Source organism: Dasypus novemcinctus, chromosome 8, assembly GCF_030445035.2.
Source record: "Dasypus novemcinctus isolate mDasNov1 chromosome 8, mDasNov1.1.hap2, whole genome shotgun sequence".
NCBI lineage: Eukaryota > Metazoa > Chordata > Mammalia > Cingulata > Dasypodidae > Dasypus > Dasypus novemcinctus.
In genome coordinates, this window is record NC_080680.1 from 12,488,254 (window position 1) to 12,560,342 (window position 72,089).

General features: G+C 43.3%; 1 protein-coding gene and 1 pseudogene across 1 annotated transcript; one reads left to right on the forward strand and one right to left on the reverse strand.

The window, feature by feature from the left end:
- Positions 1-9,687: 9,687 nt before the first annotated feature.
- Positions 9,688-19,860, reverse strand: LOC101429938 (NUT family member 2G-like). Its single transcript, XM_071216517.1, is given in 5 exon segments — positions 9,688-9,995; positions 10,482-10,621; positions 11,878-12,006; positions 14,104-14,395; positions 19,782-19,860. Coding segments are annotated over 5 exon segments (948 nt in total).
- Positions 19,861-37,439: 17,579 nt separating this feature from the next.
- Positions 37,440-40,637, forward strand: LOC131279562 (gamma-adducin-like; annotated as a pseudogene).
- Positions 40,638-72,089: the final 31,452 nt, after the last annotated feature.

Below are 72,089 nucleotides of genomic sequence, written 5' to 3' on the forward strand. Positions count from 1 at the left end.
GTAACATGAATATACTTCAATCACCAAATGAGGGATAGTGAGTCACATCCATCTGCCATAATTCATTCATTAGGTTGTAAGCCGCGTGGGTTAACAGCCAGTGCAGGTTGCGGTGAAGTCACAGCTCGGCAATCAGTACAGCTGTGGACTGTTTGCTTAGCTCAAGCAAGGGACAACTTAAACTGTTTTATGAGAGCTCTGGCATTTTGGTGAAAGAAATCATGAGATAAATTAGATTGTTGAAAAGCAAGTGTAGAAGTCATGACTAAGTGGTCAGCTTAGGCATTTCCCTCTGTTAATGGTCCTGGTAAAGAAGTGTGGAAACAGATGTGAGTAATATGGACAGGATTAATTCGAGCACCTAAAAGAGATTGGAGGGTAAGAAAAAGTATGTGTAAAACTTTGTCATCCAAAGGTTTAATAAGTGCAGTTTGAAAAGTGTGAACCACATAGACAGTATAAGCAGAGTCGCTAACAATGTTAGAGGCTGTGAAGAAAGATACTGTAAGGATGCGATGACCGCAGCAAGTTCAGCCTTTTGTGTGGGTGAGTAGCCCTGCAAAGTAAATGATTGCCAGCCTTCTGGCATTTTCCAGGTAATAGCAGCTTTAGCGGTTTTTCCAGATCCGTGGACAAAAACAGTGAGAAATTAGATGAGAAATAACAATAGGGAGAGTAAAAGGTAAGGTATGCAAGTGTTGGAGGAATTTAACAGCAGGAAGGGAAAAGTTAACATTCCCCTAGCACTCTATTAAAGCAACTTGAAAGTCATGAGAATGCTGTAGCAAAGCGTCCAACTGTGAGGTGGTAAAGGGAATGAATACTGATGAAGGTTCCTTTCCACTTACCTGCAAGCAGTGATTCTGTCCCTTTATGATTTAAAAGGTAACAAGTTGGGAAGCAGACTTGGCCTAGTGGTTAGGGTGTCTGCCTGCCACACGGGAGGTCCAAGGTTCAAACCCTGGGCCTCCTTGTCCCATGTGGAGCTGTTCAAACCCCGGGCCTCCTTGTCCCATGTGGAGCTGTTCAAACCCCGGGCCTCCTTGTCCCATGTGGAGCTGGCCCATGAGCAGCGCTGATGCGTGCAAGGTGGAGCTGGCCCATGAGCAGCGCTGATGGGTGCAAGGAGTTCCCGCATAGGGGAGCCCCATGCACGAGGAATGCACCCCGTGAGGAGAGCCGCCCAGCATGAAATAAGTGCAGCCTGCCCAAGAATGGCGCCGCACATATGGACAGCTGACACAGCAAGATCACACAATGAAAAGAAATGCAGTTTCCCGGTGCCACTGATAAGGATAGAAGCAGTCACAGAAGAACACACAATGAATAGTCACAGAAAGCAGACAACTGGGGGGGTGGGGAAGGAGAGAGAAAGAAAAATTTTTAAAAAGGCAACAAGTTGAACATATGGAGTAAGTGATTTCTTTGGGATATGGGATAAATAAACCCACTCGAGAATGTGAAGTGCTGGAGTCAATCGGTCTATCAATCTTATTGGAGAATGTGGTGTAAAAAGACAGAAAAAATGTATCAGGAAGTGAGGGTTAAGATGATGTAAATACCTTCCTGAGATGGCTTGTGACACCAAGTTGAGTTCAGCTTTGGCTTCATTCGTTAACACCCTTAAGGGCGTTAGACAGACGTAGCTGCTATGTAGGAATACCTAATGTGGGTCTTATCCAGTTTATGACTCCCAAAATATGCTGCACATAATTTAAAGTAAGTTCAGAAGGAATGGTCAGCTTAAAGGCTGACAGCTGCACATTTCTGTTGGCTAAAATATAACCTAAATACTGTGTCCGTTCAACTCTCTGAATTTTTTCTTGAGTGACAAGTAACCCATTAATTTGGATGATGTGAAGGACTTCATGTAAAAGAACCTGTAAGCTTTTTTCTGTATTGGCTGCAAGTAAAATAACATCCATATAATGGTAGAGAGTAACTCTTGGATATTTTTCACAAATAGGCTGTAAAATTTGATGAAGTAGATATTGACAAATGGTAGGTCTATTAACCACACCTTGAGGAAGCAGAGTCCATTGATACCTCTGCATGGGAGAAGCATTGTTAATAGGTGGCAAGGAAAAAGCAAACCCAGGGTGGTCTTGCACAGCTAAGGGAGTAGGAAAGAAATAATCTTTCAAGTCAATAATAATTAGACGTCAATTTGGGGGGGGAAGCAAAGCGGGGTTAGGGGGACCTGATTGTAGGCCTCCCATGGGTTGAGTCATTTTGTTAATTTGTCTAAGATCATGAGTAAGTCTCCATTTTCTGTATTTTTTTTGGAATAATAAAGATAGTGTTCCAGGGGACTGTGGGACACTTCTATATAAGCAAGGGCTAATTGTTCTTTTACCAGCTGATAAGCATGATAAAGTTTCTCCTCTAATAAAGGCCACTGATCAACCCATACAGGCTTGTAGAGATCCTCATAAGGGACAGAGGAGTTAATCAATAAGTGGCCATCATCAAAAATGTGGAATGGTGATTTGGGCATTCCATTGGGATAGTCAGTCTCTTCCCCACAAATTAATAGGGATGGGGACAACATAAGGTTGAGAATGTCCTTGTGTCCCTCTGGCCCAGTTACTTGTAACAGCATAGAACTGCACTGTGTAGTTGTTGAGCCTCCTATTCCTTGCAAAGGAAAGGAGCAAGATTCTTTAGGCCAGGCCGATGGCCAAAACGACTCTGAAATAACCGATACATCAGCTCCCATGTCAACTAGCTTAGGAAACTATTCCATTTGTGCATATTGTGAGCATCGGTTTATTCTGCTGTGGGGCTGGACTATAGAATTGTTGAACAGTGGCACTGCCAAAGCCCACAGCTCAAGCTTTAGATTCTGATTTGATAGGAGGCATAGGAAGCAGCAAAAGTTATGCGATACACTGCCCCATTGAAACAATTTGAAACACATTGGAACTAAGCATAATTTTTATTTCTCCTGTATAATCATTCTCAGTAGCACCAGGGTGAACATTCAGCCCATTAATAGTAGTACTGGATCATCCTACAAGAAGACAAAGGTGTTTTTGGGTAGAGGGCCCCAAACACCAATTGGAACCAATTCAATCTTATTCGTTTTTTTTTAAATTATTTCCTGGGTGGAGCAAATGTCAAGTCCAGCACTTCCTCCGGTGCTTGCTTTAAGGTCAGAGATTGAGGACTGGGTGTTTTCCAAAACGCCTGAGGTTTTTGCTCTGGTATGTTTTGGGAGCACCAGGAGCCCTGCTCCTCTGGGCATTTCCTCATAGGGGTCACCCTTGACTGTCAGATCAGGATTTGCATTGATTAACCCAATGTTTTCCTTTTTTACATTTAGTACAGACATGAGTGGGCAAGCGTTCAGAAGGAGAAGAATTTTTAACAGTACAATTCCTCCAAACATGTCCTCTTTTCCCACATTTAAAACAAGTGGCATTGATATTAATAAGAGCAGCAAGAACTTTTGCTTTAAGGATCTCAGTACCCACATTTTGAAAAGCATTTAAATAATCTCCTTTGGCAACTGCAGTGGGTTTGATAGGTAACAGAACCTGCTGACAATCAGCGTTAGCATTTTCATAAGCCAATTGCATAACCAGTGTATCAGCGGCCTGAATATTGTCTATTTGCCAATCATTAGCCTCTTTATGCCAATCTATGAAATCCATATAAGGTCATGGGCACCCTGTCTAATGGAGGCAAAAGATTTCTGAGGACATTTACCTTCTGGTAGAGCCTTCCATGCCTTTTGAGCAATTTCAAAACATTGAGTAAACAACCTCTGATCTGCTTGTGCCTGAGCCAGAGGATTGGCAAATTGGCCTTTACCAAGAAGAGTTTCAAGAGTAACAGGAATCTGGTGATTAAGATGTGGAATATGCTGCTGTTCAGCTCCTTCATGATAGTCAGTTAGCCAAATCTGTTTTGCGAGTGCGGACTAACCATTTCCAGTCTACTGGTATCATAGCATGAGCATTTGCCAAGGCTCTGAGGATTCCCTCCGTATCGGGGGAGTGTGTTCCATTGTCTTTTATACTCATTTTTAATTCTTTAAAAACATTACTATAAGGAAGGGGCTCATAAACAGGCTGTTGTTGAGGATTTACCACCACCGGATACAAACGGGCCTATCTATCCCCCTCCTTTAAGACTTCTTTTAAACATTTTTGCATTTGGGGAACAAAATTACGATCACATTCAGAGATATCTCTCTCAAGTACAGAGGCTTTGGGAAGTACTTCTTTGGAAGCCTCAGAGACCGAAAGCTCCAGGAAAGGTTCACATGGTTCAGGATCTGAATCCAATTGTACTGGCTCAAGGGCAGATTTAATGAAACCACAGAGGGCTAAGTGCTCACCAGTAACCTGTCCTCCTGCTTCATGATGATAATTCAATTTCTCACCCACCTTATTCCAGTCTCACAATTCTAGGCTCTCCTCATTGGGAAACAAAGGACAGTAATCAAAAAGACATTGAAAAAAGATACAAGTTGCCCTGTGCTACCTGAGTTCTGGCAGCTTTGAGCACCTACTGCAAAACCTTAAGAAATGTTGACTGTTCCTTAGGGAACTGTGCTCCCATAGTTATAACAAGTCATGGACATGAATTATCCTGCTTCCCTTACCAGGAATGTATGACTGCAGTCAGTATTCCTCCTTGTCCTCGACATTGTGTGGGGTCCCTGTTCGGGCACCGTTTGTTGGGGTTCAGAAGTGGAAGTCTTGTCCAGCAAGACTCAGATGCCTGAAGAAAGCACATGCATGCACTCAAGTTCTATGCTTAAAGAAGCTCCCTTTATTAGTTTTATCCAGTTTTATCCAGTATATATATATATATCAGGCTCTTAGCTATGATGTAGAATTAACAATAGATTCCAGCTATGATGAGGAATTAAGTGATCATGACTTAGGAATTCATTTTCCTAGTTAATCATAAGCATTTCTAACTTAGTACAGCTCGCGATTAAATGTCTCATTGTGTGTTTACAGCAGGCTATGTTATGAACGTTACAGCTGCTTTCATCTCCGCCTGTACTCAACAAATTTTCCTGGGTACTGTATGACTTACAAGGCTCCTCAGCCATACATGATGGCAACGTCATTTTCAACCATCTGCATTCAAAGTTTTCCTTGAACTTCCATCAGGGTCTCATAGAGGCAACCTGGTTTGCCACAGGTTTTATAAGTCTTCATGCCTTGAGAATGGGTGCTGGGAACCCTTTCCTCCTGCCAGGGGTGTTTAGTAACTCACAGTTGTCATTTCGGGTTCTTCGGCTCTCTGTCCCTTGCCTTCCTGGGGCTTGGGCAGCACTGTCCAGGTTTGTCAACCCCCAACACAGGTCCTTCCAACAGCTCTTTGCCCTTTCTCCATTGCTTTTGTGAGAGTTGAGCCCTGCCTGTGTACTCTGATGCCATCTCCCCAAAAGTCTCTAAGCTTTACTTTTAATGCATCCCATAGGATTTGATATGTTGTGTTTTTTTTTTAGATCAGATTAAGATATTTAGCAATTTCCCTGTAATGTCTTCATTGACCTATGGATTATTCCAATGGTCATTATTTAACATTCAAATATCAGGAGGTTTTCCAGACTCCTTTCTGTTGTTGACTCTAATTTCATTCCACTGCAATTGGAGAACATACTTTGCACAATTTCAAATTTACAGAGACTTTAGGTTTTTGTTCTGTTGTTGTTGTTATTTTAATTTGAACAGCAGAAATTGTAACTGGAGAACATTTCTTGTGTACTCAAAAAGAATGTGTATACTGCAGCCAATGGATGGAATGTTTTCTTCATGAGAGTTTGGTAGAGTTGGTTGATAATGTTGTGCAAATCTTCTATACCTTGCTGGATTTATGTCTAGTAGTTCTAGCAATTATTGGAAGTGGGTATGGAAACCATAGACTATGATTGTTCAGTTATCTCTCTTTTCAACTCTCTCAGGTTATTTCTTCAGGCATTTGAAGACTCAACTGTTAGGCATGAACAATTATCATGTCTTTAAGATGTAATAACATTTTAATCATTATGAAATATTCCTTATTGTCTTTATAAAATTTATTGCCTGAGAGCATACTGTCTTAGTTTGCTAAATCTGTCAATGCAAAGTTACCAGGAATGGATTAGTTTTTACAAAGTTTCTGGATGCTGCTCACTTCAGAAAAAGAAGGTAGAGGTGAAGGAGAAATTGTGGGCATAACTGTGGGTAATATGTGAAGATGACGAGAGGAGAGGGTCTTGATATGTGTCTGTTTCTATCTCAAGTTCTTCGCTGGCAGCAGGCATGGGGACCAGACAAACTTGGTAAAAGAACAGCTTTATCCCCATTTTTCCTCTTCTGTTGGGACACCGCCCTGTGACCCCAGGTGTGCATGTGGGCTGTGCCAGGGGATATGCAATAGGAGTCATGACTTGCATGAAACCACACAGGCAGTGGGCAAGGAATCAGAACTTAGAACTTGGAGAAGGAACCAGTGGCCAGAAACAAGGGTGAGTGTCAGGGAATCTCAGTGTCTGTTAGGGCTGAAAGGATGAGTGGAGAGAATGGACCATTGACACTTCAATTTGAGAGGTTAATTAGTGATTGGAGGGTGACAAAAATGGTTTCAGTACAGAGTGGGTGCACCCTATCTCCCTGATCTCAGCTCTTTTTCTTGATTATATTCTCATATGACACCTCTTAATTCAGGTTCAGAACATGTCCATTCAGTGCTCAGCTAAACTCCCCACAGCCCTCAGAATCAAATCCTAGTCACTAAATGCCACATCCGCCGCAGTCTAACTGCTCTAACCATGGGCCTGGACAAGAGCCCAGGCAGGGGGTTGACTGAGTACCTCAGCCCTTCTCAACCTTCCTCCTGGCTTAAATATACCCTGCACATGCAGGGCAGCCCACGGCTTGCTAAACAAATCAAACCATGTATTTTTCTGTTTGGTTTTTTTACAATCAAGTTGGTTTGACTTTCATTGGAAAGAAAAAATTTTAGACCTGAATATAATTTTCTGCATGTATTCCATATAAAATTTTCAGTCATTATTTAGGGAGGAGAGAGAACAGTGGTTGTGGAATGATCCTTGGAAGAGACCAAAGGCTCCTGAGCCTTTGTCCCCTGAGCCACAAAAGTGAAACCCTCCCCATCTAGTTGGACAGGACTCATTCCTGCACAGAAATACACAAAGCAACTTCATATCCTCCCTGCCTATATCATATTGCATACAAATAAATTTTGATGCACTTGTGAATCTCCTTTTACCCCATACATGTTTTCTGTCCTTATTAGCATTAGGAAATAGGCCAACACCACTTACACGTTTAGTAATCCTGAGTCTGAATGTGCTATGTCTATACAGAGGCTTAAACACACAGAGCCATGCCCCTGGGAAGGCAGCTTGGTGGTCTCTGCTCAAACCAACTGAACAGCAACTGGCCTGCATGTGCTGAGAACCATGGAAGGCACAATGTCTACATCCCTTAGGTAAGCAAAACACAACACTTATGAAAGATGTCATCTCACGTATCAATTATAGAAAGTTAGCTGAAAGTCCAGAAGCTAGAAAGGTAGAAGAGGAACTCTCCATCAGGAAATTATTAGGAGATACAGATAATACTACGATGTCCATCCACTGATGGCCACCCACAATGGAGCCAGGGATTGTGAGAAGGCATGATGAAAAAGATCACAGGGGACCTGTCACTTAACAGGAAAACCATGAAATTTCTCTTTACCCAGGAGCAGCCTGAAGGAAGACAGACTGAAGCAGGAGGGCAGCACTAGGTCAGTCACCTGTGGATGCATAGAGACTTCAGCCTTCCGTATCCTTCCACTTTCACCATGCCACCATCCCTCAAGCAGCAATGATGGACATATGCAATATTGCAGCCCTGAGAGCATTTTTAAGCAAAACTACCTTTATTTACATTTACTATACAACTCCTAAAACTACCACTCCTCATCCCCCACCATGGGGATCATGCTCACATTGAAAAGTCTTTGAAGGCCCCCACTGCCCTCCCCACAATCCCTAGAACTGCCAAGGAACAGCAGGAGGGCCAGGAAGCAGCATTTAGAGTCACTTGGCTAAAGCAAGAGGAAAAGTAGTCTGGGGGTCCACAATGGAAGGTCTGATATGTGGAGAGTTTGGTCCCACTGCTCCCTACTCTCTACATCGGGGCTTCTTCCTTCTATGATCCAAAAGTTGGACACATGATCTTTTTTGAGGATGAGAAGATTGACTTGCACCCAGAGCCACTGTTTGCCTCCCAGAAGCCCCGAAGTCAGCTATGAGGTGGGATTTGCTTTCAGCAGAGATGGACCTTCAACTAAAGCTGTGCTTGGAGTCTTGCCATCAAGTCGAGGAGTTTGATTGTGACCTCTTTTCACAGATGATACAGGCAGGGATGCTCCACGGGCTCCCTTTATTCCAGAGGTTTGACGGCCAGAGTGAGGGGGGGGACTCATGACAAATCTCCATGGCAGCAGGTGATGTTGTGGAGCCAAGAGGAATGCAAGGCTGGGGAGTTGCTCATCTTCCTCTTCATTGGACCCATCTGCAGGCTTGGATTTTGCACTTACAGAAGAGATTTCTTGCAGAGCCACATCATCTCTGTTTCTGGATCTAGGGGAAGAGTGTCTTTGGTGTTGGTGAGGATAGGACATTTGTTTCTTTATGATTTGAGGATCCTCTTGACTCCTTGAAAAGACAGCAATGTCTTCATGGATAGCCAGGCTGTTGTCTGCTCTGCCATCCAAATGTACAGTAGCAGTACTGACTTTAACCCCTAGAAGTTGGCCGTGGTCAGCTTTACTCTCTGCATCATTTCTACACTTGCACATGGAAGGAAATGAGCCCAATCCAGGTGTTTCATAAGTTGGAGGTGCTTCCACACCCTCTTTCAAGGACAGCAGACGCTTCTCAACCAGCTGTGTCAAGGAAATAGACAATTAATGACTCTACAGATGTTGCTCATATGAGGTGGCTGAATGGGTAATGGAGATGACTGCACTTGGGCAGAAGGCAGGTCGGGTTTGCATACATATATTGTAGTTCATTCTGCCCATCTTCCTATGCATTATTCCCAAACTTTCAGTCCTAACCACTCCTACCCCACACCTCTACATAAGTTCCTCCCTACTGGTTCCCCACTTCCTGCCACACCTTCAGTTGTTTTTCTGCAGAAGCCATGCCACCCAAGACAAAGTAAGTTAGACAAGGTCATGTGGATTCCATGTTGTGAGGTTCCCTCCCACCCTTGGTTTACCTGGGTGGGCATGAGTCCTTCCTCTTGCTGCAGCTCCTCTATTAGGGACAAGAAGTCTACATGTGCTCCTGGGGAAAGCAATTCTGCTAAGAATCAAGGGTGAATGACAGCCTCCACCTTGGAACAGTAATAAAAAGGGAATTGAGCGGCCTTAAGAAATAACCACCTGTAACTTTTGGAAGCAGGAGGGAATTCGTTGTCCCTGCACCTCAATCTGCAATCTGTGGATGTTTTGGACCATGACCTCCACCAGCTACACATATACACACTCACACATGCACACACACATACACACACACAAAGACTTGGAAACACATACATGTACACACTCCATGCTGTACATGAGAAAAGGAATAGACCCAAGTTTCAACAGACTGGGAAAGAAGCACAGACTTTAACATGCTGACAGAGCTAAAACTAGAGAATCTGCTAGACACCACACCTAAAATCCACCCACCTTGGTGATGAAGTCTTCCTCTGCACACAGCTGGTTGATGTAGCTGAGGAGATCCGGGTCTACATACATTCCATCATCTTCCTGCTGCCCATGTTCATCCGCTTCCCATTTTCCATCTTCCCCCTCAGGGGCTGGGTGCAAAGACCCCACCAGCCCATCCATGAGGTCAATGTACTCCTTTACAGCTTCAGGTGGAATCTCCTTGGGGGCCTTTGTCTTCACAGTCCGCCGGTGTCTGCGTTGCCTCTGGCTGGTAACCTTAGACTTGGGGCCTGACTTTTTTGGAATGGACACTAAAGGTAGGGAGAGAGATCCAGAAGTGAAAGTGGCATGAATCTCCATCTTTTTATCTGCCAACCATGTATTCGTTAGAGCAATATTTTACAGGTAGGAAATGCTTCCACTTGGTTCAAGCTAATCTGAAACTAAATGAACATTTACAGGATAAAATTTAAGAGAATAATGATCTTAGAGACAGTTTCTATACAAGAAAAAGAGGAACTTCTGACATTCAAAGATAACCCTTCATCCATCCCCTAATCATCAGGAATATTATATAAATGTGTCTCTTTGACCGTCAAGATGAGAGTGTAGTTATGACACCTGAGAAAATTGATCTAGTCCATGACAAAGGGTAACTGAGAACCTAGGGCCCTGATGGGTTTCTCTGTTAGAAATACAGAAGCAAATCTTGAAGGGAATGTCGCACATGTCAGTCCTATTGCCTTCTCTCAGTCCCCTTTGGGCCTTGTCTTCTGTTGGAATGTGGTGAGCCATACCTGGCTTCCGGCCTTCCACAGTGCCTGGGGGCACCTGTGGATGAAGATATGGAGGGGCTGGTGGTGGAGGGTGCTTGAAACCTTTCCTCTCCTCCTACATCTGAATCTGGCTCTCTTCTTCAATTTCAAATTCTTTGAACCTAGCATGGGAGGAAGGCACAAACAGTGTTGAGAAGATGGCCTGGCCCACTGTGATGCCTAGAAAGAGAGATCAGCACCAACAATAGGGGAAACTTAAGTGTCTTGGGTGGGTTATCATGGTCTTGGATAACTGCTTTTCCAAGAGGGGTGTTACTTCCAGCAGTACAACCACAGTTTTGGGGTACCTTACGAGGTCACCACATCATCCCTTCACATACAACAAAACTCATCATCACTTAAGGGGAATGTTAAAGAAATGAATCAATCCAGGACTTGGAAGTTTTTCAAGGTCGAGTCTACAGGTTCTAATTGCTTGAATATACCCTCCTTCTCCTAGGATCCAGTGGACTTAAGCAATCTTCATATAGGTTGTTGAATTAAATTACCCAGTGTGATACATAGCAGGATCACAAAGGTGAGCCACCACCCCCAAGCCAATGATGTTATAGCATAAACTATACAGATGAGCTGACAGTCCCAAGCTGGGATCTGGGATGTTAATATTGTAAATAAAGCAGGGATCAGTGCCCAGATCTAAGAATCTGAGAGCCTTAGAACAGTAAACCTAATGAAGAAATGCAGTGAAGAAATGCTTGGAAAGAAAGTAGAAGGAAACATTATGGAAGAGATTCAATTTCCAACGCTGACCTTTTTATTTGTTTTTACTTTTTGTCATTGCTTTGTGTGTTAGCCAAGGGTTTAACATGCAGTAAAAGCTTAATGACTCATTCACAGGATGTCTGATACCCTGGCATCCCCTAACTAACCTCATCCAACTCTATCTCATTCTGGGATGACAGGGAGCAATTTGGACATTATCTTATGAGAAGAGGTGGGCCCAAAATCTATGCTAAGAGGCTCCAGCTGCCCAGACAGCTGGAACATGTCCTGTAGAGCATGTCACCACCACACAGTACCTACAACCTGGATGCTTAATGCCATTGGGATCTGCAGGAATTACCCCCAACCCCATCCTAAGACCTTCAATTTCATGATACCTGCAGACCCAATATCAGAGACAGGTTGAGCATCTTATGAACAGAAGGTGAAAAAAAGTTCCAGTACTCAAGGTGAAAGTGACTGCATGGAGGAGTTGATCCTTCAATATCCAGGGAATTCTGCCCTGGTTGACACCCCCTACTCTAAATATTCCTTCTATTGACAACCAACAATGCAAGACGCCTGTCTGACTTCATCCTCCTCCATTACACCCAGCCACAACACCCCACAAATTAACAAGGATCCTGGGACTCACTTTGCTGCCATCTCATAGTAGATCATCCGGTCAAAGTTGCTTGTGTGCCGCCACTCCTGCACGGCCAGCTGCAGTCCTGCCTCCAGGGTCATGGTAGGCTTCCGACGGGCCAGCGATCGAAGCACTGGCCTAAAATTCCCCATGTCAGTAATATTCTACATGCATCTCCTCCTACCCCTTCTGGCACCACCCAACAAACATGACCTGAACCCCATCATATCTATCTACCATCTGTCCCGTCATGTCCTCCTTGCAATGTGTACTCTGTAATTTTAAGTACATCTGCCTTAGACGATCCCTGACTGAACATCAAATATCAATACTAACATTCATTTCTGAAAGACCAGCTCAATGAAAGGATTATTTTGGAATCCCTGACTTCCCTTTGTATCTTCAGTGGCACTGTGTATTGAATGAACTGGGAGAAAACATTAAAAGCAATTTCTGCACATATACCCAGGAGTCAAAAGACTGAGCATCTAAGCTGTATCCCAGGTGATTATGAAGTTATCAGTCTTCGGGAAACAGAGCATCAGAGTATGAAGAGGAGGATTTAACGTCCAAAGCCAAAGGCCGTTGAAGCCCATGCCCACAGAGAGCCCTGGGCTGGCTCAAGATACAGAGGATCAGGCTGCCGACTGCATTTGAGGGTTTGCTCCAAAAGGGAAGGTAGAGTGTTCAAGAATGTGGGAGAATAATTAAGACTGTTAAACTGGAAATTTGGTCGACTTCCTTGAATTATTCACTGGGGTAGAGGATATTTTTAGGAGTTCCAAAATTGAAAAGAGGGAAGTGGATTTGGCCCAATGGAGAGGGCGTCCATCTACCACATGGGAGGTCCAAAGTTCAAACCCAAGGCCTCCTGACTCGTGTGATAAGCCGGCCCATGAGCAGTGCTGATGTGCACAAGGAGTGCCCTGCCACACAGGAGTGTCCCCCACATAGGGGAGCCCCACACACAAGGAGTACACCCATAAGGAGAGCTGCCCATCATGAAAAAACTGCAGCCTGCCCAGGAATGGCACCGCATACACAGAGGGCTGGCGCAGCAAGAAGACTCAACAAAACAAAGCACAGATTCCAGGTACCCCTGACAAGAATACAAGTGAACACAGAAGAACACACAGCAAATGGACACAGAGAGGAGACAAGCGGGGGGGGGGGGGGAGGGAGAGAAATAAATAAAAAATAAATCTTTTTTTAAAAATTTGAAAAGATGATTTAATAAAAAATAAGTGTGCTGTTATTTGATATAGGCTCTATTGCAGTTGACCTATAATCTTACTGGGGCAGTGCAGAGTAGAGACATGGCAGTTCTGGGTGGAAAGAGAACACTATCATCATCAATAATGTTTCTGTCTCACAGTCAGAATAGCCCATGGTCTTGGACCACATTGCTAACCATCTATTCACACTCTTTAGCTAGGATATTTTGCCTTTTGTGAGGTATTTTTCTCTTCTCCATTGTCTTTCAAAACCTTAAAATGATAATAATAATATAATAATAACAAAAACTAAGAATTATAATAAGAAGAAAAAAGACTAGTTATCATGTAATGAAGCAAAGTACAAGATGTTTAGTCGATGAAGCACTTAGTGTATTAGCTCATGTAACCATCTCAGCAATAATGTGAAATAAATGGAAGAAATCCTTAGAGGTGAAGTTACCAAGTGAGGTCACCTCTCCAGGATTACAAATTGAGTGAGGGGGAGCCCAAGCACTTCATGACTATACAGTTTTTACCACCTCCCAGTTCTAACTGGAATTCTCCAGAACAATGTGGATGGGGCAAACCAGAGTGATTTGCCTGATCCCTGCACCCACCACCATCATCTGTGGGTTTGGCTTTGTCTGGACAACACATGCTCAAGTCTTGTGCTGGAAGGTAGTGTGCAAGGGGAGGTCTGTGATGTTCGTAGTCACACCTCCATTCAAATCAAGTCTCCTCACTTTATCACAGGACACCTCTCTGATTGTTAGTTTTTATGTAAATGGTTACTAGGATGATAGAAAAGTAGAAAATGTCTGGGCACCCAATATAGGGAGGTTAGTATCAATAGCGATAGACACCTGAAAATAAGTCATAAGCTACAAATACATCTTCTCTCATCATGACCTACTGTCAAGTATTTCTAGAGACCTTAACCTGGGGAATCCACCCCCTAGTCCTCTGTATCTGAATGTTCCAAAACAGTCAAATGTGTCTCCAAGAGGAAGCCACTCACATGAGAAAGCAGGAAAGAGCTTCAGCATCAGGACTTGGGGGAATGTAACTCCCAGCCAGGGACTTGAAGCGCTGCCAACGTCGGAAGTTCTGGTAAACACTCTTGGGGTTACAGGAGTCATCCGTCGACTGGGTGCAGGGAGGACCACCTTCCCTGGAGGGCCCCTGTGGCCTGGAGAAAGCATTCCCTGGAAGAATACTGGGGGCCAGCTGGGCAGCTGTTGGTGGAGCTTGAGGAAGAAGGCCTGGGGTCCAGCCTCCCTCAGCAGCCTGGGTGCACCCCACAGCCAAGCCTGGGATAAAGGGCTCCCCAGCAGAGGCTCTCAAGATCCCAGGAGGGGCCTGCTGAGCACCCCCACATGGGATCCTTGGGGCAGTCGAAATGTGGGGCATCTGAGGAAGGACAAAGGGCTGAGTAGGAGGGGGCTCTGCTGGTCCCCCTAGTTTTCTGATTTGGATAATGACTTTGACACCTCCAGTCCCACTGCTGACATGGCCCCCATTTCCTGTCACCAACTGTGGTCTGGGGAAAGCAGGCAGCACTGAGCTGCCAGAAAGGAAAGATGGATTCAAGACTGGGGGTGGGTGCTGCCCCCAGGGAGGTGGGTGTGGTGGGCCAGAAGTGGGTGGGGGGATTGGCAGGGCAGTGATGGGATACAGGGAGGCTCCAGAGTTCATGGTCATATCTGGTCCCAGCACTGGAGATGCTGTAGAGACAAGGAAATGCATGTATTTAGAGGTTGCAAAGGCTACACTCTTGAGGCTATCAGGGGCTGTCCTTTACTCATTAGGAAAATGATAGCTGGAAAACGTGCTTATTAAACATTTCTTCCCCTAAGCAGCTCTAGATCTACCCAGACATAACTAAGATAGTTTTCTATTAATCTAATCATAATAGTTACCCTTCATTCTTAGTTCCCAAAAGGACATTTACCAGACCATCCCAGTTCTGCTTACAGGAATAACAAGAATAAAATATCAGCTCAAAGCAAAACCACAGAATAGCATCAGAAACACCAATATCTAAATCTACACTGTCACTAATAAATCACTGAAACTGGGACAACACTTATGAGTTTAATATGCTTGAGATAACACAGGACTGAGAAATTGCATGTACCCTCCTTACAAGACCCTGGAAGATCTAAAGTCATCACTTGTTTTTTTGTTTTTTGTTTTTTTGTTTTTGACTTGCTTTTCTTCTCACCTCTCCCATTTTTTTCCCTATAAAATTCGCGTTCCAATCCTCACTTTGAACTGGTTTTGGGAAGATTCTCCCAGTTCCTTGCTTGTGCACTTACAATAAATCACCTTCTCACTGAGAGACGTTTCTCCTTTGTGGTGCTGGGTCAGGCATGCCATTCTATCGGAATAGCCATGCATATGGTAAGAGAATCAGAGCCATGAATTTCAATAAGTGGGCAGGCACATGGTGGAGAAACTTCAGAATAGCAAATGTCCCTCTAATGATTTAGGTTCCAGAACTCCAGATGAGAGTTTTCCCATAAGAGAACTTGCTCCCAGTTCAGTGAGGCTCCCAGACCTCTCAGTGCCAAGGAGAAAGAAGCCCGTGCTATCAACAGATGAAAGCCCCTCTCTGAGGAAATCGCTACCAGAAATTTAGCCTGACTCAATATCTTTAGTGAAGAAATTCAGTCAGCCTCTTGACCAAAGAGCTGGTGTCAAGTATTTCTTTGGAAAAAATATCCCTTAGCATGCTCACAAGCAGATGAGGGTTGGTCTCTTGGGTACGTTCTAGGCTGCACAGGGATGTTATGAAGGCAGTAAATTCTTAAGAGTATTGTCCCCATCATCTCTTCAGACTGTTAAAAACACTACAACTACTACTACTATTACTAATACTACTATTAGTGATAGAGGAAAGTATACCTGATTGTATCTCTTCTCCTTCCCCTCTTTAAAAAAGAAATCACACATCATTGAGCTTTCTACTGAAAACAAATAGCACCCACTGTCTATCCCATGACCATGAAGTGTTCATGGAATATGAGCAACATCTTCATCTCAACTTTAAAATGAAGGGCAGAGGGCTCGCCAAGAGGAATTAGAGAAGATGAAGTGGTCTGAACATCTGAGTTTATACAATTTAAGAAAAAGTCATAAAATTCAGGTAAATCCAATCTCTAAAACTTGCTGAAGTTACCAAAACTGCCCTGGCAACATCGAATCAAAGAAAACATTTGCCAGTCGTAAAAGCAAAGATGTCTCTGGGCTGGTAGGAGCTTAGAGGCTCTGGCCTGGGGCAGTTAGAGTAACTTCCAGGCTAGCTCACAGACAGGATATTTCACTGCTGACTTGGCCAAGATAACTCCACTGAAAAGTTTTTTACGTTAGACCACTGATTCTAACTGTCCCCGTATGATCTCATTTACTCCAGGTCATATTCCAGTAAAATCATAAATTCCCAGGTGCCTGAAGACATGACAAAGTATGGAGGCAAGCCTATCTATGCCACCACACAACATAATCCCATGACAATTTAGTATACTTGTGATGTGACTTTATTCTAGAGAGAATCTATTCCTGTTCCCATCCTTTCTGTTACCCATTGTAATTTCTCTGACATATCTAGATCTACCTCTTAAGGAGAGACCCCTTCCTCAACTGTAAGTCTCAGGTTTCCAACATGTTACCCCCCAAATTCCAGGTGAGAGGTTCTTGGTGGAGTCCAGTGATTTCTCCTTCCTCTTGTTCATCTCAAATCTTGTCCCAAAAAGATGGGTAAAATTTGAATTTCTATGGATTTGAAGGTTATCAGCGCCCCCAATAACACACCACCATACCCTAAGTGCTTACCTTCTTTTGAAGTCACCTCTGTACACTTGGACACTGACCACTGCTATCTGGCAACCTCTAATGAAGATTCAATTCCACGACTCAGAGAGTGACCTGCTGCCAACAGATTCTCAGGAGCCCAAGGAAAGGATGGAGAAGTTTGAATCTAAACAGGACTAGAATGTAGCACGGAGACATTCTACAGTGGGGGAGGGGCAGAGGGCAGGTGAGCCTGAGGTGGGGGAGGGGAGAATTTCATCCAGGACTCTGACAGGGGAAAATGCAGGTGGTCCCTTCAAAGTATAAATGGACAACACAATTATTATGTACTTCATTAGAGCAATTAATTGACTCTTCCTAATTCATAGCACAAAGGCTTATTCCTAGGTTCTATACTTGAACTGTTTATAAATAAACATAGTTTTGTGCTGGAAAGTCCCTGTACAACAAAGAGCTCCATGCTTGTACGTTTATAGGAAAAATCGTTGCTTTTTTTCTTTTTTAATTAATTTGATTGCTTTTAACAGGTAAACTTTACACTGTCTGAAAGTCAAATTTTGCAAAATGAAAAGGCAGTGACAAGTCTTGCATCTATCCCTTTCCACTGGCAACCCAGTCCACATCACCAGAGGAAACTAATATTAATTGCTTATTTTTCATTTTTCCAGAAAAATATCATGCAACTAAAAGCAAACACAATGCAAATTCATTATGAACATTTTCATTTTTATTTCTGATTATAAATAGTATATACAATAGTATATATATTATCTAGTGTCAATTTTATTGCAATTACTGTCTTTCAGCTGGTACCTTGTTTTCAACTTTGATTTCCTTAGGGTAGACTACAAGGAAAAGTTCTTCAATTACTAAAACATTTAAAATATCCCTAAGACTAATGTTGCCAGGTTTAGAAAATAAAAGTATATAAACCCGAGTAAAATTTGAAATTCAGTAAACAACAAATTATATTTTATCATGTCTCAAATTGTATATGAGAAATATATGCCAATATGCATTATTTGTCTGAGATTCAAATTTAATTAAGTTTCCTCCATTTTAGCAGGCAACACAACATAAGAAGTGTAACCCATTATGTTCTTAATAGTTACCCCACGAAGGAAAAGAAAGCACTGAACCTACAGTAAAGACACCTGAATTTATGTCTATGCTCCACCCAAATATGCCATTTTTACATTCCTACTAAAACAGAAAACAGTCACAGGCATTATAACTAAGTCTGCATTTTTAGTCTACTTCATTGCTAAGAAGCCTCCTAAGAATTTTCCCTCAAGGTGTAAGGACCCTAAAAAGCCAGGAACTAGTTTCTGGGCTCAGATGATCAAATGTCCTGATGAAAGCTATAAAAAATATAGCCTTCAAAGAAAATCTTGCTGAGTCCACATTTACTGTACATATTAAATAAACTCACTAAAAAAATTCTAATATAGGAAAAGTCCCAGGATACACCCTAGCAATGGAGTTCAGAGAAAGCACAGCTTTGTAGGGTTTTCCAGGTCTAAAATTCGATGCCAGGATTGTTCTATAAGGCACCCTGCCTCTGACTATGAAAAGGAGCATATTTTTTGAAAGGTCATGAACAAGAAGAAAACAAATACAGCCAAGGTGTACACAAGCAATCCTTCCAATCTGAGGACACTGCCCTAGGCTAGACCTCTTCTAAAATACTTTACAGAGGACCCTATCTCAATGCACGGAACTGTCCTGCAGATCTGTAAGTACGAAAGTTGTGAGTGGTCCTTTCCCACGTGCTCTTTCCCAGCGCCCTGAATGGCTGCTCAGGTTCCTGGAGAAGAGGCGTGGCCTGAACACGCCCCGCTGCGCCTTCTGAGGCTCCACCTCCTGCCTCTCCTCCAGGCCCCTCCCAAGACCTGGTCCCTGCAGGGCTGACAGCAGGGCGCTTGCGCACGCGCACGTGGCTCTGGGGGCGGGGCTCTGGGGCTAGTGCTCTCTGGTCCTCCAACTGCCCCAGGCGTCGGTTGGAAACCGTTTCCTGAAAGGAGACTCAGGTGCACTGTGGGGAGGGCGCGCCCCTAGCGGTGACACGGGTGGGGGGGGGGGAGGGTTTGCCATGACCCTGACCCCGCTGCTTCCACCCCCCCTGCTTTTATATATGAGTTGTATAAAAAATAAAAGTGATGCTATGCAATCTCATGGCTTTGTAAGGGTGTCTCTGCGCTCACGACCGTGTGTGCTCCTGTGCATCAGGAGCTGCTCCCTAAGGCTGTGGCCCTGCCCTCAGCTGCCCAGTCCACTGCGGGGAGCATCTGTACCGCGGGAGGGAGGAGCGCTGCAGACCAGCCCCGCTGCATTTGTTGACAACTGGATGGTCTAGAGTTATATTAATTTTTAAATTTGAAAACTGTGGCCTAAATGTGCTATCTGTTATATTCTGATAAAACAAAAAATGAAAATTTCTTCAGTATTTAAAAAAATATTCTTCTATTGAGGAAAGAGTGAACACTAAAAAGTAAGTGAAATTCCGCCATCTCTTCACTATTTATATTACTTTTTAAGATAGAAATATTAACCAGTGTTCGTGGTGAAACCACTCCTTTATCAAGAATATGAGAGTCTTTGCTTGGTGGAATAATAAGCAGTTTTTCAAGGTCTGGTGTCAACTGTGATGGAATTTCAGGCACAGTTTTATATAATAGATACAAGATTTGGGCAAAAATGAACAAAGGTATGTGAGAATTGGCTAAACGGAATTTACAATAGATAATGTATATTTTGTAATTATTTTTAAAATTTGTGCTGCATTCTTATTAAATTTTTAAACTGTATTCCATATCTGTGTTTATAAACACAGAGAATTATTTTAGCGAGAGTTGTATCAGGTGGTTAAACCTAGCAACATACCGCTATATTCATATCTGTGTTCCAGAGATGCATAGCCTGGCTTTGCTTCTACATCTAGGATGGAAATGATGGATCCCATCTTGTGCAATTACATCCTGCACACACAGCCACATAAAAGGGGATCAGGCTAACTGTGGGTGGCTCATACTAACTTTGGATAGTTGATGGTACATATTTCTTTGCAGCTCTGGATTCAGAGATGTCAGGTTGGTAACTTGAAATTGGCCATAGGGGGAATATTTGCACTACAAATCAGGGATTCTCCTTCTCTTCCTGCAGATACAAACCAGGGATTCTCGGTCTTTTCTCTCAGAGCACCTTTCACGTGTGTGTGTGCTCCTCAGAATGTACATTTAGAGCAAAAACACTTGGGCAACATTGTAGGAGTTGCACTGGCAAATCTAAGGGAATTGTGAATGGGCCATTTGTAGGTTTGGGTTCCTTGTTTGTGTGCATTCACCCTGGCTCATTCTGAATTATTTGGTTACCCCTGATCAGGTTGGTCCATACTTTAGGGCCAAAGAATTCCATTCAAGGTTGATTTCCTGCCTGTCCTCATTCAAATGGGTACAGTGTGTCTGTACCTTAGTTGGGTGAAAGGTCCTGATGCATTCCTGTGGTCCTCACACCAAGGGTCCCTGGATATATGGAGCAGCTAGAAGATGGCTGTGGATTGCAGAACCTCATGGGTCAGTTTTCCACTAGTGTTCAGCAATCTTGAGGTTTCAGGATTCCTGGATAGGAGGTCAAATGGGGCAAGTCCTGTCCCAGGAAAATATTTTTCAGCATCATCTGGATGCTGCAGGTGCTACTGGCTTCTCTTGAGCATGACTGTTGGACAAGGATGCTGTCTTCTCAGTGTCCTGCTTTGGAAAGCTTGCAGAACCATGTGCCCCCACTCCACACCCACCCACCATCATCTTCCCTGGTAGGTAATATTGGGTACCAAAAAAGTCAGCTGTATCACTAGTTCTCAGCCAACCCATGTCCGTGGAAACCTGAGTCTTCAGGGATAGCAGGGCCTCTAGGTGTCAGTGAGGGGACACTGGAGAAATTGGGAAGGCTCTGTCCTTGAGCTAGGGGTGGAGAACAATGGGGGTTATGATGAGGTGGCACCTGGTTGGTCCAGCTAGGGGGAGATGTGGCTCTGACTCGGAACCCTTTGGACATGGACTTTTTCTCTATCTGGAAAGGAAGGCTCCCCTTGCACCGGGAATGTCATCTCACCTTCATGTTTTTCTTATAGGTTTACTGGACCTTATTTACTTTCTCTAATTTAAATGGATCTGAATTCTACTGGGGGTGACTAGGAAGGGTGGCCACCCCATGACATCACACTTGCCTCCTGCCTCCCTCAGTCCCACCCAAGGATTTCCGGGCTTCACTCCTAATGGTGAGTCTCCTTAGGGCCTTTTCTCCTCTGTGATGAATTCTCCTGACCACAAAAGAAGCAGACGCCCCATTTATAAATGCTCTAATAAATGTTTCCCTGTGGTACAGAGGGATTCTTGTGGCCTCCATGGCACTTTTTGTATCCTAACTTCAACTCAGTGGCAATTTGCTGTACTAATTATACTGTGCTTAACTGGAGAATGGTGCTGTGCTTGCTTTTATGATTTAAAACAGCACAAAACTGTGAATATAATTAACAGCACAGTATTATATATTTTATTGTGGTCAAAGGGGAAATTTAAGGATGCAAATATGCTACAAGAAGAAAATTTGAAAAACAAGATAAACCTAGGATTGTACAAAAGTGAACCCTAATGTAAACCATGAAATATAGTTGGTAGTACAACTATTAAAATGTCATTTAATGAATTGTAACAATGAACTACCTTAATGCAAGGTGTTAATCGTCCTAATATATTGGACTCTGTATTTTATGCATGATTTTTCTGTAAACCTACAATTTCTCTAATTAAAAAAAAAATGTTCTTAAATCCCCCTCCAAAACCGGTATAGGTTATAGCAGTTTCATTCAGAATTGAAAGGAATTAAGATGGCCGTGTAACAAACCACCATGTGAGGAGACAGAGGGTGTGCCTTGACCTGGGAGGATGGAGCGTGGTCTTAGGGCTGCAGACCCCAGCCTGGCATTGCTGCTCCAATGTTGGATGCCACGATTGAGGCCTGGAGGGGAGAGCCCTCACCCTGGGGGCAGGACCACCAGTGTTACCCTCCACCCACATCTCGGCTCCTCGCTGAGTGGTCCTTATGGCCATGCCCCCTGGAGCCCCAGACTGTTCTGCTCTCCAAAGGCTGATGGTGACAAGCCATTTGCCCTTCAAATTCCACACCAGGACATGGGGTCCCACAGGCCCTACAGTAACGCACTGGTGAGGGCTGAGGAGACTCAGAAGGTTGTTGTGCCGCCACTGGGCAGCTGCTCCTAAAAGGAAGTCTTTCTGATGTCTGCTGCAGAAGTGTGGAATTGAAGGTGGAGGTTGTGTTCTAGGGGCTAAAGGAAGGAGCCCAGGACCTGCAGATGTGGAAAGCAGAGCAGGCTCAAGGGAGCCCAGACAAGGGCTGACAGAGGCCAGGAATTGGGATGGGGCCTGAGCCAGGTTTAGTTCTGCAGTAGGAGGTGGAGAGAGCAAGTCAAGAAGAGAAGGCCCCACCTCAGCATTAGAGACACCCACACCTCCCCTTTTCCCAGACTCACCTCCTGGCTGCTGCTGCCTGGAGCAGGAAGCCCTACAAGATTGTCAGCCTGGAGCTGACTAGTCTAGGTTCCACCTGCAGGCCAAGTTTTCTGCTTACCCACCCTTCCATCAGCAAATATGTCTGTGATGGACTCAGATGAGAACAAAATTAGTTATAAACCTCTATGTGGTTTAGAATCCTCAAGCACACTGGGACCTGACCTATTCACCTCTGAATTCTCCACAATAGCCTTTCCAGTGTCTGCACAAAGGACACCACAAAGAATTGTTTGCTGAATAAGGATTAGATGACCAGGGAATGTGTTTTTAGCTTTCCCCCAGGGTAGGATTGCAAAAACCTGCCATAACATTCTCCTCTCCAAGTGTACAACTTGGTGAGGTAGAAGCCACAGCTACCTGTTGCAGAAGACAAAATGACAGAGCTCTTCTGTCCAGGCCTCCCTGCCCTTCCCCTTCTCACATTGCAGTGCCTCCCCCCTCTGCCTCTGGGACCTGGTTCTGGGACTTCCTTTTGAATGTTGGCCATTGACATGTGCATGTTCTCAGACTTTCCTGCTGAGGGGGAGATGTGGAACAGACTGTGTCTCTACTAAACCCTGACATGTGAGGGAGCCTAGAGCAGAGGAGAACTTTCTAAGAGGGCCAAGATGCAAACCCTAACCCTCAGATGCCTGAGGGAAATCTACACCTATGGCTGTAATCCATTGACTTCAGATGTAGTTTGTTTATCTGCACTATTGTGGCAATGGATAACTGGTATACCTGGAAAATAACTTGAACCTCAGTGCCCAGACTGCAGATATCCCAAAAAGAGGAATCCACTATAGAAGTGATTTTATATGAGGAAACTGACTCCCCTTGGTAATTTAATTTTCTCTTACATTTTCAATCAACAAGTGTTTTTTGATAACTCTCATCTTTATTTTCATCCCCTGTATTAGTCAGCCAAAAGGGTGCTGATGCAAAATACCAGAAGTCTGTTGGCTTTTATAAAAGGTATTTATTTGGGGTAGGAGCTTACAGATACCAGGCCATAAAGCATAAGTTACTTCCCTTACCAAAATGTATTTCCACGTGTTGGAGCAAGATGACTGCCAACATCTGCCAGGGTTCAGGCTTCCCTGGGTTCCTCCCTTCCCAAGTCTTGCTTCTCTCCAGGCTCAGGGTTCCTCTCTTCCTGGGGCTTGCTTCTCTTTCTTCTATGTGCTTACTTCTTGGGGCTCCAACTTAAGACTTCTGCATCAAACTCCAACATCAAAACTGCAAAATTAAAAACCCCAACTCTGTCCTTTGCCATGCCTTATCTGGGAGTCCTCACCCACCAAGGGGCGGGGACTCAATGCCCTAGTGGCACAAGAGATTTACTTGATTACTTAATCAAGTAAACCTCTGAATCCAATATATTTTAATATGCCCAGAGGAACAGACCAGTTTACAAACATAATCCAATATTTCTTTTGTGAATTCATCAATAATATCAAACTGCTACATCCTCCCATTTCTATCTGCAGAGTTCATTACATTAGCAGCACTAAATCTCATTGCTGACTGGACATCTGAGAAATTCAGTGTGTGCATGAATCCAGACTACTGCTATTTACTTATAGCCTGCTCGATGCTCTACAGTGTAAGACCCACATGAGGCATCTTTCCCATGTCGTTGATGCTCCATGAATAATTGTTGAATGAAGGAATGGGTGATTGTTGTCTGTTTGGCTTCTCTGAAATGCAGACTGAGATACAGAAGTTAGTGAACAAGCTGGTTAGTAAAGAATCTCTGTGAAAGGTAGAAATGTAAAAATAAATCAGGATTGGACAGAGAGAGAGAAGTCAATTCTGCCATAGACCCCAAAATTGTCTCAGCTGGCCCAGATGGACTGTGGCTCTACAAAGTCTACTCTTTCCTCAGTTGAATTAAGTAGTCCAGGTCTTTCTCACCTGCCTCCATCAACCACTGGATTATGAGCCTTCCTGGGAAAGGGTGAGCCCTGGAGAAGGTGACTCCCTGTCCTGATGCAATCCTTGCAGGGGCTGACAGCTGGGCTGTCTCCCACCTACATTCCAGTCAACTAGGGAAGCAAGGTGTTCAGGGCAGAGAGATCTGTGGCCCCTCCCACTGTCCACCAGACTCATCTCTTTCTCAGTTCAGAGCCACTTATATATATTCTGGGTGTGTGAGTTTGTCTTCAGGGTTGTGGGAGATGTGTTTAGGGGAAGTGGGTGTTTCTGTGTATGTAAGTTGAGTTTGTACATGTGAATTCAAGGGGTGGGGATGGCTGTGTGTATAGGATGAACATTTTGATGGTTTACGTATGTTTTAGGTAGGCTGTGGGCTGTGTGTGCTAGGATTTAAGCAGTTTATGTGACTATTCAGGGAGTTTGTAGGAAGTTTCTACAGGTTTGGAGAATGTATGGAGCACAAGTTGAACTCTGGGCTGTGTCTTACTTCAGAGTTATGTTTACCTTTCTAATGCATGAATTTAAGGATTAGACAAGAGTAATTTGTAGGTGTTCAGGCACCAAAGCAAGTCAAATGGCCATACCAGGGTTTAACAGGCTAATAGTATTTTCTCTTCAGAGACACTGCAGAAAGGAACAGCAACTATTCTGCCTAACAACACAGTCAACCACTTTGGGAATGTGCGTGTGTTTCTATGCATATTGAGTGTATTGTGAGATACTGTAAATATGTCTGTGTACACAGACATGTATGTGAGACAAGGTAGGGTGATGGGTTTAGTGAACTGTGAGCTGGATCTATGTATATTGAGAACACACATGTTATCTGTTCATAGCACCTAGCCTTTATTTTTTTCTTTTGCAATATTTTTTAATCTTTTTAATTTCTGTATTATATATTTTTTTCAATGATACATAGCTCACACAAAATGTTACATTAAAAAATATAGGGGAAGCAGCTGTGGCTCAATCAGTTGGGCACCCATCTTCCATATGGGAGGCCCTGGGTTTGCGTCCTGGGGCCTCCTTGTAAAGGCAGGCTCGCCCACACACTGAGCACCGCCCAGCCCAGAAGCATCATGGAGTGCGAACTCAGCAGGGTGACACAACAAAAAAGAGAGACAAGCAAAAATTACAGAAGAGTGCACAGCAAATGGACACAGAGAGCAGAAAACAAGCAAGCTACAAGGGGGAGGGGAAATAAAAAATAAATACAGACACAGAAGAACGCACAGCGAATGGACACTGAGAGCAGACAACACACAAAAAGACACAAGGGAGAAAAAAAAAATATATATATAGGTGGTTCCCATATACCCCATTCCCCATACCCTCCACTCCTCCCACATGAATGTAGTACAGTCATTGTATTTGATGAGTACATTTTGGAGCACATGGATTATAGTTTATGTGGTAGATTACACTCTCTCCCAGTCCATTCAGTGGGTTATGGCAGAATATATAATGTCCTGCACCTGTCCCTGCAATATCATTTAGGATAACTCCAAGTCCCCAAAATGCCCCAATATCACACCTCTTTTTCCCTCTTCCTGCCTTCAGAAACTCCCATGGCCACTGTCTCCACATCAATGATATAATTACTCCCATTGCTAGAGTCACAATAATTCTATACTAGGATACCAGTAAATCCACTCTAATCCGTATTTTATTCCTCCATCCTGAGGACCCCAAAATGGTGATGTCCACTCCACCTCTAAATCGAGGGGACTTACATTCTACATGGCTGATGGATGGAATTCTCCTGCTTGCAGCTGTAGACTCTCACAGTTCCCAGAGTGGTGGTGTGGTGCTTGACCATCTTCACCTCCCTGTCAGCTGACCTGGGTAAGTCCAATGAACCAGAGAGTAGAAGTTGCAACTCTGTTGAGGCTCAGGGCCCAGCTGGCACGTAGACAGTGCAGAGATTGAAGTCTCCTGAGTATACACCAACTATGGGTTATTTTTTTGGTATGGAGGATATGGAGAAAGCAGGGTGGCTGGGGGTTATCTGGTGGTCCTGTTCTCTAGACAGAAGGATGGAGTCTGTTCGTAGTTTTTCAAGTTGGAGTTTTGAGCAAGTTTGTATTTGGGGGTATAAGATTATCAAATGCATTTTGGGGTACAGAGGGGCATCATGTGTGAGTATTTCAGAGAATGTTGATGTGTCTGTGTCTTTTTAGGCATGTTACTGTTTATCTTCACCTCCTGGGGCATCATATGTATGTGTGTGTTCACAGGATACAGGGGACTGGATGTGTAACATTTGGAATTAGGCAACTGTGTTGAGTATTAATAGGTGAGTTTGCCTTGAATGTATTTGGGTGTTGTCAGAGGGTCTGTGCAATTGATTTGGGGGGTTATATGAGATTTCAAGTTTTTTTGTGGGATATGAAGATATTTGTAATACTTAAATGTTTGTTTACTCAGGGCTTTGGAGGACCTTGTATTTTTTTTTAAAAGACTATAGACTGTGATTTTTTTGTTACTTGTGTGGTTTACATCTTTTTGGAGAAGGGATTCTGAGTGTTTATTCAGGGTTCTGGTAGGTAAGTAGCTAGCATCTGAGACTCTTCGGGGTTCTGTGGATTTGACTATTACCGTGTATATCCAGCAGGCACAGGGAGTCTCGTATGTATGTGGTAACTGTGGGGCTGTATGGGGATTTGTGGGTGGAAGATTCTGGCACTGGGTGCTTGAGCCGGGGGACCCTGAGGGATGTGAATGTAATCAGGAAATGTGGTGAGTTGGGTGTCATCCTAGTGCTGTGGGTCACGGGTACGTGCTGCTGCTGGGGGAGTGGGGACAGTTCTATGCATATGTGGGGCTTGGGCATTTGTGGGGTGCTTGCAAATATACCTGGGGTGTATGTGTGTGAGCAGAGGGGGTGTGAGTATATTTCTCAGGAATTGAATTTGAATGCTTGGGTGTAAGAGTATATATGCACTTTTTTTGTTTGTTTTTATTTATTTCTCTCCCCCTCCCCCCCCCCCCAGTTGTCTGCTCTCTGTGTCCATTAGCTACGTGTTCTTCTGTGACTGCTTCTATCCTTATCAGCGGCACTGGGAATCTGTGTTTCTTTTTCTTGCATCATCTTGCTGTGTCAGTTCTCTGTGTGTGCAGCACCATTCCTGGGCAGGCTGCACTTTCTTTCCCGCTGGGCGGCTCTCCTTACAGGGTGCACTCCTTGCACGTGGGGCTCCCCTACATGGGGACACCCCTGTGTGGCACGGCACTCCTTGCGCGCATCAACACTGCGCGTGGGCCAGCTCCACACGGGTCAAGGAGGCCCGGGGTTTGAACCACGGAGCTCCCATGTGGTAGGTGGACGCCCTATCCATTGGGCCAAGTCCACGTCCCTATATGCACCTTTTAAAGGTGATGGGATTTTTGTTTATAAAGGGAAGTGTCTGAGAGGTTTGAAACCTAGAAGGGGATTTGTGTTTATATCAGGTGTGTGGAAGAATGGGGGGCTCTAATGGGTTTTGTATTTGGAAAATGAAAGGTGTTTATGTGTGTTCATTCTTAAGGTGTGGGGTTTTTTTGTGTGTCCAGGATATGTTTTTGGAGAGATCTGTGTGTATTGGGAGTGTGGGGGAACATCAGGGCTTTCTGGCTTTCAGCCATTGTCTATGTGAGTTTCTGGTGTGGTGTCTGTTTAATCAGATTATACATGTTTTGTGTTTTTAATCAACTTGTGTGTGTATAGGAGTTGTAGTAGTTGTGTATATCTGGGGGTGTGGCATATTTACAGTTTACTGTATATGAAAATTTTAAGTTTGAGTGAGTTTTTTGGGAGTTAGGATTCTGTTTATTTGGATTCTGGCAGGTAGTAGCATGCACACACGTGTGTATGTGTGAGCTTTCAGTGTCTGATGGTGTCATTTACAGGTGTGGATCCAAGGAGGGTGGAGCATATGAGAAAGCACACGTGCATATTTGGGGAGGTACAGCTTGTAGCTGCATGGATTTCAGCCCATGGCAGTCACAGTTGCGTATCTGGGGTGCGGTGATTACATATTCGTGGAACGGTAGAAGTTATATGTGTATTCGGGAAGCAAGGAGATCAGAGGTGGTCCGAGTGTCCGTGTTTTAGGGAGTTGTGGGTCCCGTGTCCATGTTCACATGGCTCCGTGGGCAGCTGTGCAGGGTGTGTGTGTGCCCAGGACAGGGAGTAAGTAGGTCAACAAGGCAGGTGGATGTGTGTGGGGTCCGGAATGGGGACAGGGGCCTGAGGGGGATTGTGCAGCTGTCGTATGTGACCCGAGACATGTGGCTCTCATCATACATGTTGCGCCTCCAGTGTAAGGATGGCACTGGCTAGTGCCCCTTCCTCATTAGCAGTCACTGCACGGAAGCATACTGGGGACTCCCAATTCCCATCTGACACTGGAGATGGAGACCTCCCGGCCAGCTGCCTGAGTCACCCCTAGAACTCTGCTTCCTAGGGCTACTTCCAGTACCAACTGCCGTAGGTGAGGTTCATCAGAAGCAAAGCTTAGATGGGGATACCTGTAGATATGATTTATTGAGAGAATGGTCTGGAAGGTGGGAAGCAGGAGAGGTCAGAAGAGATGAAGCAAGGGTGGGTTTCAACAGACAGGAGTTTCAGCCAGGTTCTGGAGAGACCTCTAGAACATGAATCTTACCAGAGACACCTGGAAGCAAGAGAGGTGCCTTTGGCACTTCCCGTTGGTCACTGGTTGCCAGCTGCTCCCAGGGCCATGTGACTTCCAGGAAGGGGTCAGCCATGAGTACCAGCAGTGCTGACAATCACAGAGGTGCACAGGGGAAGGCACCCAGGTGGATTTCTAAGGGCCTCCACTACAGAGGTTTACAGGGAAGGACAAAGAACTTTAGGGGCAGACAAAGGGCAGAACTAGAAGGGGCAAGCACTGTCTTGACTTTGGCTGGAGCTCCCTCCCCAGTTCTCAGTGCCCCAGGGGGGGGGTCCAGGTCTCTGAAGAGGACGCTCTGGCCTCTGCAGCCATTGGAGGTTGAGATCATGACCTAACATCATGAGTAGCCAGTTCTTTCCCCCAAAGACTCACATTCCTCACTGTGGGGAGAAACCAGTGGTCCTCAGAAATCCTGGAGACACTTGTCCCCAGGCCCCAGTCTTTCCTTCCTGGACAGATTCTTCTGAAAGTCTTTGGTACACTTGAGTCTTATTCCTTCTGGGATGGAGCTGGGGGTGGGGGTGTCAGGGGCCTCCAATCCCCTCCTTCCCAGGACACACAAGCGGGAGTAAACAAAAGGTTTGGTGAGGAAACCCAGAATCTTCCTCTACCGGCCTGAACACTGTCTGCCCTTCATCCTGTGCTTGGCCAGGCCCAAACCATAGGTCAGGCCTGGGTAAGGCCTCTAGGAGACTGTGTGCATTGTCACAGAACACAATTGCTTTCCTTTCTTTCCATAATTTTTATGAAGAAGTTGCTTTTTAAAATTTTGTTTCCATATGGGAGGAAGGGAAGTGGCATCACCTTTCTTGAAATGAGACCCCATTTTCTCTGTCCCTAAGAACATGCATGACCAGTGATTCCCTTCTGTTCCCTCTTCTTTCATCCATTGCCTGAGATTTTCTGATTCCCCAAAACAAAATCCCTTTTTCATGGAAAATGTCCTCTGTATCAGTAAAACCCTGGGGCCAGGGGTGACTGACCACCAGTACAGACTCGGTGGCCAAAGGCCAGGGGCCAGTACTGGGCTGAGGAAGGGCTGGGGCATTTACTTAGCAGTCAGAGGCACATGGGTCCTGGGGGTTAGACATGCCGTGAGGGGACATGGGCTGACGGGGCAGGTCCCTGGATGGGATCTAAAGGTGGAGGAGCTCAGAGCCTGTGGTGGAGGACTAGGGAGGCTGTGGCTCAAGAACCTTAGCCCTGGTTCTGTCACTGGCATGTGGATATAGTTGATGGCCTGGGCCTTAGGACAGAGAGCTGAAGGTGTGGTCACATGCACTTAAATCTGGTGCTGGAGGACCACTGTGAGAGCATGGCGGGGGGGCCTCATCACTGCTACTGGGGGACTTAGGAAGGGGCGAGGTCAAAGGCCATGATACTACCACTGAAGCGCTGAACTTCAGGCCAAGCTGCTGGGACTTAGCCCTTTTGGTGGCACTCTGGTTGCAGGTGTGCCTAAGAGACTGAAGCTCGAGAGAGCGGAGGGCGCCTGCTGAAGGGCCCAGGCAAGGGAGGGAGAGCTGGGGAGAGGCAACGGGAACAAGATCCCCCAGACCAAGGGCTGAGAAACAGCAAGACTTGGAGGTGGGGCGAGAATAGGAGGATTCAGCAAAGGGGACTAAGGAGCTGAGAGAGAGAGGAAGAAAAGACCAGAGCTCTCAAGGCAAGGCTATCGTGGAAGGAAGCTGTCATTTAGTAGAAGAGGTTACATTTCCTCAGAAAATCCAGGGATTTGGGCTCCTCTTGGATCTTCTGTTCCCAGATCTCAGACCAATTGCCTTCCCACACACAGATCCAGGGGTCAGGAAAAATACAGAGCGACTCCCTCACAGCTTCGGAGGTTGGCTGCCTTTCGGAAGTCTGGCCGAGAGCTTGCGTTCTCTTGAACCCTCTCGTGCTTGTTTCCACTGACAGATGAGCACCTGAGGTGCAGAGCCTGCTTTGTAAAGAAGCAGTTTATTAAACAAGAGGTCATAAAATATCAGGAGACAAGCCATAAATTAGCTATCCTTGGTCATTAAAGACAGCAAGATTTTCCCCCTCCATTCTAGAGCTGGAAGGTAAACAACACTTCAGCAGGGATGTGTGCCATCTTTTCCCTCAGGAGAAAACCCCTGGTGGCAGTGGCTTCCAGTGGTGGACTCTGTCCTCCAGTGCCTGTTGAGGTGTAGAATATACAAATTGTCCTGACAAGGTATATACAAATTCTATTGCCAAAGTATGATTTGAAGAAAATTTCTGGTTCTAACCTACCTGGCAGAGTCCTACAATGAGTCCCATACGCATCCCGGCTCCCATTCCCTTCTATTAGTTTCCCCACAGTAGATGATCTTGAGTCCTACATTCTACTTCTGTTACTATTCCAGGCTTTCCCTCTTTTACTTGGATTCCTGAATATTTCCTGGAAACAGGTCTCTTTCTGGTTCCTGAACTTGACTTCTTATCCTGGAAACTGCAAAGAGGTGTAGTCAGTGCCAAGCTGTGGGATGAATTCAGAAGACAGGACATCTGTAGGGTAAGGAGTGTTGTCAGAGTCCCTGGAAACCCTCAAAACCTTGGGAATTCAATTTTGGCTTTTCCCCATGGGACAGGCTTTGGGCTGAACTAGAGGAAAGATTGTGCACTGCACTTCACCAAGGATATCACACCTGTGGAGGTTGGACAGGTAGCCAGTGCTAGGCTGACCTGGGAAATGAGAGGAAGTGACACAGGTCCTAGGGCTGAGGATGCAGCTCTGAAGTCAATGCCTCCTGTATGGAGTAGGATGACGTCAGGCCTCATTTCCCTGCTCAGAGCCTGGCACAGTGCCCATGATTCACTCCCCACCTGATAGGAGAAGCAGCCCTGTGATCAAGGGCAGCAGCTAAGGATGAGTTGCTTGTGCCCATGGCTACTCCTGCCCATGGGCCACAGACCAGCCCTCCCTTTCTGAGACTCAGGTTCATCTTCTCTCCAGTTGGAGTACACACACCATGGCGATGAAGAGGGAGGGCTAAGTAGACAGATCTGAGCATGAGCTCCATTTTGACGATTCTAAGCCAGTCCCTCGGCATGGGACCCTCAGCCCTGAGCCTCAGTTTACAGCTCTGTACATGACTACAATACCTTACCAGATCCCAGGAAAGTCATGTCAGATATAGAAAGGGCCTTGTACAGTTCCTAGCACAGAGTGGGAACTTAGTGGAGGCTGACAGTGGTGTCATCATTGTCACTGTAATGCCCTGAGGTGGTCCTAACCTCTCCTCCTCCACGAGGCATAACTGCCTCTGCTCCTCATGCTGGAAACTGGGACCCTAAGGTCCAGTGCCCTGGCCCCACAAATTGACATTTGCTTCATTGGGGACCCTGCATCCAAGGAGACTTCACACCACCCAAGGACCTCCAGGACCCAGGCCTGGGAGGTGCTTGTATGCTGTGACCCTGCCCCCACCTCCTTGACTGGGATCCTACCATTACAAGAGCCTGCAGGTGAAACTAGTCCAAAAGTTGTATGCTGAAAACCACAATACAGTTTTGAAAGAAATCAAGGAACATGTAAACAAATATTTTGGACTAGTTTCATCAGACTTACATCTAAAAATTATTTTCTTTTTCATGAGGGATTACAGACGGCATTGCATTTTAATTTGTTTTCATGTGTTTGTTGCAATTGTAGAGAAAACTATTTTTCTCCTTTTTTCTGCTCTCTTGCAACCTGTTCAAATTACTTAACTACTTGAGGATGTTTTGTGTAGATTCCCTGGAATTTTCTACATAGACCATGTTATCTGCAAATACGGACAGTTGTATCTCTTACTTACTTTAGAGACATCTAGTGGTCATGGATTGGAAGAGTAACATAGAAAAGATGTGATATTCTTCCAAAGTGATATATACGGGTTTCACACAATTCCTTTGAAATTACCAGCATGAGCCTCTGTAAATACAGACTGTTTTCTAAAGCTCATATCAAAGTTAAAAGAACTGCAAGAATTAAAATAAATTTGTAAAAGAAGGAAAAACTGGGAGGAAGTACACTACCTCAAGGCATACTAAATAACTGCTTACACCAAGATTGTGTGTTTTTGGAAAAGAGACACATAAATCAAAGGAACAGAATAGAACGAAGAGGAAACCCAGAAATAAACATGCATGAGTACAGACAACTAGTTTTTGAGAAAGATATACACAATGGAAGAAAGATATTTTTTCAACAGAAGGTGCTACAGCAGTTTGATAGCCAGAGCACAAAAGGGAAAGAAAGAAGGACTAAGAACATCAACCTGAGAATCATCATAGTATAATAGGTAACCAGTACAGATCATAGCGCTTATTACAATATACAAAATATAAATAGTTCAGAAGATATTTTAGAAGAAAATTTTGGGACATAGAATCCAGTGAAATGTTCTTAGATATGACATTAACAGCACGATTCATAAATACAAATTACATAACTGGACTTCTCCAGAATCAAAACGTGTTGCTTTGTGGAAGATCTTGTTAAGAAGATGAAATGACAAGGTCCAGACTGGGAGAAATGTTTGCCAAACACATATCTGCTGAATGAATGATAGAGTGTATAAAGAACTCTCAAAGCTCAAGTGTAAATAATCAAACATTCCATTAACAACAAGGGCATAAGACATGAGGAGACATTACACCAAAGAGGAAGTAAAGATGCTCTATAAACAAGAGAAAATATGTCAACAATGCTAGTCACCACACCATAACAAGATAGAGGTAAATACCTATTAGAAAGGCTACAATAAAATACAACGATTATTTCCAATGTTGTCACAGGTGGAAAAAACTGGATTTATCATGGATGGCAGTCAGGACTGTGAAATGGTATGGATGATCTGTAAAACAGTGTGACATTCCTGAAAACACTAAAAATGCACTAACCAAAAACCAAGCAATTGCAGTCCTGGGCTTTTTCCTCAGAGACAAGAATACTTCCTTGCATGCAAATATATGTATGATATGATTACTTAGGAAAGCTTAAATTATAATAGCCCAGATTTAAAACTCCTAAAGTCCTTGATATTCTTCAACTGATAAATGACTAAACAAACTATGGTACATCCATAGCATGGAATGATACTCAATATTCCATAAGAATATAAGTGCAAAAGTCCTAAGCAAAATACTAGCAAACCAAATCCAAAAGCACATTAAAAGATTATACACTACAACCAAGTGGGATTTATCCCAGGAATTCAAAGGTGTTTCTACATAAGAAAATTAATTAATGTAACTACCACATGAATAGAATGGAAGATCACCTGAAATGACACAAAAAAGGCACTTGACAAACTCCAGCAACCGTTCTGGAATGAAACACACAGAAAACTAGAAATAGAAGGAAACATCCTCAAAATCATAAAGGTCAGATATGAAACTTCTGAGATAAGACATACTCCATAGTAAAGACTGAATGCACATTTAGAGGGAACATGGTGGATGGGATAGGCAGATAAGGTTCAGCTCACTAAAACAATGGAGAAAGAGCCAGAAGCTGCCTTGAAGCCTGCGTTGGGGAACAGCAAAGCAGGACACTGCTTTACAACTCCCAGAAGAGCGAGGGCCAGAGAGATGGAGAAGCCAAAACAAGTAATCGTGAGTTATTAGGCCTCCCGGCTGCCTGGATATTAAGCAAGAGTAAAACTCCTGGCGGATTATATCAACCTGAGGGCAGAGCAGACCTCTTCCTCCCTGCCAGCGGCTTTGGATATATACAGAAGGGGAGGGTGCTCTGAGCCCTCTGGAGGGCCCTGCACAGGTAAGGAAGGCAGGGGAAATCGGGGTTCGCTTGCCTCGGTGGCTGGGAGCGGCCCACGTACCCTGCCCTCAGGACCAAGTGCCTAGTGGAGCCGCGGGCTCCCAGCTCCAAAGAGGAGTGTGAGGGCAGCTCACCCGTGAGGAAGAGGGTCTGGGAGCGAGGAGAGCGATTTCTTTCCCATGAATTTTGTCAGCTGGGCCCCGCTTGAATCTTGGAAGGGACCCTGACTCAACTGAGAGAGGGGAGGGGGATCTCCTCAGGGAGGCTGCCACATCCAGCCAAATGTGTTGTAAAGAGAGGAATTGCATCAGAGAAGAGGCAGAGACTGGCGGCTGATCAGCTGGACTCCAGCGAACTGCAGGGAATCTGCAGGGAATCTAACCTGCCTGAGGGAAAGGGGTGGATGCCTTCCCACAGGCTAATCAACCTAGGGAGGCGGAAGAGCTCAGTGCAAGAATTCCTGCCTAGCGCGTGTGAGGTCCCTGGTGCAATTCCTGCCTCTTCTTTGAGAATTCAGGCATCTGGCTGAAACTTGATGACAGGAAAAAATACAGACATTCTCTTTGTATTAGCTTTTCTCGGACCTAAAAAAAAGTTCCTTTTTAAAAATTTTCCTAATTTTACTGACTAAAACTGGTTCAAATCTTGCCGAGGGCAGGCTACAGGGAAGTGATTGATGAACATCAGCAGCCTGAAAAGATACTTAGGAGTCTGAGAAAAAGATGTTTTTCCATGTTTATTTTAGTTTGTTCGTTTTTAAATTTGTTCCTTCTGTCTCCTTTTTAAAAATGATTCACTGCTGTCCTGTTTCTTGTTTGTTGTGTTTCCCCTCTCTTTTTTCCTCTGCTTGTTTTTCTTTTTTAAATTCTTTTTAAATTTTGTTTACTGATTTACTCTACCTGTACTATTTTTTTCTCTCCTTCATCTTTATATTTTCTGTTTTCTATTGTTGTTCTTTCATTCCACCTTTTATTTGGTCTACAATTTTTGTTGTTTCTTTCTCTCTTTCATTTTTTCTCTATTTACTTTCTTTTTTACTTTTTTCTTTCTCTATTTTCTCTTTTCTTGTCCTCTCTTCTCACCCTTCAGCCTTTTACTTCATTCTGTATATTTTTCTCTATTTTGTTTCTTCTTTCATTGTTTCTAATCTTATTTGTCTGTGCTTCTTATTTGTGTTAATTTATCAATTTCCTACATCTTGTACTGTTCCTATCCTGCCTTCTTCTATTATTATTACTATTGTTCTTTTCTTTCCCTATCTCTTTCCCTTTCTCTGGTCCTAATTTATTTTCTTTCAAGGAAACATAGACAACAACAAGAAAAGAGAATAAGAGCAATGAAGGGTCAAAGTGAAATCTTACCACACGCACAAAAACAAAAGCAAAATAAAATCATAGAATAGAGAGAGACGCCAATCAAATGAATAAATCCATCAAGATAAACAGATGCATAGATTCCAAAAAAAAATTTCCAACCCATACTAAGAAATAGGAAGACATGGCCTAGTCCAACAAACAAACTAAAACCAGGGAGATGCAGAACATGGAACAACTAATCAGAGATATCCACAAAAATATCATGAATCAACTTAATGAAGTGAAGGAAGTGATTAAGAATATTGGAAAGATACTGGAAGAGCATACTGAAAAAAATTATAAACATACATAAAAAGATAATGGATATGATGGTGATGAATGGCACAATCCAAGAAATAAAAAATATACTGGAAGCACATAATAAAAGATTTGAACAGGCAGAGGAAAGGATCAGGGATGTGGAAGACAGTACATCTGAACTCAAACAGATAGTAGAACAGAAAGATAAAAAGATAGAAAAAATTCAGCAGAGACTTAAGAATTTCAATGACAACATGATACACACAAACATACACATTATAGGCATCCCAGAGGGAGAAGACAAGGGAAATGGGACATAAGGAGTTTGGAGGAAATAATGGCTGAAAACTTCCCAACCCTACTGGGGGAGATGGGCATGCATGTCCAAGAAGCACAGTGCACCTCAAACAGTATCAGTTCTAACAGGTCTACTCCAACACACATACTTTAAATTGTCGAATGCTCAAGACAAAGAGAGAATACTGAAAGCAGCAAGAGAAAAGAGAACCATCATGTAAAAGAGAAGCTCAATAAGATTAAGTGCTGATTTTTCACCTGAAACCATGGAGACAAGAAGGCAATGGTATGACATAGTCAAGGTGCTAAAAGAAAAACATTCCAGGCAAGAATTCCCTATCCAACAAAACTGGTATTCTGAAGTGATGGAGAGTTCAAAATATTCACAAAGACGGAATGCTTTCTCCCTAATTTAAAAACAATTCAAAGATGCCCACTTTCACCAGTCCTACTCAATATTTTACTGGAAGTTTTAGCCAAAGCAATCATGCAAAAATAAGGAAGTAAAAGATACGCTAATTAAAAAGGAAGAAATAAAGTTGACCCTATTCACAGGTGGCATAATTTTGTTTATAGAAAAATCCCAAAGAATCCACTAGAAAGTTATGACAGCTTGTAAACAAATTCAACAATAAAAGATAAGCATTTAGACACCATTGGGTTTCTATATACCAGCAATGAACAACATAAGTTGGAAATCAAGAAATCGGTTCATTTACAATAGCAAATAAAACCATAAAATACATATGATAAATTTAGCTGAATTGAATGACATGAACCCTGAAAACTATAAAACATTGCTGGAAGATATTAAAGAAGAACTGCATAAGTAGAAAAACTTCCCATGTTCATTGATTGGAAGACTTAATATTGTTAAGTTGTTGACACCACCTAAAACGATGTATGAATCCAGTGCAATCTCTATCAAAATTCGAGAAGCCTTTTTTGCACAAATGGAATAGGTGACCTGAAATGGATAATGAAGCAAATGGATTGTAGTCCAATCTCTCCCAAACACACTTAAGAAGAAATTCCAACTACAATTTTATTAGGAAATAAAATTCTTTAATCTAAAAATATTACTATAGACCAAGACCAAGTTAGGTGTATGCCAGGAATCTAAGATTAAACTAACATTAGAAAATTTAGTTTACCCCTCCTTCCAGCAGGAACAGGAGGTACCTTGGCTAGGGTTGGCTGTGGTACCTTAACAAGGGAATGTGCAGTAGTGGGGAGGACAGCAGCATGTGGGCTGAGGGGGCTTCCTATTGGCTGTTCCCATGGACTTAGATAACCAGGGTAAATGACAGAACTAAAGCATAGGTTCAGATGGCAGTCAAGGTGTGATCACTCCTCCTCCTCCTCCCAAGGTGACTCACAATGAGAACTGTTTGACCACATTAATGAAAATGACTGAGAATATATCAGGGAGAGGAATATGTGTCCTGATCTACAATGGGATTTCAATATGATGGAGCAGAGGAAAGGAGTTACTCAGATACTGCAGAGTTCTACCTTTGGGGAAGACCTGAATTGTCATATTTTCTTAGTACTTACAGTTACAAATGACAACTGACCCTGTCACATTTCCCAGTGGAACAGCAACAATCTCCCAAGTGCAACAACAAAGAATATGAAGAAGGATGGTCCAATGAGGAGCCTGTGATACTGATGACTATGCTTATGAGCCTGTGTGCCTGAAATTTCAACTAGGCCTAGAGCTGCAGGGTAACTAAGAGTTACCTCCTGAGAGCCTCCGTTTACTCAAATGTGGCCGCTCTCTAAGCCAAACTCCGTATGTAAATGCATTACCTTCCCCTCAGCAAGGGACATGACTCCTGGGGATGAGCCTCCCTGTCACTGAGGGATTACTACCAATCACTAGTTGGTGATGCAACTAGAAAGGGACCTTGAATAAAAGAGGGAAATGGTAAAGACAAATGAGCTTATAGGATTAAGAATCTTCAAAAAAGAGTCAGGAGGTCATCACAGGGGTTGTGCTTATGCACGCCCCAGCACGATCCCAACGACCCAGCAGGATCCCAACTCCAGATACTGGTGCTCCTGAGGGCTATGGGGACACACAGGTTCTATGATCATGGTGGCTGGCTCTAAAGTTCATTGCCTTGTTAGTGGGCCCTACCTGGTAGTTTGTGTTCCTGAGTGTGATGGTGTTGGACTCAAATGAGAGCTTTCCACAGATGCCTCTTCTATCACTTTTACTAAACCTGTGGTTGATTCTAGGTTTGGTGTATACCCAAGAGAGTTCAATCTCTGAACTGGCCATGTGCCAGCTGGGACCTGAGCCTCAGCAGAGTTGCAGCACCTACTCTCCAGTTTGTTGGACATGCACAGGTCAGCTAACAGGAAGGTGAAGTTGGTCAACCACCACACGAGGGAACGAGTGTGCCTACAACTCCAAGCAGGAGAATCACATCCAACAACCATGTGGGATCTAATCCCCCTCTTGATATAGAGGTGGAGAGGACATCACCAACCAAGAGTCCACAGGATGGAAAAATAAAATATGGATTAGAGTGAACTTCTTGGTATGCTACTATAGAACTATTGTGACTAGTAAGGGAAGAAACTGTAGCAATTATCTGGAGAAAGTGGCCAAGGTAGTTGCTGATGGTATGGAGAGGGAAGTAGAGGTGATATATGGTGGCATTTTATTGCAGGGACAGATGCTTGATATTGTATATCCTGCCATAACCCACTGAATGTACAGGGGGAGAATGTAAACTATAATCCATGTGGTGCAGCAATGCTCCAAAATGTATTCACGAAATGTAATGAATGGGCCACAATGATAAAATAGGTTTTTTATGTGGTAGGAGTGGTGAGGTGGGAAGCAGGGTATGAGGGAACCTCTTATATTTTTTAATGTAACATTTTTTTGTGGTTTATGTACCTCTTAAAAAAACACAATTTATTATTCAAAAAATAAAGTAAAAATTAAAGTAAAAATTAAAAAGATATAGAACAGATGGAGAAAGGCCACAGCCCAACTGGATTTTGAGCATCACAACAGATTGCAGATTGCATCATGGCCAGCCCTTTCTAAGCTTTACCTCATTTCTCCTCTGTCCTGTCATGGCCAAACCTATTCACTACCTTCCTGGTGAAGACAAATCCTACTATGTGGAGGGAGAAAAACTTATGCATTGTAAACCTGCCTGCCTATAAGGATTTGTTTACCTTTTTGGATGGGCACACCTGGAAAAACATATCTCAGAAAGAATGAGGAGCAGCACTTCATTGTAATAATTCCTAAATGCTTATCTTTTTCTGAAGCCACAGCCTCTAACTTGGTGAAACTAATATAATAAGATAATAGGTTGACCGGCAAAGTAGTCATTTGAAAGCTGGCCATAAATACAGAATTGAGTCCCTGTGCTGCAAACTACTCAACTAGTCCTGATGTTAAATGTGTGACATACATCCATACCCCTGCAACAGGAGCTGTGTTCTCCATGACAAGTGTCTTCAATCCATTTCTCAAAATCCTTGATCCTGGAAGAAGTCACCTATTACAAATTTCAAGGGTTACTTGATGAACCAGAGGAGAGAACTCAACTGCAGAAAGTTCTGGAGCCAAGTTGCAAAGTGCTGGTTCTCAAGAATTATGGTGTGGTAGCTCTTAGAGAAACAGTTGAGGAGGTTTTTCACTATATATTTAATGCACAGATGCCTATGAAATGCAGGTGTGGGCATTAGCAGGGGAAGGTGGAGTGGACAATCTACTTTTACTGGATTTTCAGAAGCATAAAGCATTCAGTTACACAGTTACAGGTTTTAGAGGAGGAGGTGTAAATAAAAGTGTCCATAAAAAATGGAATTTTGGCAAAATTAAGTTTGAAGATGGCCTCTGAGTAAGTCAGGCAGGGTGATGCTCTCTTATGAAACAGGGAGGAAAGGGTAATAATTGTCCAATGGAGCTGCTTTGGGGATCTGCACACCAGGAGAGTGACATATGTAACGTTTAGGAGAGAATGGAGACAGTGAGGCGAAGAGGCCAAAGGAAAAGGAAAAGTTACTGGTCCGACAACTGGGAATGCCACCACATACTTCATTCTCAAGGGAAAAGACCTTGGCAAAACATGCGACTGAGAGCCACCAGAGGAGGGCAAAGTCATATTCATCCCTGAGAAGTGGGAGGGTGCGGTGGAGGGCTGAGGGTGTTTGTCTTCATGAGACTAAATAGCAGAGCCCAGCTTAGAATCACTGACTCAGAAAATCCAGTGTGGTGGAGACTGAAGGATTCTTCTCTGTGAAATGGTTTCCCAAATAGTGTCATCTGCTGGCAAAGGGACATGAAGTCAAGGGTTGTCTGGTTCCTTCCCAGACCCCATAGGTCTAGTCAGTGCCCTATTGCTGGGTCCCTGGATCTCTTTTGACAACTTCAACAGGACAATCTTAAAGTTTGAGGAACAATTGAACCAAAAATCAAAGAGTGTAAAACAAAACCACCAAGCAACTGAGAGAACTATATTGTAAAATCACCAGCATAATGAGGTGACTATATATGAGCAAAAATTTACAAGGCATACTAAGAAACAGGAAGATACGGCATAGCCAAAGGTACAATCCAAGAATCATGAGACACAGGATTTAGCACAATGAAGCAAGAAGCGGACTTGGTCCAATGGATAGGGCGTCTGTCCACATGGGTGTTCCATGGTTCAAACTCCGTGCCTCCTTGCCCTGTGTGGACCTGGCCCATGCACAGTGCTGATGAGCACAAGGAGTGCCCTGCCATGCAGGGATGTCCCCCACATAGGGGAGCCCCACACACAAGGAATGCACCCCGTAAGGCAAGCCGCCCAATGTGAAAGAAAGTGCAGCTTGCCCAAGAATGGCACCGCACACATGGAGAGTTGACACATGATGAAAGAGCAAAAAGAAACACAGATTCTTGGTGCTGCTGATAAGGATAGAAGTGGTCACAGAAGAACACGCAGCGAATGGACACAGAGCAGACAACTGGGGGAGGGGAGGAGGAGAGAGAAATAAACTTTTTTAAAAAATCTTAAAAAAAAAAAAAACAACTAAGCAATGATGTTCACACAAAGCTCCTAAATCAATTCCAAGAAGAAACATAATAGATAAAGAGATAATGGATATTGAGAAGACAGTGTTAGCCCTCAAAGCCAGGCCTTTGGAGATAACAAGAGATGTAGAGGAAATAAGAACTTTAACCCAAGAGTTGGGTAGAACTTACATTTATTATGTCTGCAGACAGGAGCCAAGGTTGGTCTAAAGCAACACAGACCTAACTCCCATGCTACAGGTTCATTCTTGCTTAAATACCTACGTTCCTACTTAGCATTTGTTTCACTTATGCATATGGATGAACTTTTATGCATATGGATGAACATACACAGCTAGTTATATAGTTGTATGATTATTATGTTTAGGAAATCATGTTTGCACATATATTTAATGTACGAAAAGGGGTGGATAACTCCACCCCTGGGTGGAAATTTCACTATGTTAATCAGGCAAGTTGAAGTGAGGACAGCCAGGGGCTTCTTCTGCGCAGGTCTGGCCAACCAGTGGAAGCTGATTTTCATACTTCATTGCTTCAATAGGATGTTCTTCACCTCAGGAGAAGATTTTGGCATCCAGAGAGGGTTGCCTCTCATTACCTTCTTTTTTTTTTTTAAGATTTATTTATTTATTTATTTTTCTCCCCTTCTCTCCCACCCCAGTTGTCTGTTCTCTGTGTCTATTTGCCACATCTTCTTCTTTGTCCACTTCTGTTGTTGTCAGCAGCACGGGAATCTGTGTCTCTTTTTGTTCCATCATCTTGTGTCAGCTCTCCCTGTGTGCCGCGCCATTCTTGGGCAGGCTGCACTTTCTGTCACTCTGGGCAGCTCTCCTTATGGGATGCACTCCTTGCATGTAGGACTCCATGGGGGACACCCCTGTGTGGCAGGGCACTCCTTGCACGCATCAGCACTGCGCATGGGCCAGCTCCACACAGGTCAAGGAGGCCCGGGGTTTGAACTGCGGACCTCCCATGTGGTAGACGGATGCCCTAACCACTGTGCCCAGTCCGCTTCCCTCATTACCTTCTAATTTACATATAATTTTTTCCTTTGTATCCTAGCAACAAGGAGAGAAACAAGTTACTTTTAGGTAATCAGCCATCTTACATCCATCAAATGTGTGAGCAGAAAGAACGTAAAGAGATGTAAAAGCTCATGGGAATGAAAGTCACAATGGATGAGGATGAACGTACTTTAGAGAGAGGAGGATGTGGCTCAAGTGATGCAGCTCCTGTCTACCATGTGGGAGGTCCCGGGTTCAATTCCTGGAACCTCCTGGTGAAGGCAAACTGACCCACATGGTCAGCTGGACTGAGTGGAGAGCTGGCCCACATGGAGTGCTGGCCTGTACAGGACAGCTGTCCTGTGCAGGAGTGCTGGCCCTCGTGGCAAGCTGGCCTGAATGGAGAGCTGGCATAGCAAGATGATGCAACAAAAAGGGACAGAGAGGAGAGACAATAAGAGATGCTGCACATGGGGAGCTGAGGTGGTGCAAGAGAAGGAGCATTTCTCTCCTACTCTGGAAGGTCCCAGGATCAGTTTCTGGTGCCACATAAGAAGATAAGCAGATACAGAAAAATAGAATGCAAAGTGAATGGACACAGAGAGCAAACAATAGATGGGGGAGAAGTACGTTAGAGGCATCTAACAGCAGATTTGAATTGGTGGAGGAAAGAATTAATGATTTGGTAGACAGAGCATGTGAACTTGAAAAGAAAGAAGAACAGAAAGAGTAAAGAATAGAAAAATGGAACACGTTCTCAGGGAATTGAGTGACATAAGGGAATGCACAAATATATACATGTTATATGTGTCCCTGAATTACAAAAGAACAGAAAAGAAGGGGGAAAATATTTCAGTAAAATGACGTGAGCCATGTTATAACATTGGGACCATACTAGAATCCTTAGAACCCATGAAGGTATCCCAGAAATATCCCATCTTAATGCTCATTCCTCCCAAATATACAAATGGTGCTTATGAATTGAAGTAAAATATAGTTGTCTAGAGTTAATAAGACATCCTTTCCTGAAGCCCAGTGCTTTATGTCTACTATTAAATAGATGATTGATGTTATTACAGAATAGTATTGATATTCATGAAATATTATGAAATATTTATTTAGACAAATAAAATATTAACCAATATATCCACCTTTACAAGGGTAACATTTATATTTTGCCACATTTGCTTCAGTTCATTTTTAAAACAACAGTTTTATTTATTCATATATCCTACTATTCAATGATTTATAGTTTACAAGTGAATGATTTAGCATATTCACAGAAGTGTGCATGCATTAGCACAACCAAATTTAGTACAGTTATGTCACTCCAAAAAGAAATCCCATACCTATTAAAAGTCACCACATTTTATCCCAGTCTCACCACCATCATCGCCCTCAACCAGGCCCAGTCATAGGAAATCATTTATCTGCTTTCTATTTTACTGGTTTCCCTATTGAGACATTCTATGTAAATGGAACCATGCAATATGTGGTCTTTTGTAGAGGAGGATGGTCGGGTATCATGGCCCCATTCTGCCCACACATCTGCACTTCCCCATGGCTACTGGAGAGTGAGAAGGAAGAATTATGCTGGAAACAGAAGTCAGGAGAGTGTAGTACAGTGAAGGACTTAGGAATTTGTCTCCCCCTTGCCCCACCTACCCATGGAATCTTGGAACCCAGGGATCTAATGTTTTGTACAGGGGAGGGACACACAGGGATGTAGTGCCTGGGAGCCTGGGTTAAATCAGTTCTGCCTCCTCTACCCATGTGGCCATAGGCAAGCTTTCCTTCTCTCTGGGATTTGGTTTCCCCATCTCTTCTGTGGAGCCTATATGACATGGTGGTGAAATCAATAACTATGGAGGCACACAGGCTGAAGCTGGAGGGTCCACTTCATTATTCTCTCTGTGCTTCACATGTAATCTAAAGCTTCTTTAAAAATAAAAAATAAAGTAAAATAATAGATAAATAAGAAGACACTGTAAAAAAAAAGATGAATTGGAAAAAAAACAGAAAAATAACAAATCTTATGGAAATGAAAGACAAAATAAATGAAATTTAAAATACACTGAAGGCATAAAGCAAGAGATTTTAAGTGGATAATATTACCATTAACTAATTTTCTATGATTGATCTTAGGCACAGTACCTTCAGTATCGCACAAACAGGAGGATAGGAAATCCAATTATGCATTTCTGTGCAAGAATGAGTCTTCTCCAACTAGATTTGGATAGACCATCCCACAACCACTATTCCATCTCATTGCCAAATAATGATTGAACTTCTTATGCTGAATTCATACAGAGATTTATGTTCATGTCTAAAACAGTTTTTTTTCCAAGAAAAGTAATATCAACCTGATTGTTCAAAAAAACAAAACAATGCAAACTGGATAGACGTGGGATGAGTTATATGGCAGGCCCTGGGGTGCCCTGCCTGTGCAGGGTGCTGAGAGCTGGGGAGGTGTTCAGTCGCCCCCGCTGTTTGGCTCTGGTGTAGGCCCATGGTGTCAGCACTGGTGCGACCTGGGGATGGGATTTGTGGCATCTGGGATTTGCCTCCAGGGGATGTGGAGGATTTTGGTGGGCACTGGGTAGACATATTCTGGACCTGACCTCGACAGTTAAGCATCATATGAGGAAATAATCATGAAAAAGAACTGAGACCAAGGAGAGAGGAAACACCTGATTCTTCAGTTGAATTATCTTGTTCTCACCCTTCAGGCTCTGGTTAACTTTTCAAATTCAGGCATGCATGCTCAACCTCTCAACACCATCTTACCAGCCCTAGTAGTCAGATATTCAGATTCCCTGCATGGAGAAGTACCTTCTCTCACCCTGGTTTGCACCAGCCAATGGTCCATTCTCTAAGTTCTATGTTCTGAATCCTTCTGCATTACCTGTGTGCTTTCAGGCAAGCCATGACTCCCAGCATACATCCCCTGGCACAGCTCAACATACGAAGCTGTATTCAAAGGGCTGGTGTCCCAGCAGCAGAGGCAAAGTGTGACTAAACCTGTCCTTGTACCAAGGTGCCCTGGACCCCATGTGTGCTCTCTGCAAAGAGCTTGGAATAGAAAGAAACACATGTCAGGACTCTTGCCTCTTCTTGACCTCCCTTAGTTTGTACAGCTCTACCCCACAGCTTCTCCTCCATCACTACCTTCTTTCTCCCAAGTGGGCAGCCTCCAAGACCTTCCTGCTCTTTAAAACTTGTTGTGCATTGGAATTTCATACTTGTCCATTCTTTTCTCAGATGATGCCCTCACTCAGTTCATAGCTGGGTCTCAACAAAGAGAAGCCAGGCTAAGGAGCTATGCCCCTTTTAGAAAGTATGGCAAGGACTGGACACCAAGCACCAAAAACCCAGGATATTCCTAAATACCACACCATGTAGCTCCCTCTTGGGGGAACTTCCTCACCCAAGATGTCCTATCCTGCTTTTCCCTTTTATATAGATCAGCACCCACATTAGTTAATCAGTGATAATTTACTGAGGGAATACCAAATCCTGCCTCCAACATTCACCTGTATAGGTCTTTGGGCAAGTCACTAACTTCTGTGCATCCCAAGTCTTCACCAGCAAATGGAGGTAACACAATCCAGCTCAGGATGTTTGGGATAGTAAGTGAGTCCTCTTTGAAGGGAGCATGGTTCACTCCTGTCCTCTTCTGCTCTCAGTCAAAGATGGACATAACCACAGTTACACCTTGGAGGCTTCAGGAATTGCTACTGAGGCCTCACATATCTGACTATCTCCTTTGCCTGGCTTCCTTGTATCGGTGGAAAACTTGTTTGGAAGAGTCAGATTCTGAACCTACCACAGCTTTGTTCCATTACTGATCCCTAAAATCTAGCCCTGAACGTGCAGACTGGGAATTCTCTGAAGGTCCATCACTGTGTGAAATTCCTCTCTGGACGCCATCTGCCAACCATGTCTAAGAGCCCAGCAGCAGTGCTGAGCTGCTAGGGGTTCTGTGGCATATTCATTGCATTCACTCACAACTGAGCTTCTGCTTCTTGGACAGATTTCCACCTGTTCTCTGGCAATACATATGAGGTCAATGATTGTGATTTAAAAAGTTGGATATTTGCCTAATTTGGCCAGCTGCTAAAGAAATTGTTGTAGGAGGATGTTGGTTTTTGCTGTCATGATTTCTCCTTGAGGTTTACAATCCACACACTCCCATGCACTTCTATCCTCCACTAACCCTGTTGCCATCCACACACCTTTCAGTGGATATTTGTCATTGTATTCTGAGGGTTTATATTGAAATAAAAACAATATTTGCCATGGAAATAACTGGCTGATTCTTATTACGGAAAATTATTTTTTTCATTTTTTCAGTGGTCCTCTATTTTGACATCCCACAGAGCACATTTAGATGCTACAAACTGTGGAATGTGAGTGAGTAATATTTTCTAACTCAGCTTGCAGAGAATTATATGTCCAGGATTGAAAAATATTTTAGGAGGTCCAATAGTGAGTGAACAGGAAAAGGTGTTGCAGTATTTCCCTGCTGCCAATAGATATCAATCTCAGAAAATAAATCAGGCCTGAAACTTTTCAAGAAGGGTGTATGAGATATGAATTTGGAAGATATTAAAAATGTTTGCTCAATTTTATTCAGTTGTATTTTTAATTGTTGAGTGTAGGATTTCTTTATATATTCTGAATATTAAGTCCTTATTGGAGATGTGGTTTCCAAATATTTTTTTCCATTGCATTGGCTGCCTTTTTGCTCTATTGACAAAGTCCTTGGAAGGACAGAAATTTTTAATTTTCAGTGGTACCATTTGTCTACTTTATTTCATTTCTCATGCTTTGCATGTTCCTATAAAAGATCTTGAAGATGCTTTCCTACATTTCCTACTAGGAGTTTAACAGTCCTGGCACTTATACTGAGGTCTTTGATCCATTTTGAGTTAGTTTTTATATAAGGTGTTAAGTAGGGGTCCTCTTTCTTCCTTTTGTTTATGGATATCCAGTCTTGTCTTGTCTAAACAGTCTCATCAATTATCAGTTGGACAGAGATGTGTGGATCTACTTATGAACTCAGTATGATTCTATTAGTCAGTATATATATCTTTATGTTAGTCCCATTCTGTTTAGAGCACTCCAGATTTGTAACATCTTTTAAGGTAAGGAAGTATGAGTCCTCCAAAATTGTCCTCTTTTTGTTCAATATGTTTTTGTCTATTCAGGGTCTCTTACCCTTCCAAAATAATTTGATAATTGGCTTTTACAATTCTGCAAAGTAGGATGTTGGATTTTTTGCATTGAACCTGTAAGTCAATTTGGGTAGTCATGACATTTTTTCCTCCAACCCATGAAGATAGAATATCCCTCCATTTATTTAGGTCTTCTTTGATTTTTAAGAAATGTTTTATAGCTAATATATAAAGATTCTTTCCATCTATACTAGTCAGCATTCTCTATGGAAACAGAATTGACAGGAGATATTTTTAAATATTATGAGATTTTTTAAAATTGTCTCCTGGGACTATTGGGATGCCAAGTCGAAATTCCATACAGAGGCTGGGAGCTGGGAATTCCAATGAAGGTTTTTGATGAATTCCCCTGGAAATGCTGACTGACTGAAGTAGGGATGAAAATTCTCTCTTCAGATTGATGGAATCATCATTTCTCTTTTAAGAACCTTCAACCTATTGGATGAATCATCTCTCATTGCTGAAGGCAAACTCCGCAGTTGATTGTAGATGTAATCAGCCATAGATGCAATCAAATTACTAATGATGTATCAAGGGTTCTTAACCTTTTTTGGTTCACATACCCTTTGTCAGTCAGGTGAAAACCACGGACCCCTTCTCAAAATGACCTGAGATAATTTTATGACACTCAACATCAGCATGTCTTTAAATTAAATTTTAGGGTTATTCAAAATTAATTCAAGCTCATGAACCTCCTTAAATATTTCCACAATCTTTCAGGGGTCTGTGGACCACCCGTTAAGAAACCATTATTTAAGTCCAGAAAATGTCCTCAATGTAACAATTAGGAGTGAGCTTGTCTTGACCAAGCAACCAGGCACGGTTACTTGGCCAAGTTAATACAAGAGCCAAACCATCACAACAAGCTTTGTTAAAGTTATTTCTACATACTTGATTCTTTTAGTTGCTATTGTAAATGGAAATTTTTTCTTGATTTCTCCTTAGATTGCCCATTTCTAGTGTAGAGAAACACAACAGATTTTTGTATGTTGATCTTGTACCCCACCATTTTGCTGAGTTCAATTATCTCTAGTATCTTCATTATTGATTGTTGGGGATTTCAATATATAGGATCATGTCATCAGCAAACAGAGTTTTATTTCTTGCTTTCTGTCCTGATGTTGTGGTGGTTAGCCTAACGTGCCAACTCGGTCAAGCAATTGTGCCCAGTTTCTCGATCAAGCAAGTACTGGGCTAATTGTAATACAAGGACATTTATGGACTTTAGTCACCAGTGACAGTATTGAATAAATAGCTGATTATATCTACATCAGTCAGGGAAATTGCCATCAACAATGTGAAGTGAGGGTTAAGATGATGTAAATACCTTCCTGAGATGGCTTGTGACACCAAGTTCAGTTCAGCTTTGACTTCATTAGTTAACACCCTTAAGGGTGTTAGACAGATGTAGTTGCTATGTAGGAATACCTAATGGGTCTTATCCAGTTTATGCCTCCCAAAATATGCTGCACATAATTTAAAGTAAGTTCAGAAGGAATGGTCAACTTAAAGGCTGACAGCTGCACATTTCTGTTGGCTAAAATATAACCTAAATACTGCGTCCGTTCAACTCTCTGAATTTTTTCTTGAGTGACAAGTAACCCATTAATTTGGATGATGTGAAGGACTTCATGTAAAAGAACCTGTAAGCTTTTTTCTGTATTGGCTGCAAGTAAAATAACATCCATATAATGATAGATAATAACTCTTGGATATTTTTCACAAATAGGCTGTAAAATTTGATGAAGTAGATATTGACAAATGGTAGGTCTATTAACCACACCTTGAGGAAGCGGAGTCCATTGATATCTCTGCATGGGAGAAGCATTGTTAATAGCTGGCAAGGAAAAAGCAAACCCAGGGTGGTCTTGCACAGCTAAGGGAGTAGGAAAGAAACAATCTTTCAAGTCAATAATAATTAGAGGCCAATTTGGGGGGAGCAAAGCAGGATTAGGGAGACCTGGTTGTAAGCCTCCCATGGGTCGAATCATTTTGTTAATTTGTCTAAGATCATGAATAAGTCTCCATTTTCTGGATTTTTTTGGAATAACAAAGATAGTGTTCCAGGGGACTGTGGGACACTTCTATATAAGCAAGGGCTAATTGTTCTTTCACCAGTTGATAAGCATGATAAAGTTTCTCCTCTAATAAAGGCCACTGATCAACCCATACAGGCTTGTAGAGATCCTTGTAAAGGACAGAGGAGTTAATCAGTGACCATCATCAAAAATGTGGAATGGTGATTTGGGCATTCCATTGGGATAGTAAGTCTTTTCCCCACAAATTAATAGGGATGGGGACAACATAAGGTTGAGAATGTCCTTGTGTCCCTCTGGCCCAGTTACTTGTAACAACATAGAACTGCACTGTGTAGTTGTTGAGCCTCCTATTCCTTGCAAAGGAAAGGAGCAAGATTCTTTAGGCCAGGCCGATGGCCAAAACGACTCTGAAATAACCAATACATCAGCTCCCATGTCAACTAGCTTAGGAAACTCTATTTCATTTATGGATGTTGTTAGCATAGGTTTATTCTGCTGTGGGGCTGGACTATAGAATTGTTGAACAGTGGGACTGCCAAAGCCCGCAGCTCGAGCTTTAGATTCTGATTCGATAGGAGGCATAGGAAGCAGCAAAAGTTATGCGATACACTGCCCCATTGGAACAATTTGAAACATATTGGACCTAAGCATAATTTTTATTTTTCCTGTATAATCATTCTCAGTAGCACCAGGGTGAACACTGAGCCCATTAATAGTAGTACTGGATCGTTCTACAAGAAGACAAAGGTGATTTTGGGTAGAGGGCCCCAAACACTGGTTGGAACCAATTCAATCTTATTCATTTTTTTTTTTTTAAATTATTTCTTGGGTGGAGCAAATGACAAGTCCAGCACTTCCTCGGGTGATTGCTTTAAGGTCAGAGATTGAGGACTGGGTGTTTTCCAAAATGCCTGAGGTTTTTGTTCTGGTATGTTTTGGGAGCACTGGGAGCCCAGCTCCTCTGGGCATTTCCTCATAGGTGTCACCCTTGACTGTCAGACCCGGATTTGCATTGATTAACGCTATGTTTTCCTTTTTTACATTCAGGACAGACTTGAGTGGGCAACCGTTCAGAAGGAGAAGAATTTTTAACAGTACAATTCCTCCAAACATGTCCTCTTTTCCCACATTTAAAACAAGTGGCATTGATATTAATAAGAGCAGCAAGAACTTTTGCTTTAAGGATCTCAGTACCCACATTTTGAAAAGCATTTAGATAATCACCTATGGCAACTGTGGTGGGTTTGATAGATAACAGAACCTGCTGACAATCAGCGTTAGCATTTTCATAAGCCAATTTCATAAGCAATGTATCAGCAGCCTGAATATTGTCTATTTGCCTATCATTAGCCTCTTTATGCCAATCTATGAAATCCATATAAGGTTCATGGGCATCCTGTCTGATGGAGGCAAAAGATTTCTGAGGACATTTACCTTCTGGTACAGCCTTCCATGCCTTTTGAGCACTTTCAAAACATTGAGTAAACAACCTCTGATCTGCTTGCGCCTGAGCCGGAGGATTGGCAAATTGGCCTTTACCAAGAAAAGTTTCAAGAGTAACAGGAATCTGGTGATTAAGATTTGGAATATACTGCTGTTCAGCTCCTTCATGATAGTCAGTTAGCCAAATGCTGTTTTGAGTGAGCATAGAGTGCGGACTAACCGATTTCCAGTCTCCTGGTATCATAGCATGAGCATTTGCCAAGGCTCTGAGGATTCCCTTCATATCGGGGGAGTGCATTCCATTGTCTTTTATATTCTTTTTTAATTCTTTAAAAACATTACTATAAGGAAGGGGCTCATAAACAGTCTGTTGTTGAGGATTTACCACCACGGGATACAAACTGGCCTATCTATCCCCCACCTTTAAGACTTCTTTTAAACATTTTTGCATTTGGGGAACAAAGTTACGATCACCTTCAGAGATATCTCTCTCAAGTACAGAGGCTTTGGGAAGTACTTCTTTGAAAGCCTCAGGGACTGAAAGCTCCAGGAAAGGTTCACATGGGTCAGGATCTGAATCCAATTGTACTGGCTCAAGGGCAGATTTAATGAAACCACAGAGGGCTAAGTGCTCACCAGTAACCTGTCCTCCTGCTTCATGATGATAATTCAATTTCTCACCCACCTTATTCCAGTCTCACAAATCTAGGCTCTCCTCATTGGGAAACCAAGGACAGTAATCAAAAAGACATTGAAAAAAGATACAAGTTGCCCCTGTGCTACCTTAGTTCTGGCAGCTTTGAGCACCTACTGCAAAACCTTAAGAAATGTTGACTGTTCCTTAGGGAACTGTGCTCCCATAGTTATAACAAGTCATGGACATGAATTATCCTGCTTCCCTTACCAGGAATGTATGACTGCAGTCAGTATTCCTCCTTGTCCTTAACATTGTGCAGGGTCCCTATTCGGGCACTGTTTGTTGGGGTTCAGAAGTGGAAGTCTTGTCCAGCAAGACTCAGATGCCTGAAGAAAGCACATGCATACACTCAAGTTCTATGCTTAAGGAAGCTCCCTTTATTAGTTTTATCCAGTTTTATCCAGTATATATATATATGTATATCAGGCTCTTAGCTATGATATAGAATTAACAATAGATTCCAGCTATGATGAGGAATTAAGTGATCATGACTTAGGAATTCATTTTCCTAGTTAATCATAAGCATTTCTAACTTAGTACAGCTCGCGATTAAATGTCTCATTGTGTGTTTACAGCAGGCTATGTTCCAAACGTTACAGCTGCTTTCATCTCCGCCTGTAGTCAGCAAATTTTCCTAGGTACTGTATGACTTACAAGGCTCCTCAGCCATACATGATGGCAACGTCATTTTCAACCATCTGCATTCAAAGTTTTCCTTGAACTTCCATCAGGGTCTCCTAGAGGCAACCTGGTTTGCCACAGGTTTTATAAGACTTCATGCCTTGAGAATGGGTGCTGGGAACCCTTTCCTCCTGCCAGGGGTGTTTAGTAACTCACAGTTGTCATTTCAGGTTCTTCGGCTCTCTGTCCCTTGCCCTCCTGGGGCTTGGGCAGCACTGTCCAGGTTTGTCAACCCCCAACACAGGTCCTTCCAACAGCTCTTTGCCCTTTCTCCATTGCTTTTGTGAGAGTTGAGCCCTGCCTGTGTACTCTGATGCCATCTACCCAAAAGTCTCTGAGCTTTACTTTTTGATGCATCCCATAGGATTTGATATGTTGTGGGTTTTTTTAGATCAGATTAAGATATTTAGCAATTTCCCTGTAATGTCTTCATTGACCCGTGGATTATTCCAGTGGTAATTATTTAACATTCAAATATCAGGAGGTTTTCCAGACTCCTTTCTGTTGTTGACTCTAATTTCATTCCATTGCAATGGGAGAACATACTTTGCATAATTTCAAATTTACAGAGACTTTAGGTTTTTGTTCTGGTTTTGTTGTTGTTATTTTAATTTGAACAGCAGAAATTGTAACTGGAGAACATTTCTTGTGTACTCAAAAAGAATGTGTATACTGCAGCCAATGGATGGAATGCTTTCTTCATGTCAGTTAGGTAGAGTTGGTTGATAATATTATGCAAATCTTCTATACCTTGCTGGTTTTATGTCTAGTAGTTCTATCAATTATTGGAAGTGGGTATGGAAACTATCATAGACTATGATTGTTCAATTATCTCTCTTTTCAACACTCTCGGATTATTTCTTCAGGCATTTGAAGTCTGAACTGTTAGGCATGAACATATTTTACAATTATCATGTCTTTAAGATGTAATAACATTTTAATCATTATGAAATATTCCTTATTGTCTTTATAAAATTTATTGCCTTAGAGCATACTGTCTTAGTTTGCTAAATCTGCCAATGCAAAGTTACCAGGAATGGATTAGTTTTTACAAAGTTTCTGGATGCTGCTCACTTCGGAAAAAGAAGGTAGAGGTGAAGGAGAAATTGTGGGCATAACTGTGGGTAATATGTGAAGATGACGAGAGGAGAGGGTCTTGATATGTGTCTGTTTCTATCTCAAGTTCTTCGCTGGCAGCAGGCATGGGGACCAGACAACCTTGGTAAAAAACAGCTTTATCCCCATTTTTCCTCTTCTGTTGGGACACCACACTGTGACCCCAGGTGTGCATGTGGGCTGTGCCAGGGGACACGCAATGGGAGTCATGACTTGCATGAAACCACACAGGCAGTGGGCAAGGCATCAGAACTTAGAACTTGGAGAAGGAACCAGTGGCCAGGAACAAGGGTGAGTGTCAGGGAATCTCAGTGTCTGTTAGGGCTGAAAGGATGAGTGGAGAGAATGGACCATGGACACTTCAATTTGAGAGGTTAATTAGTGATTGGAGGGTGACAAAAAATGGTTTCAGAACAAAGAATGGGGGCACCCTATCTCCCTGATCTCAGCTCTTTTTCTTGATTATATTCTCATATGACACCTCTTAATTCAGGTTCAGAACATGTCCATTCAGTGCTCAGCTAAACTCCCCACACCCTTCAGAATCAAATCCTAGTCACTAAATGCCACATCCCCAGGCAGTCTAATGGCTCTAACCATGGGCCTGGACAAGAGCCCAGGCAGGGGATTAACTGAGTACCTTATCCCTTCTCCACCTTCCTCCTGGCTTAAATATACCCTGCACATGCAGGGCAGTCCACAGCTTGCTAAACAAATCAAACCATGTATTTTTCTATTTGGTTTTTTTACAATCAAGTTGGTTTGACTTTCATTGGAAAGAAACAATTTTCGACCTGAATATAATTTTCTGCATGTATTCCATATAAAATTTTCAATCACTATTTAGGGAGGAGAGAGAACAGTGGTTGTGGAATGATCCTTGGAAGAGGCCAAAGGCTCCTGAGCCTTTGTCCCCTTAGCCACAAATGCGAAACCCTCCCCATCTAGTTGGACAAGACTCATTCCTGCACAGAAATACACAAAGCAACTTCATATCCTCCCTGCCTACGTCATATTGCATACAAATAAATTTTGATGCACTTGTGAATCTCCTTTTACCCCATACACTTTTTCTGTCCTTATTAGCATTAGCAAATAGGCCAACACTACTTACACATTTAGTAATCCTGAGTCTGAATGTGCTATGTCTATACAGAGGCTGAAACACCCAAGGCCATGCCCCTGGGAAGACAGCTTGGTGGTCTCTGCTCAAACCAACTGAACAGCAACTGGCCTGCATGTACTGAGGACCATGGAAGGCATAATGTCTACATCCTTTAGGTAAGGAAACACAACACTTATGAAACGTGTCATCTCACATAACAATTATAAAAAGTTAGCTGAAAGTCCAGAAGCTAGAAAGGTAGAAGAGGAACTCTCCATCAGGAAATTATTAGGAGATACAGATAATACTACGATTTCCATCCACTGATGGCCACCCACAATGGAGCCAGGGCTTGTGAGAAGGCATGATGAAAAAGATCACAGGGGACCTGTCACTTAACAGGAAAACCATGAAATTTCTCTTTGCCCAGGAGCAGCCTGAAGGAAGACAGACTGAAGCAGGAGGGCAGCACTAGGTCAGTCACCTGTGGATGCATAGAGCCTTCAGCCATTCTTATCCTTCCACCTTCACCATGCCACCATCCCTCAAGAGCAATGTTGGACGTATGCAATATTGCAGCCCTGAGAGCATTTTTAAGCAAAACTACCTTTATTTACATTTACTATACAACTCCTAAAACTACCACTCCTCATCCCCCACCATGGGGATCACCTTCACATTGGAAAGTCTTTGAAGGCCCCCACTGCCCTCCCCACAATCTCTAGAACTGCCAAGGAACAGCAGGAGGGCCAGGAAGCAGCATTTAGAGTCACTTGGCTAAAGCAAGAGGAAAAGTAGTCTGGGGGTCCACAATGGAAGGTCTGATATGTGGAGAGTTTGGTCCCACTGCTCCCTACTCTCTACATCGGGGCTTCTTCCTTCTATGATCCAAAAGTTGGTCACATGATCTTTTTTGAGGATGAGAAGATTGACTTGCACCCAGAGCCACTGTTTGCCTCCCAGAGGCCCCAAAGTCAGCTATGAGGTGGGATTTGCTTTCAGCAGAAGATGGACCTTCAACTAAAGCTGTGATTGGAGTCTTGCCATCAGGTCGAGGAGTTTGATTGTGACCTCTTTTCACAGATGATACAGGCAGGGATGCTTCATGGGCTCCCTTTATTCCAGAGGTTTGATGGCCAGAGTGAGGGGGGGACTCATGACAAATCTCCATGGCAGCAGGTGATGTTGTGGCACCAAGAGGAACGCAAGGCTTGGGAGTTGCTCATCTTCCTCTTCATTGGACCCATCTGCAGGCTTGGATTTTGCACTTACAGAAGAGATTTCTTGCAGAGCCACATCATCTCTGTTTCCGGATCTAGGGGAAGAGTGTCTTTGGTGTTGGTGAGGATAGGAGATTTGTTTCTTTATGATTTGAGGATCCTCTTGACTCCTTGAAAAGACAGCAATGTCTTCAGGATAGCCAGGCTGTTGTTTGCTCTGCCATCCAAATGTAGGGTAGCAGTACTGACTTTATCCCCTAGAAGTTGGCCGTGGTCAGCTTTACTCTCTGCATCATTTCTACACTTGCACATGGAAGGAAATGAGCCCAATCCAGGTGTTTCATAAGTTGGAGGTGCTTCCACACCCCCTTTGAAGGACAGCAGACGCTTCTCAACCAGCTGTGTCAAGGAAATAGACAATTAATGACTCTACAGATGTTGCTCATATGAGGTGGCTGAATGGGTAATGGAGATGACTGCACTTGGGCAGACAGCAGGTCGGTTTTGCATACATATATTGTAGCTCATTCTGCCCATCTTCCTATGCATTATTCCCAAACTTTCAGTCCTAACCACTCCTACTCCACACCGCTACATAAGTTCCTCCCTACTGGTTCCCCACTTGCTCCCACACCTTCAGTTGTTTTTCTGCAGAAGCCATGCCACCCAAGACAAAGTAAGTTAGACAAGGTCATGTGGATTCCATGTTGTGAGGTTCCCTCCCACCCTTGGTTTACCTGGGTGGGCGTGAGTCCTTGCTCTTGCTGCAGCTCCTCTGCTAGGGACAAGAAGTCTACATGTGCTCCTGGGGAAAGCAATTCTGCTAAGAATCGAGGGTGAATGGCAGCCTCCACCTGGGAACAGTAATAAAAAGGGTATGAGTGCCCTTGAGAAAGAACCACCTGTCACTTTTAGAAGCAGAAGGGAATTCGTTGTCACTGCACTTCAATCTGCAATCTGTGGATGTTTTGGACCATGACCTCCACCAGCTACACACATACACACTCACACATGCACACACACATACACACACACAAAGACTCAGAAACACATACATGTACACACTCCATGGTGCACACGAGAAATGGAATAGACCCAAGTTTCAACAGACTGGGAAAGAAGCACAGACTTTAACATGCTGACAGAGCTAAAACTAGGGAATCTGCTAGACACCACACCTAAAATCCACTCACCTTGGTGATGAAGTCTTCCTCTGCACACAGCTGGTCGATGTAGCTCAGGAGATCCGGGTCTGCATATATTCCATCATCTTCCTGCTGCCCATGTTCTTCCTCTTCCCATTTTCCATCTTCCCCATCAGGGGCTGGGTGCACAGGCCCCACCAGCCATTCCATGAGGTCAATGTATTCCTTTATAGCTTCAGATGGGATCTCCTTGGGGGCCTTTTTCTTCACAGTCCGCCGGTGTCTGCGTTGTCTCTGGCTGGTAACCTTAGCCTTGGGGCCTGACTTTTTTGGAATGGGCACTAAAGGTAGGGACAGAGATCCAGAAGTGAAAGTGGCATGAATCTCCAACTTTTTATCTGCCAACCATGTATTGGTTAGAGCAATATTTTAGAGATAGGAAATGCTTCCACTTGGTTCAAGCTAATCTGAAACTAAATGAACATTTACAGGATAAAATTTAAGAGAATAATGATCTTAGAGACAGTTTCTATACAAGAAAAAGAGGAACTTCTGACATTCAAAGATATCCCTTCATCCATCCCCTAATCATCAGGAATATTATATAAATGTGTCTCTTTGACCGTCAAGATGAGAGTGTAGTTATGACACCTGAGAAAATTGACCTAGCCCATGACAAAGGGTAACTGAGAATCTAGGGCCTTGATGGGTTTCTCTGTTAGAAATACAGAAGCAAATCTTGAAGGGAATGTAGCACATGTCAGTCCTATTGCATTCCCGCAGTCCCCTTTTTGCCTTGTCTTCTCTAGGAATGTGGTGAGTCATACCTGGCTTCTGGCCTTCCACAATGCCTGGGGGCACCTGTGGATGAAGATATGGAGGGGCTGGTGGTGGAGGGTGCTGGAAACCATTCCTCTCCTCCAACATCTGAATCTGGCTCTCTTCTTCAATTTCAAATTCTTTGAACCTAGCATGGGAGGAAGGCACAAGCAGTGTTGAGAAGATGGCCTGGGCCACTGTGATGCCTAGAAAGAGAGATCAGCAACAAACAATAGGGGAAACTTAAGTGTCTTGGGTGGGTTATCATGGTCTTGTATAACTGCGTTTCGAAGAGGGGTGTTACTTCCAGCAGTACAACCACAATTTTGGGGTACTTCACGAGGTCACCACATCATCCCCTCACATACAACAAAACTCATCATCACGTAAGGGGAATGTTAAAGAAATGAATCAATCCAGGACTTGGCAGTTCTACAAGGTCGAGTCTACAGGTTGTAATTGCTTGAATATACCCTCCTTCACCTAGGATCCAGTGGACCTAAGCAACCTTGGTATAGGTTGTTGAATTAAATTAGCCAGTGTGATACATGGCAGGATCACAAAGGTGAGCCACCACCCCCAAGCCAATGATGTTATAGCATAAACTATACAGATGAGCTGACAGTCCCAAGCTGGGATCTGGGATGTTAATATTGTAAATAAAGCAGGGATCAGTGCCCAGATCTAAGAATCTGAGAGCCTTAGAACAGTAAACCTAATGAAGAAATGCAGTGAAGAAATGCTTGGAAAGGAAGTAGAAGGAAACATTATGGAAGAGATTCAATTTCCAACGCTGACGTTTTTATTTGTTTTGATTTTTTGTCATTCCTTTGTGTGTTAGCTAAGGGTTTAACATGCAGTAAAAGCTGAATGACTCCTTCACAGGATGTCTGAGACCCTGGCATCCGCTAACTAACCTCATCCAGCTCATTCTGGGATGACAGGGAGCAATTTGGACATTATCTTATGAGAAGAGGTGCGCCCAAAGTTCTATGCCAAGAGGCTCCAACTGCCCAGAAAGCTGGAACATTCCTTGTAGAGCATGTCACCACCACACAGTACCTACAACATGGAGGCTTAATGCCATTGGGATCTGCAGGAATTACCCCCAACCCCATCCTAAGACCTTTAATTTCATGATACCTGCAGACCCAATATCAGAGACAGGTTGAGCATCGTATGAACAGAAGGTGAAAAAAAGTCGCAGTACTCAAGGTGAAAGTGACTGCATGGAGGAGTTGATCCTTCAATATCCAGGGAATTCTGTCCTAGTTGACACCCCCTACTCTAAATATTCCTTCTATTGACAACCAACAATGCAAGACCCCTGTTTGACTTCATCCTCCTCCATTACACCCTGCCACAACACCCCACAAATTAACAAGGATCCTGGGACTCACTTTGCTGCCATCTCATAGTAGATCATCCGGTCAAAATTGCTTGTGTGCCACCACTCCTGCAATGCCAGCTGCAGTCCTGCCTCCATGGTCATGGTAGGCTTCCGACGGGCCAGCGATCGAAGCACTGGGCTAAAATTCCCCATGTCAGTAATATTCTACATGCATCTCCTCCTACCCCTTCTGGCACCACCCAACAAACATGACCTGAACCCCATCATATCTATCTACCATCTGTCCCTTCATGTCCTCCTTGCAATGTGTACTCTGTAATTTTAAGTACATCTGCCTTAGACGATCCCTGACTGAACATCAAATATCAATACTAGCATTCATTTCTGAAAGACCAGCTCAATGAAAGGATTATTTTGGAATCCCTGACTTCCCTTTGTATCTTCAGTGGCACTGTGTATTGAATGAACTGGGAGAAAACATTAAAAGCAATTTCTGCACATATACCCAGGAGTCAAAAGACTGAGCATCTAAGCTGTATCCCAGGTGATTATGAAGTTATCAGTCTTCGGGAAAGAGAGCATCAGAGTATGAAGAGGAGGATTTAACGTCCAAAGCCAAAGGCCGTTGAAGCCCATACCCACAGAGAGCCCTGGGCTGGCTCAAGATACAGCGGATCAGGCTGCCGACTGCATTTGAGGGTTTGCTCCAAAAGGGAAGGTAGAGTGTTCAAGAATGTGGGAGAATAATTAAGACTGTTAAACTGGAAATTTGGTGGACTTCCTTGAATTATTCACTGGGGCAGAGGATATTTTTAGGAGTTCCAAAATTGAAAAGAGGGAAGTGGATTTGGCCCAATGGAGAGGGCATCCGTCTAACACATGGGAGGCCCAAGGTTCAAACCCAGGGCCTCCTGACTCGTGTGATGAGCCGGCCCATGAGCAGAGCTGATGTGCACAAGGAGTGCCCTGCCACACAGGAGTGTCCCCCACATAGGGAAGCCCCACACACAATGAGTGCCCCCCGTAAGGAGAGTCGCCCAGCACAAAAAAAGTGCAGCCTGCCCAGGAATGGCACTGCATACACAGAGGGCTGGCTCAGCAAGATGACTCAACAAAACAAAGCACAGATTCCGGGTACCGATGACAAGAATACAAGTGAACACAGAAGAACACACACAGCAAATGGACACAGAGGAGACAACGGGGGGGGGGGTGGTGGGGAAAGGGAGAGAAATAAATAAAAAATAAATCTTTTTTAAAAAATTTAAAAAGATGTTTTAATAAAAAATAAGTGTGCTGTTATTTGATATAGGCTCTATTGCAGTTGACCTATAATCTTACTGGGGCAGTGCAGAGTAGCGAAATGGCAGTTCTGGGTGGAAAGAGAACACTATCATCATCACTAATGGTTCTGTCTCACAGTGAGAATATCCCATGGTCTTGGACCACATTGCTAACCATCTATTCACACTCTTTAGCTAGGATATTTTGCTTTTTGTGAGGTATTTTTCTCTTCTCCATTGTCTTTTCAAAACCTTAAAATGATAATAATAATATAACAATAACAAAAACTAAGAATTATAATAAGAAAAAAGACTAGTTATCATGTAATGAAGCAAAGCATGAGCTGTTTAGTTGATGAAGCACTTAGTGTATTAGCTCATGTAACCATCTCAGTAATAATCTGAAATAAATGGAAGAAATGCTTACAGGTGAGATTACCAAGTGAGTTCACCTCTCCAGGATTACAGATTGAGTGAGGGGGAACCCAAGCACTTCATGACTATACAGTTTTTACCACCTCCCAGTTCTGGTTGGAATTCTCCAGAACAATGTGGATGGGGGCAAACTAGAGTGATTTGCCTGATCCCTGCACCCACCACCATCATCTGTGGGTTTGGCTTTGTCTGGACAACACATGCTCAAGTCCTGTGCTGGAAGGTAGAGTTCAAGGGGAGGTCTGTGATGTTCATAGTCACACCTCCATTCAAATCAAGTCTCCTCACTTTATCACAGGACACCTCTCTGATTGTTAGTTTTTATGTAAATGGTTACTAGGATGATAGAAAAGTAGAAAATGTCTGGACACCCAATATAGGGAGGTTAGTAACAATTGTGATAGACACCTGAAAAAAAGTCATAAACTAGAAATACATCTTCTCTCATCATGACCTACTGTCAAGTATTTCTAGAGACCTTAACCTGGGGAATCCACCCCTTAGTCCTCTGTATCTGAATGTTCCAAAAGAATCAAATGTGTCTCCAAGAGGAAGCCACTCACATGAGAAAGCAGGAAAGAGCTTCTGCATCAGGACTTGGGGGAATGTAACTCCCGGCCAAGGACTTGAAGTGCTGCCAACGTCGGAAGTTCTGGTAAACACTCTTGGGATTACAGGAGTCATCCATTCACTGGGTGGAGGGAGGACCACCCTCCCTGGAGGGCCCCTGTGGCCTGGAGAAAGCATTCCCTGGAGGAATACTGGGGGCCAGCTGGGCAGCTCTTGGTGGAGCTTGAGGAGGAAGGCCTGGGGTCCAGCCTCCCTCAGCAGCCTGGGTGCACCCCACAGCCAAGCCTGGGATAAAGGGCTCCCCAGCAGAGGCTCTCAAGATCCCAGGAGGGGCCTGCTGAGCACCCCCACAGAGGATCCTTGGGACAGTCGAAATGTGGGGCATCTGAGGAAGGACAAAGGACTGAGTAGGAGGGGGCTCTGCTGGTCCCCCTAGTTTTCTGATTTGGATAATGGCTTTGTCACCTCCAGTCCCACTGGTGACAAGGCCCCCATTTCCTGTCACCAACTGTGGCCTGGGGAAAGCAGGCAGCATCAGAGAGCTGCCAGGAAGGAAAGATGGATTCAAGACTGGGGGTGGGTGCTGCCCCCAGGGAGGTGGGTGTGGTGGGCCAGGAATGGGTGGGGGGATTGGCAGGGCAGTGATGGGATACAGGGAGGCTCCAGAGTTCATGGTCATGTCTGGTCCCAGCACTGGAGATGCTGTAGAGACAAGGAAATGCATGTATTTAGAGGCCACAAAGGCTACACTCTTGAGGCTCTCAGGGACTGTCCTTTACTCATTAGGAAATTGAGAGCTGGAAAATGTGCTTATTAAACATTTCTTCCCCTAAACAGCTCTAGATCTATCCAGACATAACTAAGATAATTTTCTATTAATCTAATCATAATATGTTACCCTTCATGCTTAGTTCCCAAAGGGACATTTACCAGACCATCCCAGTTCTGCTTACAGGAATAACAAGAATAAAATGTCAGCTCAAGGCAAAACCACAGAAAAGCATCAGAAACACCAATCTCTAAATCTACACTGTCACTGATAAATCACTGAAACTGGGAAAAAGTTAGGAGTTTAACATGCTTGAGATAACAGAGGACTGAGAAATTGCATGTACCCTCCTCACAAGACCCTGGAAGATCCAAAGTCATCACTTGATTTTTGTTTCTTGTTTTTTGTTTTTGACTTGCTTTTCTTCTCACCTCTCTCATTTTTTTCCCTATAAAAATTCGAGTTCCAATCCTCACTTTGAACTGGTTTTGGGAAGATTCTCCCAGTTCCTTGCTTGTGCACTTACAATAAATCACCTTCTCACTGAGAGACATGTTTCTCCTTTGTGGTGCTGGATCAGGCATGCCATTCTATTGGACGAGCCATGCATATGGTAAGAGAATCAGAGTGATGAATTTCAATAAGTGAGCAGGCACATAGTGGAGAAACTTCAGAATAGCAAGTGTCCCTCTAGTGATTTTAGGTTGCAGAACTCCAGATGAGAGTCTCCCCATAAGAGAACTTGCTCCCAGTTCAGTGAGGCTCCCAGACCTCTGAGTGCCAATTAGAAAGAAGTCCTTGCTATAAACAGATGAAAGCCCCTCTCTGAGGAAATCGCTGCCAGAAATTTAGCCTGACTCAATATCTTTAGTGAAGACATTCAGTCAGCCTCTTGACCAAAGAGCTGGTATCTTTGGGAAAAAAAACCCTTAGCATGCTCATGAGCAGATGAGGGATGTTCTCTTGGGTACGTTCTAGGCTGCACAGGGAGGTTATGAAGGCAGTAAATTCTTAAGAGTATTGTCCCCATCATCTCTTCAGACTCTTAAAAACACTACAACTACTACTATTACTATTAGTGATAGAGGAAAGTATACCTAATTGTACCTCTTCTCCTTCCCCTCTTTGAAAAAGAAATCACACATCATTGAGTTTTTTACTGAAAACAAATAGCACCCACTGTCTATCCCAGACCATGAAGTATTCGTGGAATATGAGCAACATCTTCATCTCAACTTTAAAATGAAGGGCAGAGGGCTCACCAAGAGGAATTAGAGCAGATGAATTGGTCTGAACATCTGAGTTTATACAATTTAAGAAAAAGTCATAAAATTCAGGTAAATCCAATCTCTAAAACTTGCTGAAGTTACCAAAACTGCCCTGGCAACATCGAATCAAAGAAAACATTTGCCAGTCGTAAAAGCAAAGATGTCTCTGGGCTGGTAGGAGCTTAGAGGCTCTGGCCTGGGGCAGTTAGAGTAACTTCCAGGCTAGCTCACAGACAGGATATTTCACTGCTGACTTGGCCAAGATAACTACACTGAAAAGTTTTTTACGTTAGACCATTGATTCTAACTGTCCCCATATGATCTCATCTATTCATTTACTCCAGGTCATATTCCAGTAAAATCATAAATTCCTAGGTGCCTGAGGACATGACAAAGTATGGAGGCAAGCCTCTCTATGCCACCACACCACATAATCACATGACAATTTACTAAGCTTGTGATGTGATTTTATTCTAGAGAGAATCTATTCCTGTTCCCATCCTTTGTCTTACCCATTGTAATTACTCTGACATATCTAGATCTACCTTTTAAGGAGACCCCTTCCTCAACTGTAAGTCTCAGGTTTCCAACCTACCCCCCAAATTCCAGGTGAGAGTTTCTTGGTGGAGTCCAGTGATTTCTCCTTCCTCTAGTACATCTCAAATCTTGTCCAAAGAAGATGGGTCAAATTTGAATTTCTATGGATTTGAAGGTTATCAGGGCCAGTGATAACACATTGCCTTACCATAAACGCTTACCTTCTTTTGAAGTCACCTCTGTACACTTGGACACTGACCACTGCTATCTGGCAACCTCTAGGGAAGATTCAATTCCACGACTCAGAGAGTGACCTGCTGCCAACAGATTCTCAGGAGCCCAAGGAAAGGATGGAGAAGTTTGAATCTAAACAGGACTAGAATGTAGCACGGAGACATTCTACAGTGGGGGAGGGGCAGAGGGCAGGTGGGCCTGAGGTGGGGGAGGGGAGAATTTCATCCAGGACTCTGACAGGGGAAAATGCAGGTGGTCCCTTCAAAGTATAAATGGACAGCACAATTATTATGTACTTCATTAGAGCAGTTTATTGATTATTCCTAATTTATAGCACAAAGGCTTATTCCTCAGTTCTATACTTGAATTTTTTATAAATACACATAGGTTTGTGCAACAAAGTCCCTCTACATCAAAGAGCTCCATGCTTGTAGGCTTACAGGAAAAATCTTTGCTTTTTTTCTCTTTTAATGGTTTTGACTGCTTTTAACAGGTAAACTTTACATTGTCTGAAAGTCCAATTTTGCAAAATGGAAAAGGCAGTGACAAGTCTTGCACCCACCCCTTTCCACTGGCAACCCAGGCCACATCATCAGAGGAAACTAATATTAATTGCTTGTTTTTCATTTTTCCGGAAAAATATCATGCAACTAAAAACAAACACAGTGTAAATTCATTGTGAACATTTTCAGTTTTATTTCTGATTCTAAATAGTATATACAATAGCATATATATTATCTAGTGTCAATTTTACTGCAATTTCTGTCTTTGGCTGGTACCTTGTTTTCAACTTTGATTTCCTTAGGATAGACTACAAGGAAAAGTTCTTCAATTACTAAAACATTCAAAATATCCCTAAGAATAATGTTGCCATGTTTAGAAAATTAAAATGTATAAACTCCAGTAAAATTTGAAACAACAAATTATATTTTATCATGTCTCAAATTGTATAATAAATATATGCCAATATGCATTGTTTTTCTGAGATTCAAATTTAATTAAATGTCCTCTATTTTAGCAGGAAATGCAACATAAGAGGTGTAACCCATTAAGTTCTTAATAGTTACTCACCCCATGCAGAAAAAGAAAGCACTGAACCTACAGTAAAGACACCTGAATTAATATCTATGCTCCACCCAAATACACCATTTTTACATTTCTAGTGAAACAGAAAACAGTCACAGGAAGTATAACTAAGTCTGCATTTTTAGTCTACTTCATCGCTAAGAAACCACCTAAGAATTCTGCCTCAAGATTTAAGGACCCAAAAAAGTGAGGAACTAGTTTCTGGGCTCAGATGATCAAATGTCCTGATGAAAGCTATAAAAAATATAACCTTCAAAGAAAATCTTGCTGAGTCCGCACTTACATCGCATATTAAATAAACTCACTAAAAAAAAATTCTAATATGGAAAAAGTCCCAGGATACACACTAGCAATGGAGTTCAGAGAAAGCACAGCTTTGTAGGGCTTTCCAGGTCTAAAATTCGATGCCAGGATTGTTCTATAAGGCACCCTGCCTCTGACTATGAAGAGGAGCATATTTTATGAAAGACCATGAACAAGAAGAAAATAAGTGCAGCCAAGGCGTGCATAAGCAAATCTTCCAATCTGACGACACTGCCCTAGGCTAGACCTCTTCTAAAAATACTTCATAGAGGACCCTATCTCAGTGCACGGAACTGTCCTGCAGATCTGTACGTATGAAAGTTGTGAATGGTCCTTTCCCACGTGCTCTTTCCCAGCGCCATGAATGGCTGCTCAGGTTCCTGGAGAAGAGGCGTGGCCTGGACACGCCCCACAGCGCCTTCTGAGGCTCCACCTCCCGCCTCTCCTCCAGGCCCCTCCCAGGCCCCGTCCCTGCAGGGCTGGCAGCCTGGCGCGTGCGCACGTGGCTCTGGGGGCGGGGCTCTGGGCACCCGCTCTCTGGTCCTCCAACCGCCCCAGGCGTCGGTTGGGAACCGTTTCCTGAAAGGAGACGCACGTGCACAGTGGGAAGGGCGCACCCCTAGCGGTGACGCCGGGGTGGGGGGGCGGGGGGGAGCAGGGGTTGTGCCATGACCCTGACCCCGCCGCTTTCACCCCCCCCTGCTTTTATATATCAGTTGCATAAAAAATAAAAGTGATGCTATAGAATCTCATGGCTTTGTAAAGGTGTCTCTGCGCTCACGACTGTGTGTGCTCCTGTGCATCAGGAGCTGCTCCCTAAGGCTGTGGCCCTGCCCTCAGCTGCCCCGTCCACTGGGGGGAGCATCCGTACCGCGGGAGGGAGGAGCGCTGCAGACCAGCCCCGCTGCTTTTGTTGACAACTGGATGGTCTAGAGTTATATTAATTTTTAAATTTCAAAAATGTGGCCTAAATGTGCTATCTGTTACATTGTGATGATACAAAGAATGAAAATATCTTCAGTATTTAAAAAAATATTCTTCTATTGAGGAAAGAGTGAACACTAAAAAGTAAGTGAAATTCCGCCATCTCTTCACTATTTATATATTTTTAAGATAGAAATATTAACCAGTGTTCGTGGTGAAACCAATCCTTTATCAAGAATATGAGAATCTTTGATGGAATAATAAGCAGTTTTTCAAGGTCTGGTGTCAATTGTGATGGAATTTCAAGCACAGGTTTTATATAATAGATACAAGATTTGGGCAAAAATGAACAAAGGTATGTGAGAATTGGCTAAACGGAATTTACAATAGATAATGTATATTTTGTAATTATTTTTAAAATTTGTGCTGCACATGCATTCTGTTATTAAATTTTTAAAATATATTCTATATCTGTGTTTATACACACAGAGAATTATTTTAGCGAGAGTTGGATCAGGTGGTTAATCCTAGCTACATACCGCTATATTCATATCTGGGACTCTTAAGTACTTTTATGCTTGTATCCAGGAGCTGAGGCTCTGCAGGTAGAAGTGTGTTTCCTGGGGTTGTTAGCAGGTCAGTTAGTGTATCTGAGGCTAGAAGGACGTTTTGCACCTGATTGTGGGTATGCAGAGAGGAGGTTGGTTGTGTATCTGGAAATGTGATATTCTACATGTGCATTTGTGGGCCTCTTGGGGATTGTAAAAATTCAGGGAGTGTGAGCTCTATTGTGCATGTCTTTTGGAACTATGTTCATATGAATTCAGAGTTTGGCATTTGTGTTTGCATTTCATAGGTTGGTTGGAATGTGATAGACGCATTGAAATCGGTGAATTAGTGGTGTCTGTGCGGATATTTGAGATTAAGTGGAGGACACGACTGCTTTTTCAGTGAGCCTCAGGCATTGTGTTCTTAGATCCTGTGAGATGCAATGTATGTATATCAACAAGTTGGTATTATGTATTTGTAATTTGAGGCTTTGGAAAGATTATATATACATAGTGTGTGTTTTCCCCTGACTCTGGGGTTTTTGTGTGTTTAAGTGTGGATTTGCCTCTGCATATGCATATGGGCAATGTTAGGGAATGTGTCAGTGTATTAGCTGGTAGGGACGATGCCTTCTGTATATTGGGGGGATGTGTGGGATCATTTGAATGTACTCAGGGCATGCTGAAGGGTGATGTATTTTTGGTGACTTTCAGGAGCTGTGTATAGATACCTTGGTGTTTAGGGGAAACTGTATAATAGTTTATGAAGCTGGCAGTTCTTGCATATGTTCAGATGAAGGATTGTTGTGTTTCATGTGCCTATTCTGGAAAATGCTGGAGGTATTTTGATCATCAGCAAGTGCAGGGGCTATGTATATGCAGATAGTGTGCAGCTATGTTTGTATATGGTGATATATGGTGGTATTTTTTCAATTTGTGTTGTGCAGGGGAATTGTGGGTAAACTTGAGGCATGTGGTACATTCTGCATGTAATAAGTGTGTATTCTGGGTCACGGTGGTTTGGATGTATATTTCCTAGTGCTATGTTATTAAAACTTTCAGTAAATAGCTATTAGTATGTATTGTGGGCAGTTAATATGTACGTATCTCTCAGTGAGTGCTGGGATTGTATGTTTATACATGGAAGTGAATATCTTAGTTTCCTTGAGCTGATCTCACAGATCCCACAGCATGGTTTCCCTTAAACAGCATATATTGGTCTCATTTGAGATTAGAGGAAGTCCAGATCAAAGTATGGGGGAAGCTTGCTTTCTCCCAAAAACCTGTAGCAACCAATCCAGTGTCCACATAGAAGAGGTGGCATTGGATTGGGAAAAGTGGACATAATGGACAAAGGGTATGGGGAAAGGCAGGAAGAGATGAGAGGTGGAGGCGTCTTCGGGACATGGAGCTGCCCTGGATGGTGCTTCAGAGGTAATCACCGGACATTGTAAATCCTCACAGGGCCTACATGATGGAATAGAGGAGAGTATGGGCCATGATGTGAACCAATGTATATGAGGTGCAGAGGTGCCCAAAGATGTACTTACCAAATCCAATGGATGTGTCATGATGATGGGAACGAGTGTTGTTGGGGGGGGGGAGAGGGGGGGTGGGGGGGTGGGGTTGAATGGGACCTCACATATATATTTTTAATGTAATATTATTACAAAGTCAATAAAAAATAAAAAAATTAAAAAAAAAAAACAAAAACCTGTAGCATTCCGGTACTGTGTTCTGGGAAACCTTTGAGTTCCTTGGATTATATCTCAGCCTGTGGTCACTGGGTGATGTCCTTTCCTTCTTAGCTTCTGTGACTTCTTGCTTCTCTTCATAAGGCCTACTGCCATGTGGATTAAGACCCACCCTCAGGAGTGGACACAACCTTTCTGGGGTCCACAGGATGGAGGAACAGAGTATGAATTGGAGTGGACATACTGATATTCTATTCATGAACTATTGTGATTAGTAATCGAAGAGGATGTGGCATTGGTGTGGAGAGGGTGGTCATGGTGGCTGCTCGGGGTGGGGAGTGGGAGGAAGAGGTGGGATGTGGGGGCATTTTCAGGCCCTGGACTTGTCCTGGGTGGTGCTGCAGGGATGGTTGGCGGACATTGTGTGTCCTCCCATTGTCCACTGGGTGGACTGTGGGAGAGAGTGGGCTATGGTGTGCACCATTGACCATGGGGTGCAGCGGTACTCGGAGATGTATTCACTGGGTGCAGTGGATATCTTGTGATGATTGGGGAGGTTGTTGTGGGGTGAGGAGTGGGATGAGGGGGTGGGGGTGTATGGAGACCTCATTTTTTTAATGTAACATTAAAAAATACATAAAGAGAAAAAGAAGAAAAGACCCACCCTCAGGTTTAGTTGGGCCACACATGAACTGAAAATGGAAACCAGAGGAGATCCTGTTTACACTGGGCTCACAGCCGCAGGAAAATGGATTAAGATTAAAAAAGATCTAAACTGCAGTGCGTAATTCAATCTACCACAGTGGGATGATTTTATGTATTGGAAGTATGTCTAAGAATTCGAGCTGTGGGAGTGGGGGTACATAATTGAGGACGTGGAAGGGGTTTTATGGTACTCATATTTGGTGGATTGGAGATATTTCTTTGCACATTTGGAATGTCCACTGCATTGTGTGTGTATCCAAGATGGGGTAGAGGAATTATGTAAGATTTTTTCTGAGGATCCAGGGTGTAAAGAGGATTCACAGTGTTCTTTGGGGAATGCTAGTGTTTTCACATGTGGGGTTGGGAATGTTTGTGGGTTGGGCAGGTGGAGCTATAAAGGATATGGGGTTATGGGGTATAATGTTTGAGGAATGCACATGTTGAAGGATTGGGACTATTTGAATGCTTGTGTCTGGGTTTTCATGTGTGAGGCAGCTGTGTCTGTACATTGGCAATAGTGCAGGAGTGCTGGTGTTTGTGTGTTCTGTGTGACTCTTTCTGAGTTTTGTACTGTATATACCTGGGTCATGAAGAGACAACTCTATTTGGAGTTTCTGTGTGAAATTAAGGGTTCATTGAATCAGTGGGTTTATTCTGGGATGTAATGCTTGAGGAATTTGGTGTATATGCTTGTATATGTGTTTTCATTGTTGCTGGGGTGGTCTTGAATCTCATTGGTGTCTATGTTTGTAGCTATGGTCCAGTATGTGTGTTTGGAAGCTAAGAGCCTGTGTAGGTTGTACGTGTATTCAGAAATTGTGAAGTATGTGTATTTGATAGTTGTGTAATTGTTTGTGGATCTATTAAAGGCAGTGCATGAGATAAGACTTCATGTACTTGGTCATTTGAGAGCCTGTGTTTATATTCAGGCAGTATATTCCAGTAGTGTGTTGGTTATTCATGTTTGTATCCAGACTGATGTTGGGTGTGTGTATAGTTTTAGGAGTGGCATAAGAGTATCCAGTGTGGGTAGGGTTTTTACTATAAAAAATTAAATATAATTAGTGAGGTGTATGTGTAATTAACATATGGATGGGACTGTGCACGTGTGCTCCGGAGATGCATAGCGTGACTTTGCTTCTACCTCTAGGATGGGAATGATGTATCCCACTCTTGTGCAATTACATCCTGCACACATAGTCACGTAAAAGGGGATCAGGCTAACTGTGGGTGGCTCATACTAACTTGGGATAGTTGATGGTACATATCTCTTCTCAGCTCTGGATTCAGCGATGTCAGGTTGGTAACTTGAAATTGGCCATAGGGGGAATATTTGCACTACAAATCAGGGATTCTCCTTCTCTTCCTGCAGATATAAATCAGGGATTTTCGGTCTTTTCTCTCAGAGCACCTTTCATGTGTGTGTGCTCCTCAGAATGTACATTTAGAGCAAAAACACTTGGGCAACATTGTAGGAGTTGCACTGGCAAATCTAAGGGAATTGTGAAGGGGCCATTTGTAGGTTTGGGTTCCTTGTTTGTGTGCATCCACCCTGGGTCATTCTGAATTATTTGGTTACCCCTGATCAGGTTGGTCCATATTTTAGGGCCAAAGAATTCCATTCAAGTTTGATTTCCTGCCTGTCCTCATTCAAATGGGTACAGTGCATCTGTAACTTAGCTGGGTGGAAGGTCCTGATGCATTCGAGTGGTCCCCGCACAAAGGGCCGCTGGATGTATGGAGAAGCTAGAAGATGGCTGTGGATTGCAGAACCTCATAGGTCAGTTTTCCACTAGTGCTCAGCAATCTTGAGGTTTCAGGATTCCTGGATAGGAGGACAAATGGGGCAAGTCCTCTCCCAGGAAAATATTTTTCAGCATCATCTGGACAGCCGCAGGTGCTACTGGCTTCTCTTGAGCATGACTGTTGGACAAGGATGCTGTCTTTTAAGTGTCCTGCTTTGGAAAGCCTGCAGAACCATGTGCCCCCACTCCACACCCACCCACCATCATCTTCCCTGGTAGGTAATATTGGGTACCAAAAAAGTCAGCTGTATCACTA